The sequence below is a fragment of the Carassius carassius genome, chromosome 18, assembly GCF_963082965.1.
Source record: "Carassius carassius chromosome 18, fCarCar2.1, whole genome shotgun sequence".
Classification (NCBI taxonomy): domain Eukaryota; kingdom Metazoa; phylum Chordata; class Actinopteri; order Cypriniformes; family Cyprinidae; genus Carassius; species Carassius carassius.
This window is the reverse complement of record NC_081772.1, coordinates 16,106,217-16,178,305: the sequence shown is the minus strand read 5'-3', so window position 1 is coordinate 16,178,305 and position 72,089 is coordinate 16,106,217. Positions and strand designations below refer to the sequence as shown.

The 72,089-nt window shown below is 36.8% G+C and overlaps 2 protein-coding genes across 5 annotated transcripts in view; one reads left to right on the top strand and one right to left on the bottom strand.

The window, feature by feature from the left end:
• Nucleotides 1–7,972, top strand: part of LOC132092542 (vascular endothelial growth factor receptor 2-like) — a 29,907-nt gene extending 21,935 nt beyond the window's left edge. The window contains exons 20-30 of the mRNA XM_059498822.1: nt 1–38; nt 299–467; nt 1,446–1,537; nt 1,653–1,775; nt 1,862–1,973; nt 3,133–3,232; nt 3,499–3,604; nt 6,658–6,800; nt 7,031–7,115; nt 7,277–7,362; nt 7,448–7,972. The exon at nt 1–38 is cut by the window's left edge and continues 51 nt beyond it. Of these exons, the coding sequence (XP_059354805.1) occupies nt 1–38; nt 299–467; nt 1,446–1,537; nt 1,653–1,775; nt 1,862–1,973; nt 3,133–3,232; nt 3,499–3,604; nt 6,658–6,800; nt 7,031–7,115; nt 7,277–7,362; nt 7,448–7,664 (1,271 nt within the window). The 3' untranslated portion in view covers nt 7,665–7,972. The remainder of the gene's footprint in view (nt 39–298; nt 468–1,445; nt 1,538–1,652; nt 1,776–1,861; nt 1,974–3,132; nt 3,233–3,498; nt 3,605–6,657; nt 6,801–7,030; nt 7,116–7,276; nt 7,363–7,447) is intronic.
• A 20,458-nt stretch (nt 7,973–28,430) lies between these two features.
• On the bottom strand, nt 28,431–57,213 carry LOC132092541 (mast/stem cell growth factor receptor kita-like). 4 transcript variants are annotated; one of them, XM_059498818.1, is made up of 21 exons: nt 57,077–57,213; nt 52,934–53,191; nt 51,973–52,272; nt 50,361–50,500; nt 48,915–49,083; nt 48,599–48,785; nt 48,050–48,165; nt 47,392–47,506; nt 45,843–46,027; nt 38,928–39,034; nt 38,263–38,389; nt 37,715–37,819; nt 37,262–37,372; nt 37,037–37,175; nt 36,875–36,957; nt 36,033–36,163; nt 33,899–34,021; nt 32,211–32,322; nt 32,028–32,127; nt 31,782–31,887; nt 28,431–31,393 (listed from the first exon to the last, which is right to left on the bottom strand). In XM_059498818.1, exons 1-21 carry the CDS (start codon nt 57,129–57,131, stop codon nt 31,220–31,222), a joined length of 2,943 nt encoding a protein of 980 aa, XP_059354801.1. In that variant the 5' UTR covers nt 57,132–57,213; the 3' UTR covers nt 28,431–31,219. The 4 variants fall into 4 exon arrangements, with proteins under 4 accessions (XP_059354801.1, XP_059354802.1, XP_059354803.1 ...); XM_059498819.1 differs by having other exon boundaries at nt 51,973–52,260; XM_059498820.1 differs by having other exon boundaries at nt 51,973–52,257.
• Nucleotides 57,214–72,089: the final 14,876 nt, after the last annotated feature.

Below are 72,089 nucleotides of genomic sequence, written 5' to 3'. Positions count from 1 at the left end.
ATTTAAAAAGCAAGCGAGGAGAGTACAGTCCCTACAAGGTAAATTCCATCATAACCTAGTGCTACTAGTAAAGTCAGGCTGTGATGTGGTTTTAAAGATCTCAGATCCTCTTTTAACAATGTCCTCTGATGTGGTCAGATTGATTCAAGTGCCTTATTTAAGACATTGGGCAACAGCCAACTGTAAGGTCTTTTAAATGTTGTTCAAGGTTGAAGGTGTTATGAAGTGTACCTGACATTTTGAAACTTTTTGACCCTAACAACAACATAAACTGATCCACATGTGTTTTTTTTCACAGAAGCGAATGCCACGGATGCCGTGCAGGAGGGAGGTAGAGCAGGAAGAGGATTTGCATGAGGGGGATCTGGGTCTGGGAACAAGCACTCCGCTGGACATCTGCACCGGCACCACTGTGTGCACCAGGACGGGAGAACCGACCTCCACGGCCCAGCTGCAGGATGAACAAGGCACAGTATATTAGTCTGACTCTCTTGGATACTGTGTACTTTCTCTGGACGAGGATAATAATGGCACATTTAAAAAAAAAAAAGGAAACTGAATCAAATGTTTAAATTAGTATTGTCATTTAGTTCATTCTGTTGTCTCCACATGAAGCATATATTTTAGGTCATGAAATACACTTGGGAAGTTGACATGTCTTGGGCTGTGTCAACTCCATCTAAATGCTATACTTCATCTAAAACTTATATAGCTGAATGAATAAACAAACAAACCAATAAACAGCACAACTATTTTATTATTGATAGCAATTATTTGAATTATTAAGCAGCTTTAATGAGCTCATTATTTAAGAACCTACAGTATTTAAGATGTTTTCACATTGTAAATTAATAAATTAAACATTTGTATTTTTATAATAATAACTGCAAAACATAAAATAAATCAATAGAGAAATGAATGAACAAACAATATAATTATTTTATCAATAATAAAAATTACCGGTATTCACATTATTAGGCAGCTTTAATGAGCTCATATTATTTAAGACATTAGATGGAATATTTGTAAAAAAGAAAAAAAAATTCATCACACTTAAAATTAATAAAAAGTTCTAATAAATTTAACTGCAGAATATAAACACAAACAGCATTATTATTTTATTAATAAGAATAATTATTATATATTATTATTAATAATTACTATTAGTCAGCTTTAATAAGCTCATATTATTAAAAAATATATAATATTTGTTCTTTTAAATACCAATTCATCACACTGTAAATTAATAAAAAATATATATAGATATAAAATATTTCAAAAATAAAATCAATCAATAGAACTATCATTAAATATTAACCTTACCCTTCATATTATATATATATATATATATATATATATATATATATATATATATATATATATATATATATATATATATATATATATATATAAACCTATATATTGTGTCATCTGCTGATGTATAGAGAGTTCAGATTGGGATCACTTGACGATGAAGGATCTCATCAGCTATAGCTTTCAAGTGGCCAAAGGCATGGAGTTCCTCGCCTCTCGAAAGGTAAAACTGAAACACACCACCATGGTCTGCTTGTGTGTGTGTATTCTTTACTCATTAATATTTACAATTCATTCCAAATGTTTGCTTCAGTCATAATTCTAGTTTGTGTTTGTAGTGTATCCATCGGGACTTGGCTGCCAGAAACATCCTACTTTCTGAAAACAGCGTGGTGAAGATATGTGACTTTGGGCTGGCCAGAGATGTTTATAAAGATCCTGATTACGTCCGCAAAGGAGATGTGAGGACTCTTACTACAAACTTCATTTCAGTAGCTCAGTGAAAAAGACTAAGTTATGCTTGAGCATTTCCTCTCTATCATCACAGGCTCGTCTTCCTCTGAAGTGGATGGCTCCTGAGACCATCTTTGACCGCGTGTACACCACACAGAGTGATGTTTGGTCATTTGGTGTGCTGCTCTGGGAGATCTTCTCTCTTGGTAACACAATATTGATATTACAGTTTTTCTCAGTTGCTTTGTTACATTTCTCGAATCATTCTTGAGATTTGCAAAACAGTAAGTGCATTTCTCAAAACAACTCGTACAAATAGCAAAAAACAACATGGATTACCTGCAAAAGCCAATCTCTTGCTCAAAATCTTTTGTTCATCTCTCAAAAATAAATATCTGTGTCAATGAACATGTCAGTGCCATCAGAATGACAAGTCCTTGTGTCATATGTTTATGTTTATGGATAAGACAGTCAAAATGCTTAGTCATGTTCTGATGTAAACTATGGCAACATTTTAGATGACAGTTACTGTATTGAACAGTATGCCATATGCTTATGTATGCCATATATCTATTTCAAAAGTAAAAATTTACACATTACTGTATGTGGGGTATTGATTGAAAGAGACTGGATATAATTCCCAGTTACACTTTTACTAGTGGTCTAACCAAAAAAAAAAAACCTTTACAATGTCATTGTGATATAGAAAAGGAAAAAGAAATATGGACACAAAGATGAAAATAAGTCCATTGTCAGAATTTGTAACTCTTGTGTTGTCCTTTGTCTATACAGTATTTGATTTCTAACTGAAGATTCATGAGATGAACATTAGAGCTATTTCAGAGAAATGGTTTATCACTGGTTTGTCATCTACATTCTTTTCATTAGTAAAGATTTACTTGCACAATTCATGCCAAATTGAAAAAAAGTATAATAATAATGTGTTAAAAAATAAATAAAATGTGTGCTTGGCAGTTAATGACAACTAGATTAACCATTTTGCATTTAATGGCTTATACGATGAACTAAAGACTAGATGTTTTGAGGGGTAAGACTATTGCACAGAAAACTATATTATAAATTTTGAGCGACATGACATTAGCAACTGATAATGTAGGAGACCGCAGATAAATGTGCGTAATCAATTGAATGAATGTACAAAAGCAATCGCAACTGGTTTTGTGATGTGTATAAATGACTAGATGATGTGGAGGTTGTACAAGTAGTTTTGAGAATTTCATTTCTGATTTGAGAAATGCACCAAAGTGACTGAGAAAAACTGTAACATTATCAACGAGCTTATTAGACAAGCCTAAAACTACTTTATTAGGGTGACGTGTTGATGGCCCATCTTCTTTGGTGCAGGTGCGTCTCCATACCCAGGTGTGTGCATTGATGAGTCTTTCTGCAGGCGACTAAAGGAGGGAACCAGAATGAGAGCTCCAGACTACGCCACACCTGAGATGTAAATATACTTCACATTTTTAATACTGATGTTAAATTAAACGTCTGTGTAAACAAGTTGATCTAGGTTTTTGTAGTTCTGGCGATGCCAATCATAGTGTTTCCAATGGAAAATGGGCAAAAGCAGTAGTACCTATAATTTTGTCTATTTTTAGTACTTTCATACTATTTCATAGTTTACATAGCAAATGAGAGATGTAGCAACTGACTTAAACCTGAAAAAGTAATCAACCCTACCTCTTCCTTGTTAATGTGAAATTCTTCCAGATACCAGACCATGCTGGATTGCTGGCTTGATCGACCTAAAGACAGGCCAACCTTTATTCAGTTAGTTGAACATATGGGCAATCTGCTACAAGCTAGTGCTCAACAGGTTAGAATTGACTCCCAAGTATATATTTTGTCTCATTCATGTGTTTTTAATAATTGAGACATAGCTAAATAAATAAATATTTTGTCTTGTTTCCCATTAAAATTATCTAAACGTCTTTTAAAAAGGTCCACTTATTTGAGATGTAAATTAATACATTTTCTCTTGTTGCCAAGCTATAATGATCAGAATTAGCTTTGTTTATTTTCTTTTTTTTGTCAAATCAGTTTCTTTGTATTTCTTCTCGCCTTTTTTATTTTATTTCCTCTTCAGGAACTCGAGCTGCGCTGAAAACGCTTTGGGGAACGTGTTTAGCGTGAGCGACTCTGAATATCATATCCAATCTGTCTTATAGAAGATCGTGACGTCACGGGCGGGGTGACGTAAGCGACCAGGAAGCTATAAAGGCACGAGCCGCGCAGCTGGCTTCAGCTTCGCGTATTTCAGCAAGCGCTCTGTGTGTGCATGTCATTCTGTCCTGTCAGTCTTATTTATTTTTGTTTGTATTTGAGTATTGAGAATGCAGATTGGGCATCTGCATTCTCAACTATATCGAATGATTGGTTGATCTTAGCTCAGTCAGAGCAGGTTGCGGCTCGGCATCGAGATGTCGTTCTCGCACATATAGGGGAGCTGGGTTTGAGACTGAACGCCAAGAAGAGTGTACTTTCTCCAGGTTCAGAGAACCACCTATCTAGGCGTAGTATGGGATTCGACCGCGATGCAGGGACGATTGTCCCCTGCTCGTATCGAGTCGATCCTCATCTCAGTCGAGAGAGTCAGAGAAGGCCAGCCACTGTCAAAGGATTTCAATGATTGTTGGGTCTGATGGCAGCTGCGTCCAACGTGATACCTCTTGGCCTGCTGTACATGAGACCCCTACAGTGGTGGCTCAAGACAGTGGTGGCATCTCAATGTCCCCTTTGGTTCTCTCTAGTTCATCCAGCTCCTCTGTGACTGGACGCTATGGTACATACCTGGCCGAGGCTTCGTCTGTACGCTTTTCCCCATATTGCTCTGCTCCCGGGAGTTCTGGCGAGAGTACGCCGGGACGGGGTCCGTCTGTTATTAGTAGCCCCGTTCTGGCCAGGCCGAGTATGGTTCGCAAACCTGGTCTCGCTCCTCGACGGCTCTCCATGGGAGATACCGATCAGGACAGACCTACTCTCACAGGTGCAGGGCACGATAATTCACCCTTGCCTGGAGTTGTGGAAGCTGTGGGTGTGGCCCCTGAGGGGGCACAACTATTAGTAGCCGGTCTCTCAACCGAGGTTGTGGAGACTCTCCTCCAATCCAGAGCTCCCTCAACGAGAAACCTGTACGCCCTGAGGTGGAAACTCTTCACCTCATGGTGCAGAGACCGCCAGCTAGACCCAGCAAACTGCCCAGTTGGTACAGTTCTGGAGTTTCTACAGGCCAGGCTCTCTGCAGGGTTGACCCACTCCACGCTGAAGGTTTACGTGGCGACCATTGCAGCCTACCACGCCCTTCTCGATGGCCAGTCTTTGGGAAGACACCCCTTAGTTACATGCTTCCTCTGCAGTGCGCTGAGGCTGAGACCTCCAGTACAGTCCCGTGTTCCCCCCTGGGACTTGGGTGTGGTGTTAGAGGCTCTTTGCAAATCTCCATTCAAACCAATTCAAGATATCTCAGACAGACATCTGACTCTTAAAACCGCCTTTCTGCTGGCCATTACCTCTCTGAGGAGAGTAGGAGATTTACAGGCCCTCTCAGTGGCCCCTACCTATCTTGATTTTGCACCTGGCATGACCAAAGTGTTCATATACCCTTGAGCGGGATATGTACCTGAGGTGCCCTCTTCACACCACAACCTGTAGTGCTGCAGGCCTTCTGTCCTCCTCCCTTTCGGGAGCCCGACCAAGAGAAGCTAAATTGTGTGTGTCCAGCTCGAGCGCTGGATGCATACGTCCACAGAGCTGCCCTGTGGAGAAAAACGGACCAATTGCTTGTATGCTGCGGTCCCCCCAAGAGGGGTTTTCCTGCTTCTAAGCAGACTATTAGTCGTTGGATAGTTGAGACTATCAATGCCACTTTGGGTCCTCTGGTCGTCCCCCGCTGTCGGGAGCCAAGGCTCACTCTACACGAGGTAATGGGGCCTCCAAGGCCTTTCTAGCAGGTGTATCCATGCTGGACATCTGCAATGCTGCGGGGTGGTCCACGCCTTCTACTTTTGCAAGATTCTATGGCTGAGACATGCCAGTCACTCCAGGCTGGCATGTCTCAGCCATAGAATCTTGCAAAAGTAGAAGGCGTGGACCACCCCGTGCTGTGCTCTTCGGATACACACTAGGCAGGGGTTTGGTAGTCTGGCAGCGTTGGTACTCGTTCCCCAAAGCGTTTTCAACGCAGCTCGAGTTTCTGAAGAGGAACGTCTCTAGGTTACGTATGTAACCCTAGTTCCTCGAGGGAACGAGACACTGCGTCTTGAGGCCATACCCCCCCGGCACCCCTGCTGGCGCTTGCTGGTACTCGAAGCTGAAGCCAGCTGCACGGCTCGTGCCTTTATAGCTTCCTGGTCGCTCAAGTCACCCCTCCCGTGGCGTCACGCTCTTCTATAAGACAGATTGGATATGATATTCAGAGTTGCTCACGCTAAACGCGTTCCCCAAAAGCGTTTTCGACGCAGCGTCTCGTTCCCTCGAGGAACTAGGGTTACATACACAACCTAGAGACGTTTTACAACATTTATAATTTTCATTTATAAAGCTTCTTTTAAGTTTTCTAGTATTTTTCAGCTTTATTTCAGTTAACAATTTTTTTTTTTTTAGGTTTTAAACGTTTTTACTTAAAAAAAACGTTTTATCAAATGAAGTTAGATATAAGATTCAATATATATTCTCTTTTAAAAAATCTTATACAATTTCACATCTCATGTACATTTTTTATTTTTTTTAAGGATGGTTAGATATTTTCTTATTGGAAAACCAGACAAAAATAGAAAATAAAGTGACATTTTGCAGAATGTAGTAAAACATTTGTCTTGTGATAAATTTTAAATCTTTTAACTAAACTTTCATTTGTTACCTGTGTTTCAGGATGGAAAGGACTACATCCCATTGACAAACGGAGAGATGGAAGAGGAATCAGGGGCTCCTCACCTCAGTGTGACATCTAAAAGAGCATTCTATGCAGGCAACAAAGAGGCCCAGCTCCACTATGACAATTCTCCACCTCTGGGGTTAGTTCAGTAACTTATCTGTCTGGTGTTGTTGTTTTTTGTGCAGTTGTTGGCATAACTGACTCAAAATAAATCATATTTCAAGCACTCATACTTATCTCCACCCCAGTCATCTGACCTTTGTTATGTATATATAACACTGAAGATCTGACATTTGTGGATATAGCGTGCTTAACCTCTCCTTTGACAAACTAATGCAACAATGCTCCCACCCATGCTTCTCCTGACAGGTTCCCACAGCAGATAGACAGTCGTGGTGTGCCAATAAGTAGGACGACTTTTGTGGACATTCCCCTGGAACACACTCCTGTGATGGTAAATTGTATTGTATTGTAAAACTCTACAATACTACAACAAGGATCTTATAAATTTTTACTTAAAAAACAAGAAAACAAACAGCTGACTTGGTTTCTTGCATCCCAGAAGTATTTATGATGATAAAATCTGCCCATTTTAAATGCTCTTTCTTTGTACAGAACAGTCACATGGGCTGTGGAGTGGGCTTATCACATGAGCAAATGAAAGCTTTGGATCGGCAAGTGCACAGACCACTTAATTTCAGGTGATGCATTCATGCTGATCTCGGTAGAACTACACTCCAAGACAATTCCAGCATAATATTAACACGTTCATGCTTTTATCCACAGCCCACTACTGCGATGCAAGAGTAAGGAGTCTTTAGCTTCTGAATCGTCCAATCAGACCAGCGGCTATCAGTCCGGCTACCACTCTGATGATGCAGAAGCCCCAATATACGCCAACGAGGAGATGATCCTGAAGACAGACATTCGGATGAAACCTCCACTGCCCAAGAGAAATGACAAGTTCAGTGCAGAGGTCCGTTATAGTGCAGCCCCAGTTTAACATCTACAGCGCTTCAAACAGTCTTCCTCTTTATGTTATTCAGAACTTTAATGCAATAGCTCAGCCAAAACTGAGCATTTCAGTTTCATAATTTACTTATCCCCAAGTTGTTCCAAACCTGTATGATTTTCTTTCTTTTTCTGAACATAAAAGAAGATACTTTGAAGAATGTTAACCAAACAGTAGCCATTGACTTTGAACAAAGTACTACTATGGAAGTGGCTCCCAGCAACTATTTGGTTACCAGCATTCTTTAAAATATTCTCATTGGTGTACAGCCGAAGATTAATACAGGTTTGGATTAAATGACCACATTTTCATTTTTGAAAATAAAAAAATGAAATGAAAATTTTCATTTTTGAAAATAAAAATAATAATATATATATATATATATATATATATATATATATATATATATATATATATATATACATACATACATACACATCATTTCCTTACTTCTTTTTAAATCCTGTTTGGTTTTATTTCTTCTCAACATAAAATGAGTTATTTATAACAGAATGTCCAAGCTGCTCTTTTCCGTACAATAAAAGTGAATGGTGACTACAATAAGATTTTCATTATTTGCACAATACCTTAAATTTCGCCTTGTTTTTCACATAAAGCTAACAAATGGCTTGAGAATATTTATAATACGTGAAATATGAGCTACTTTATTGATGTTTTACAATGTTTTTGTACATTTTGGAGCTTGTCAGCCCTAGGTCACCATCCATTTTCATTGTCTGGTAGAATGCAGCCTTTTTTTGTTCCTTAGAAAGACATACAGGTTTAGAACAACATGAGTGTGCATAAATTTTCATCTTTTAAAAACGTTCCTTTCATGCTCATGCGCCAGAACAGCCAGAGGGCAATTTCCAATGAGCAGCAACCTTTTAACTTTTCATCCAATATTAGATTTTTCCTGCCATTACTCATAATGACTCCTGTATCCCAACCACATGCCTCCATCATCCAAAAACAACAAACTCTTAAATTGGCTCTCGAGCTTCGATTGAGGTTCACCATTATCGCTTCTTTCATAATTGTATGCGTAAAGGAACCGCTAACTCATTTGAACTGTCAACTATTTCTTTTATCACACTCACTTTTTGAAATAAATGTAATATATTGTTTTGGAACAGACTGTTTTGGAGCAGATAAGATGTATGTTTTAGTTTTATTCATCTAAATGTCAGGGTGGTTTGGGGATTGAGAAAGTCTTAGCAATACAATCATGTTTACACAGACTGCGGAGCAAGAGTGGTCTCTCAGCATGTCCACGCCACTTCCTGAGCAAACGCATGCCCTCTTCCTACCGCACAGGAAATAGCAACTGGAATGCCAGACAATTGAGTGTGTGAATGTTTTCCTTTTTTTTATATATCTTTTGCATTGTCTTTAATTAATCGTGACCAGACTTGTTCTCCCCCAAGCACCTAACAGTCTGTTTGAATTTCGTTTTCTAAGCCTTGTTTCTCAGTTGGCCTTTTGATTGTACAGTTTGTAATGAGGGCTGCCTTTGTCTTTGTAAAACAAAAAAATGTCAGTATTTGCCATTATGATTATATTATTTAGTTATAAATCCATTAATGTAATTATGTTTTTTTAAATAAACACTCGTGCCAGTTAAAAACAACATTTACATGTGCGTGTTTGCATGCACAAGACTGCAGCGATCTCTTGTGGCCCCTCTCTTCCTGTATCTGTTTCTTAGACCCAGATGAGCCAATGTACTCATATCTCCAATTCTTTGTGTGCATCTGAGAAAGCAGGACAATGCATTTCAGCCCCTGTGAACAAGATTTGCTTTTATTTCCTACTAGTGTGTGCATTTTGGGATTCATGCCTTTTTTTTTTGTGTATGTGTGGTTGTGAACACTTGGGCTTGAGGATACAATGCTCACACAGCCTTGGTTGTATTCCTAGGAGTGCTGCTCTCAAAATGGCAGCCCAGAATAGCATGCACAAGGCCATCAAAGCGCAGTGAGATCTATGCTCTGGGCCTGACTTTACATCCAGCTATTGTTTACATTTATTTTTGTATTAATAATAATGAAAAACTAGGTTAGTTGATTCAAATCACGTGTCCCTCGCATGGTGGAAACAACCTTATGAAGTGAAAATGCACAAGTGAAAAAAAAAGTATTTATATTTTTGATCAAATAATCAAATTGACATGAATTTATTAATGTCTTAGTATTCAGTTTGTCTCTATTTTGCCTTAATAACAGCAGCTCTCAAGCTACTGATCATGTTCTCCAGCATGGTTTAACTAGAAAGAGTGCAGAATATGTTTACTTTAATATATATTCCATTAAATTAATCTTTTCTGAATTTTTGAATATATTGTATATGACAATTTTATTTCCTGGTTTAAATGAAACATTTTTGAATTTTAGACCACAGTGTGAATTTTGTATTGAGAATTATATATTTCCTTAAAACATCTTTTGCCTGGTAACCTCTGTGTGCACTTGATATCCGGTGTTTGTGTAAGTGAACTGAAGGTTTTACCCTGCTCTGTTACCCACTGTGTGAGGAAGCTGTGCTTACACAAACGTACTCTTTACTGGTGCCTGCAACTCCTGAAAGCATCAACATCAAACGACTAACTACTGTCTCGCTGCCAAACACAGGCGCAAATAAAGACATGTGATTTTACAGTGTTTGCCCCAGGCCATGCACATACTGTACAAGTTTTGTTCCAGAATAAAATTTAAAAGAAAATGGAAATGCCATATTTTGGGAACTCTTTATGTTAAAAAGACAATGATTCTTTCCCATTAGTGTATTTAGGTTGCAACATGCAAGATGAGAGCACTCAGTTTTACATTTAGGATATTTTAGTTCTGATATTCTTATTAGCATCATCTAGAGATTAGAAATGGCTCCACATGTTGCTACAAATGAAATCTGTGAGTACCTATCAAAGCCTAACATGGCATTTAAACCCATATTTGAGATTACTGAAAATAGTTGGGGATGATCTAAAACTGACGTTATCTGTTTGTTTTTCATGATAAAAGCGTATCATTAGCTGCAGGAACTCTCATTTCCTTTGGAATGGGGAAATGTCCTGCAATGATCTGCAATGGCAGGAAATATATTTAAACACAAATGCTGGCACACTGGCACACATGGGTAATGTGGAAAGCAGTGGATATGCACACACACACACACACACACACAAAAACACACACACATTTTGAACCCTGATATGTGGCATACATAACACTGGAAAATTATTGAGAGCTCTGACTATGACCCCAAAGTATGCATCCTCTAATGAAAATTAAAGCGCCCGTTTAAAGGAGATTAATTCATAGAAATGGCAGTCCCTAAACACAGTATCCTCAATTACTCTCATTCCTTTGAAAATATACTACAGCATCATCCAAACATAACCAATCGACCTCCTTAATATTTGTGATCCGATTATCTAATTTTTTCATTTATAATGTATATTCACCAGCACTTGCTTGGAGCAATAAATCCATGCATCCAAGTTCTGAAAAAGGAGGAAATCAAATTAAGTTTTGCCCCCACCTAGTGGTGCATTTGGTGAGTAACATTTGATGATGTTGGCTGACGACAGGGACAGTTTTAAAAATCTAAAATAATTATCTACTTAAATATCTGCTTAAAACTTGAATATGAAATATGGTCTACAAATAAATCATGTTCCTTTATTTTTAGGGAATTTTGTAAATTGCTTTGATCTGCCTAGCAACATCTCAGCGAGGGTCTAGACAAGCCCTAGACTACTAGAGTTCGTTCATGAGCTGCAGATATAGTCTATAATTTTGAGTACTAAAAAGTTTATGAATATACGTCTGAAGATGAAGCGGACGACAACAAGTGACTGAAATACTGAGTAGTGAACGCGAGGAAAAGAAACACATTACATGAGCAAACCACCCACACAGAGGTATAGACGGAAATTCATTTTATGTGACAAAACAACAACCCTAGCACGTTTTTATATAATTTAAAAAGATTATAATCTTTATATGGGCCACAGCACAGAGCCAGTCATAATAACATCCCTGCTGAAAAACAAACAAACAGCTGGTCGTCGGCATTGTCATAACTGCTCAGCAGGCTGGTTTTAGTGGGGTTTTGACCACTTCTTTAGCTGGTCAGGCTGGGGGAATGGCTTAAACCAGCTAAGACTTAGGCTGGTTTTATTATTATTATTATTATTTTTCCAGCAGGGAATTCTCCCTAATGTTGTGAATCTAGGTGACAGGCCTGTGAGGGTCTGTTCTGTTGTGACACATGGTATGCAGGCGCACGAGTTTGCATCTAGATCATCATGACAGTCTGTAGCACAACTGATTGTGCTTAAGATGAACTGAGCAGTGGGTTGAAAGGCACAATATGTAAAGCTTTTTTCAAAACAATAACAAAGGCGAAGCTAGATGACTTTATGAAGAAGAATGGAACGATGGGAGATGTCATTTTCACCATCCAGAGACGTCCGAATCGTGAAGTGAAGTGAAGTGAAGTGACATTCAGCCAAGTATGGTGACCCATACTCAGAATTTGTGCTCTGCATTTAACCCATCCGAAATGCACACACACAGAGCAGTGAACACACACACACTGTGAGCACACACCCGGAGCAGTGGGCAGCCATTTATGCTGCGGCGCCCGGGGAGCAGTTGGGGGTTCGATGCCTTGCTCAAGGACACCTAAGTCGTGGTATTGAAGGTGGAGAGAGAACTGTACATGCACTCCCCCCACCCCCAATTCCTGCCGGCCCGGGGCTCGAACTCACAACCTTTCGATTGGGAGTCCGACTCTCTAACCATTAGGCCACGACTTCCCCAACACTACTTCGTGTTCACTGATGTAATGAATAAAAAAATATATATTACCTGTACCTTACGAAGTTGTTCAAACAGCGAATAAATTACATAGAGAAAGTGAGCAAAGAACATTTAACGTTACATTGTCAAAGAACAGTATACCTGACTTCAGCACTCTTGAGTTTAAGCACTTTAAAAAAAACTCCCCTTATAATCAGTAAATCTATCTATACACTGTTTGATGAATAAATCTCTTACTTACATCATACCTACATCTGCACTTTATTGTTTATGATGAGAGAAAACACTCACAAAACAAAACTCCAGTGTTTCAGCGATGACTATGATCTAATGATCTAAACACCTCTGATTGGACGCTGTGTTCATAAACTCAACAGACTTGTGTGTGATTGGTTACAACGTGCAACACTGTAAAAATGCGGAAAAAGAATCATAGTGAAACATTGAGCAGATGTTTAATTTAATGCTGCAGTCAACACTTTCATTTTATTCGCTTCTGCAGTAATAGATTTAGTTTAACTGCAGCAGCATTTTTGTCCACATGTGTTGCCATAGGCAACAATGAACTGAAACAAGCCATTATTTAAAATGGGAATTTCTCTTGATTTACAAATCCTTGGATCTTTTGGGATAACGTAAGTGCACAACTACATGTGTGCACATGGTTTTTGGATATTTTACGAACATCTTACACAATGTGCCTTTAAAGTGGAAATCAAGCAGTCAGTCAAGTTTACATTATTTAGGAAAATAACTTACATTGTAATGTCGAGATCTGGTCTCTTTTTCCAATTTGAAAGCAGCTAGTGCTATTAAAGTTTCTATCATAAGCACTTCAACCATTTTTTTATATACACAAGAATATGAATTTTGTATGCAAAATTGAAATCAAATGTTTTTTTTTTTCTTTTTACATGGACAAGCCCTTAGTTCATCCTCATCTAGTAATGCTTTAACCCTCTCAAGGCAGGCGTTGCTGATTTGCAACAGTTAAAAACTAAAAACCTTATTACTACAGATACATATTTTATGTATCTGGAGTACTAAAAACTTTACTAAAGGTTACTAAAGTTACTAAGTTACTAAAACTTAATTTGAGCCTGAGAGGGTTTTAAAGGGATATTTCTTCCAAAAATGCAATTCTGTCATCATTTACTCTAACTTATGTTGCTTCAAACCTGTATCATGTTTTTGCTTCTGCTGAAACACAAACAAAAATAATTTGAACAATGTTGGTAACCAAACAGTTTTGGTGACCATTGACTTTCATTGTAGAACAAGACACATTTCTCAAAATATCTTCTTTTATGTTCAACAGAACAAAGACAGTCTTACAGATTTGAAATGTCATTAGGGTGAGTAAATGATAACATAATTATTATTTTCAAACTATCCCTCAGGGCATAAATGAAATATAAATGCTAAGATGGAGGTATAGCTGCCAAAATTTCTGTAGCCTTTAGGGGGAGTATGTATCTCACTTTCCAGCTTTCCAGCTGACTTCTTTGACATGATAGCCTATTAGGACTTTTAATAAATTGCTATGCTATAGAGCTAGTCTTGCTGCTAAATTCCTAAAATATGAGAGCTACATTAGCACAGAAGACACTCCAAAACCTTCAGGCAAATTTTGTAAGACGCTATCGAACATGCGAGAGAGTATGAGAATTATCCTTTAATGGTTTATAATTAGATTTGCTCTAGGATTGTTTTTCATGTCAATAACAGAAAATTTTCTTATGCATTCCAAATCATGATGTTTCCCCCATAGCAATATTCTTTTTATCCTCTTTCGGTGACTGACAGCTGCCCTGAGGATCCTCTGTAAAATGATCTGGGAAATATGTAGACATTAACAGAACAGTCAAACACAATTTAAAGCTTTAACCTTTTCAGTATGCCATATCCAACATTTGAAACTCTGAAAGGCTTGCAGATGATTATCTTAGTGAATTATTAGAGGCCTCCCTCCTTTGGCGATATTAACATAAAAGCATGTAAATTAAGTTCAATTCTAAAGTAACTTTTGTACAACAAGGACTCAGGACTCAGATCTCTTTAAAATAGTCCTGAATGCTTCACTTGAAGCTTGAGGCAGCATTCACAGCTGAGTTGTGTTATGGTTTTACATTGTGATGGTCTGTGTGAGTGCAATCCAGTGTAATAAGGTGATATTTTGAAGAGTTTGTGATGGTATCTCATTGAGTGTTTTTTAAATAATTATCTTATGCTCACCAAGCATGCATTTATTTGATCCAACATACAGCAAAAGCAGTAATATTGTGAAATATTTTTACTATTTAAAATCTCTGTTTTCTATTTGAATATATTTTAAAATGTAATTTATTCCTGCGATTTCATAGCTGAACTTTTGGCATCATTAGTCCATTCACATGATCCTTCAGAAATCATTCAAATATTTTTATTTGCTGCTCAAAAAAAAAAGTGTACATATAGTAATATTACATTATAAACATTTACATTTTTCAATATCAATATCTGGCAACACTGCATCAGATTGTTAAGCAATCAAAAAAGCCCATGGGCAGGTTATTGCCATAGAATGCTTACAGGAACATTCGGTAAGGGAAACACAAAAATAATCACGATATTATCTGTCATTAATGTTATCAACGTTGTCAAAAACAGGAGCATTTAACACTAGTACACACGTCGGTAGAACTAGTAGGTTACAGAATAAAAATGAAATATGCAAAAACTAGCCAAAGTCTATGCTATCATTGAGTATAGTTACATTTTTCACAAATCATGCTATACACTTTCATAACAGCACTATACAAAGTAATTGTAGGAATGTATTGTTGCAATAAACAACTGATAAAATTATCCAAACTTAAATGTGCACTGTGTCATTTATAGCGGCATCTAGCGACTAGGTTGCGAATTGCAACCAACAGCTCAGTCCCACGCTCACCCCTCCTTTTGAGAGAAGCTAGAGAAGGGTATTGGGTATTCCCCATAGACAGTAAAAGAAAAATTTATATTTCATTTATATTTTGTGTAAATTCATGTTTAAATTTAAAATTGTGACTCAAAGCACACTTAGTAATTAACCTCTGCTGCATTTTGAATCAAAAATCACATTTAAAAACAAATACTACTGAGATTAATATATTGACGTTATATACAAAGTAACGTGACTGCAAACTACACCAACAGGGTATTAGAACTGCGGTCCTGAAACTGCAGCAATTGCTATTTCGTCCAGTACGATAGGTGGCGCTGTCACGAAAAACTAGGGTCCTAGAACTGCGGTTCTGAATCTGCAGCCTCCGGTTGTGCAGGAACATACTATTGAGAAGCTACGGTGGCTGAAAAAGGTAAAGATGTGTCCTCTCTCTCTGCATTGGGAGTGTGTTGCCACAGCAGTTTCGGGGTGGTCTGTAGTGAGTGAAAAGACTTGTCAGTGATAACTCACTTACAATCTCAAGTATCTTAAGTATGATGTCATAGATCTGAATAAGGGTTTAGAGAGCTGGAGAGAGTTGCTGGTTTTCAGGATGTTTGTCTTTTGTTTATTGATATAAAGTCAGTCTGTCCCTGAGGACAAACTGACATAGTTAATGGATTCTATACCTGTTTGTGTTTGTGTGTGTGTGTGTGTGTGTGTGTGCACAGTCCAGTGTCTCTCCACCTGTGCAGGAAGTGGTAGCTCTCAGGTTGTCAATTCCACGAGTGTGTTTCCCATGTCACATTCCCCTTATCCACACAGCGGTGTTTGAGAAAAACAATCTTGTACGGAAAAGACAAGCAGACTAATGAAGAGACAATAGTCCGCCCTCCACAGTACCGCTTATACACACTCCCTATTGGTCTGTTCACAGGGGGGCCCCTCAAGCACGGGGCCCAGTGCGACCGCACCACTTGCACCCCCCAAAAGGACGGCCCTGTGCACACTCTTGACATTGGGTGTGGAAAGTTCATTAAAACCCCTTGTATTAAGGCCCACGATTTTAGTAGGCATTAGGTAGTAAACAGACATAAGAACTTATTTCTGATTTGTGTATTTCAGCTGTTTTTGTAGTAGTCAGGGCCTGGCATTGTAAGAACATTGTTAGTGTGTGAAAGGTGTTGGCAAGATAATCACTGCCGACTACAGTTTGTTTGTCATTAAGACTAATTACATATGTGGGTTAACTGTTAGCAAACAAAAAAGAGTTTATTGTTTGAGAAAGTCATTTTTTGATGTGTGCAAGTTTGAATACAGAAACCAGCTCTATTTGAGCATAAATGGGCTGGATAACAGTACGATTTGTTTTGTTCTGCATTCACAATGCAGGATGTGACAGCTAGGAATTTGAACATGAATGTGAGACTATTATACTAATTTCTTTGGATTAGCTTTGTTATGGATGAGCGAGTCGATTGTTTATGACAAGAACAAGAGCTAACAGAGATTTCCAGAAAAATTAGACATCCATTGACTGTAACCCTACAATTTATGTGAAAAGAAATGTCTTTTTACTGGCTGAAGCATTGGTAATGTGTGCGTGCACCAAAGCGAGCATGTTTTTCATCCGATGTTTATTTGTGTGCTCGTGTGTTAGCGTCTGTGATGGTTTCGGGTTGTTAGCTTGTGAATAGATTGTGGAGGAAGGAAAGTTGATTTCCTTGTCCTGTGTGGATCCAGAGAAACAGGATGTTTGTATGATGTCCTCAAGAATGCTCAGTGATATGATAAAAGGTGACACTCTTCTTCTGAGTGTGTCTGATGAGTCTACAATCTACTGTATGTAGCCAGGAAGCCCCCCAGGATGTTTTTTGTTCTGTGTGTATGTTCTTTATCTCGCTTGAAGAATATTTATGGTATAAACATACGTCATGAAGGCTTACCGACTTGTGTGCATTTGCATGAAAGGACTACTGTTGGCCCACCAGAATAAATACATTTTAAAATAGTACAAATGACCATGCATAACTGAAGGAAATTTAAAATAACTGAAGGAAATTTAATGTTTAACCACAAAACAAATACTGTCTTCTGTGCTATTATCCAACTATATTTTCTCTTTCCTTAATTTATGCAAATATTCCTTAAACTTTATAATGTTTAACCGCACATTACTGAAATGAATAACCATTGCATTTTCTGTTTGCAACATTAATTGAACGTCCATCAGTCAGTCAGTCAACAGACAGAAATATTAAACAAACATGATGCATTACTGGCAACAATGAGACCTTTAAAACTTGATTACATTTTATTTTTCAGGTTTAACAGGAGCAACTAGCAGCAACCTTGGTATATTTATCTGATCAATTGCAGACGAGGTCATGTTCTGGAAAGCTGTTCAAGTACTTTATTGTCATTGTGAGCACAACAAAATTCCTCTTGTGAATCCTCTCATTTAAACAAAGATGTAATGCAAATAAGAGATTAATTGCGCAGTGTAGAGAGATTCATTGATTATAACAGAATTTTCTGAGATCCTGATGAACTGAAAAGAGTGAATGTCCTCTCGAAATCGCAATTATTGACATAGTGATAATCATAACATTGGACTGGACAAAATATGATATGTCAAAATCTATCTATCTATGTATGTTGACTTGTTGCATGTAAATGGCTGTACAGTGCCGTGTCAATTTAAAGAGAAAAAATAGTGTTGCTCTTAAAAAAGTATGAAAAACTCTGCTATAGGTCATTATTTTTTAAATTGGCTTGCTTATAATACTAAAAAATACATGCTCATCCCTTTAAGCAGAAAAACTATATTGTTTTAATTAAAAAGGCCAAATTTAGGCTGAATATTTGAGGCAAAGATCTAAAATCTGAAAATTGAAATCAACTATAATGTAAAAAAATATATACAAACCATGAAATCAGTTCCTGTTGACACAGCTTACACATATACAGATATTTTCCTCAGTTTTAAATTAGTGAATGCAAATGCCAAAAAGATGCCCATGCTAATCTTTTGCAGCACAGGTTAAGTTTCCAGATAAAGTGGCAAATCACGCTCTTTAGATCTTCTTAACTTACCTTGTTCATTATTTAATGGTGCAGTAACACCTGTTTCCCATCAAGCGCTTTATTTAGTAGAACCTACGTGCGCCATTACTGGATCTGTCAGGTCAAGAAGTACAGAGAAAAAAGGCAAAATTTAGCCATCATCTTCTGTAGTCTGTAGAAAATATCTCCCCCTACCCCTAGAACCACCCCTGACTAAAGCTTGTCTATAGAGAAACATATTTTCTTGTTGAGGTCACTACTCAACATTGTGTACTCAAAAGATGAGCCAAATTCATGGCTCATTTAACCTGTTCTAAATAGGATCTTAACATGGAAACTTGTGAATAAATTACCTTGAATGAGAGGGCTGGATGTGAAAAAGGATGGCAGCACTTGTGCACGCTTTTGGTGTCTGAAAGCTTCCCAAGTGGCCTCTGGAGTTTTAGAGAGCATTCCTGACTGAATCCTGTTTTAATAAATTTACCTCTCCTTTATACCCACAACTTATTATTGGAAATACCGTGAAGGTGGATGCCCTCAACAGAAAACGAATAAAGAGAGAGATCCCATGGACTCAACTAAAAGAAAAGAAAATATTTTTAAAGTTCATCTGTGGGGTAAATCTTAAAAGACACAGAAACAATTTCTGATGTGTATAATTAGCTACAACACAGATTCATGGACTCACTTTGCAAAAAAAATTGTAAATTGTATTTAAGTAAAAAAAAAGTAAGTTTATGGGGTTACTTTATAATGAGAGTGGGGGAAAACTGCAAGTGAAGCAGACTGAACACACTGTGGCAAACAATAGCCATTTCATTTTGGGGCCTAGAAAAATACACAAAGACAGGAAATATAAACAGTTTGAATTCAAAAACGTTTTCATTTGAAAAAGTACGGCAGAGTATAAAATTATTCTGTAGCTCAGCATGTTTTTCTTCTTTTGTTTGCAGACATACTATTTGTCTGGAGTAATTATTTATTTCAAAGGGGTCATGTTATAAAGAATCATATTTCCTTCCTTTTGATATACATACTGAATTGTTTGAAATTTTGAATTTGATCCCCAGTCCAAAAGGATGATTTATTGGAGCTAAGGTGTAAAACGACTCATTCAGAACTTCTGCAACTATCTGTCTCATAGATATTAGATATATTTCAGCCTGAATTGTTTCATGAATCACTCACAGTGTGACACACTTGTCATTGATGTATGGGGCAGTGAAAAGTAGGCTGTGCATTTTAGCCTATGTAAAATGAGCACTTATTTTGAAGATTTTAATTCTAACCTATTAAAAAGAGAGAAATGGTCAGAGTTTTAGCTTAAAACTTGTAGGTATCACAGTTTAATGACATTTTAAATGTTTGTATGTCAATTAAATAATAAACATATTGAAACATATTTTATAAAAGTATACAATTTATTTAAACTTATATTTTTATGTTATAGTTTGATAAGACTGTTGAGATAGATTCAAACTTGTGCCTCTGTCAACGTAATCTGATTTTTATAACAACATTTTTGAAAAACTTAACTCTGAATACGTCTGAAATCTGAAGTGTAAATATGTTACAGACAAACAAAGAATGACAAACTCAATGGCAGTGATAACCAGGAAGTAAGGTCAAGTGGAATGAGTCTCTGGTCTCTAGGAATTTACTTGCTTACTTGATTAAATATACAGAAACTCTGTGCATCTTATATCAATTCTGTAATCGCTAGAATGTGCTTTAGCATTTTAATGCTTGACAGATCTGGTGAAACTTCTCCAGTAAATATTATACTGTCAAGTTAAGAACAAGATCAGCTCAGTTAACAGAGGATACATTGTCCAGTAATATAACAACTTCTTTTTACAACAACTTCACAAACACAAAACGAAGCATAAACACCGGGTTTTTTTGTTTGTTTTTTTATTTGTGGAAAAACAGTTTTTACTGAGCTTATGCTATCCATGCCCCATTGAAAAACACAGTTATGCAGTTATGCAGAACCACAGGTACACTAACACGTACCCTGTCAGTTCCTCCCTTTGCATTTGCAGATATCTTATAATAGCCTGTCCTTGAGCTATGTGACATCTTGTGTAAACCTGCCTTAATTTTGTGTTAAACAGCAAGAATGTGGCACCTGTGTGGATTTAACAAGGTGTTTAAGACTGCGTTGATTTTGAGGACATTGCTCCAGCATGGTAATATTTTTTCACTGACATGGAACAGAAGCTGTACGTCTTCATGCATGAATACTGTCTTACATGCTTTGCTTTGTTGTCAAGCTTGATTAAGATGCGTAGTGACATAATGCTTTTAGTGCTCTGTACGGTTTTTGACCTATATGATGGAGGACTTTGGACATGCCTTTATCCTGACACCATCTGTGGACAGTATGGGCTCCCAGATGGGGGAAAATGTTTGTGTTCATCACCCTGTAAAAACACATGCTGATTGCACATCCAGATCATCGTTAGACATTTTTTTTAACCTTAGTTTTACCTTATATTCATGGATGACTTGCATAATCAGATTGACCATTTGAGCATTTGTTTACGAATGATGTGCGGATAGATTGATTCCCTGAGAGGAATTTTTGACGTGATAATTATATGCCAAAGACCTGGAATGAGCCTAGAAGATGTTGTGAGGTGAGCATGATTATCCTTTTATATGTAGTGTTGAAAGCCTCCTCCCTCCTTTTACTAAATGTAGTTTTCAGTGTTGTTGACTGAGGCACAGAATATTTAACTAGTCGAGTCTTGTACAAGTGACGCAAGTGTCAGTGGCTGGTCAAACACAAGACAGCAGAACAAAGGAAATGGAGGAGGACAACAAAAATGTAACTTAATACAGTGTCCTCTATGACCCCTCACACCTCCCGCTGCATATTTAATGAGCAGATAGCTGATAGTCCCACACCCGGAATGTTCCGGGACCGATTGCTTGTCTGTTACACTAAGATTCCAGTGCGCTGAGTTTCCAGCCTTTTGTTTTGAATGGTGAAATATTCATGCAGGAGAATAAAGGAGTAATTAGACGCTGTATGAGCTCATAAAGTTGGGTCTTGTGGCTAAGCCTTTTTTATGTATGTCTTTTTAGTGTATCTGGCTTATCCCTACAGTATGTTGTTTGATTGATGCCATTTGATGGTGTTGTGTGTTGTACGCACGCAGTACTCTGAAACAGCATCATTTTGTAACCAGTGAGTCCAGTGCATCATTACAACACTAACGTTCAGAATCTGCCTGAGCTCTTGTGTAAAGCTTTCCGTACTTTAATAATAATATAATAGTACATATAAAAAAATAAACAAAAGAAATCCCAAGTACATGATAAATGTTATCATTCAGCCACTTAGTTGCTGGTAGCCACTGACTTCCATAACATGGAAAAAATACTATGGAACTCAGTGGCTACCAACAACTGTTTGGTTATCAACATTCTTCAAAATTCTACTTTTGTGTTCAACAGAAAAAAGAAATTTCATACATGTTTGGAACAAAATGAGGGTGAGTAAATCTTGACAAAATAACCATTTTCGAACTATCCCTAAGCGTTAGATGACAATAAAGGTAGTCAAAATTAGGGCTGTCAAATTATTAATCACATTCAAAATAAAAGTTTGTGTTTACATAATATATGTGTGTGTACTGTTTATTATGCATGTTTATATAAATATATAAATATATTTTATATGTAAATATATATATATTTTTAAATTTATAGATGCATGTGTATTTATTTATATTTATGTACATAAAAAAGATACACAGTACACACAGACATATATCATGTAAACACAAACATTTATTTTGTTTTATTTTAATGCAACTAATCATGGTTAATCATTTGAGAGCCCTAGTCTAAATGTAAAATAATAATAATGAAAATAAATAAATAAATAAACGGTGCAGCTCCACATCAATCATAATACAACCAGAAGTGTTGATGACTCATCCTGCACTACACAGATTTTTGTCCAATCAAAAGATGTCTAGAATGGGAATGACATGGTGAAGGTTTGAGGTTATTGACTTCACACCTTCACTTCCTCTCTATCGTTTTGTCTACCCTTTGTTGGTATGAATGTCATAACTGAGTAGCCATGTGTTCTTAGTTTAGTTTAGTCAGTTTGGTGAGGTTAATTTGCCCTGAATTATTATTGCCCTGTTACGGTTTCTGAGCAAATAGATTCTTAGAAGAGGAATAAGAGAACGTGTGTGTATGTCTGTCCTTACCTCTGTTATTACCACACCACTGTGGCGATGTTAGAGGAAGTTAACTGTATCAGAGATAAACCCAGCACACATTTCCCCACTCCATTTCATCTATCCCTCCATCCTTCTTCACCTCTCTGCGGTGGTTTCTCTGCGAAGTTTATATATGTGTGTGTGTGTGTTATTGCTTAAGGCTGTTTGTGTGTGTGTGGTTGTCACTGGCTTTGTGTGGGTTGTGGTGTTGTCCTGGACTGGCTTGATGGTGGCTCATGTGGTAAATAAGCCCTTCAGTATATATACACACACTTCCTCAGCAGCTGGGACAAAACAGGAAGTGGTGTTTACCCTGCCATGGCCTCCCTTGCTTGTAACACACACAACATAAATTAGATAAACTTATGCATTAGATAAAAGTATGCATTCTCTGTCAACTAGCTGACTATAAAAAACATTAATTGAATGTGTGTGTGTGTGTTTTATGATATATAATAATATTTATTAATTTAAGTAATGTTTATGAATAAAACTAAATAAAATTAGTTTCATACTTTCATACTCATTTAAACTGATACATATTTATGTCATATCTATACTAATTAGTAAGGGTGTCAAAACATGCTGGTGTTGACAATAATCGTGATTAAAAAAGAAATATATATATATATATATATATATATATATATATATATATATATATATATATATATATATATATATATATATATATCATTTTAATAATACCTATATGATAATATCAAAAATTATTCAACGCCAATAACAAGTCAACATTCCAAAATAATTGTTGGCAGTTTTGCATCTTAAAGGAACACTCCGACTTTTTGGGACTTTAGCTTATTCACAGTATCCCCCAGAGTTAGATAAGTCCATACATACCTTTTTTATTTCGGTGCGTTCTGTAAGTGTTATTTGACGCACCCACCGCTAGCCTAGCTTAGCACAAAGACTGGATGTAAATGGATACTGGTAGCATAGTAATCCCAATAAGTGACAAAATAATGCAAACATTTTCCTATTTACATGTTGTGATCTGTATAGTCACAGCGTGTACAAATAACAAGGCTATATGAGACAGAGACCATTTTTAATCGTATAAATACTAGGAACTATATTCTCACTAGGCGTAGGAGCACAGCTAACGTTACTTGGGCGGAGTGGCTACTTGGGCGGAGTGATTAGCGCAGCACCCGAGACGTGCCGTGGTGAGGAGAAGAGAGTTCGCTCAGAGTTGGAGTAATAGAGTCAGCAATTACTAGATACTAGATTTATAGTGTACAATCAAGGGTGTTCGCTGTATTGTAAAGAACTGCGACAATAAACAGGGGAGACCAGGTAATACTATGATGTTTCATAGAATTCCAACCAAAAACGCTCATAAACGACATAGATCCAAACACACCTGTAAACACCATCACAAAGTATTTTGTTTGCTCTGAACATTTTACTGTAGACGACTATTTTGAAAAAATGTAAGTTGCCACACGGACCATGAAACGTGTGCTACAGGATACAGCCATCCCATCGATAATAAAGACAGGACAAATTGGATCACCTGTTACTGCGGTAAGTGTTCCGTTATGTTTTGAGATGACTAACATTAGCCATACTGTAACAGTGCCATGCTAATGTAATATAACCTTAGTAGTGACACTAATACGTGAATAGGGGCTCCGTGTATCCCCTTTATTGTTATTATTGAGAACCACTGTATGCAATGGCTATACTACAATTTCATTGAACTATGAATGATCATTATAACAAAATCACTTACTTGGTGGATAGCTGACCATTAGTTTCACTCGGCATGGGGCGTTTCTTCCAGTTGATCTTGTCACAATGGGAAAAAAAAGACAACTGCCGGGTGTATTAGGGCAGAGAAATCCTCCGTGGTAGTGACGCAAATATTTTGATTGTCATCAAGCCTTGACATTGATGGCAATACCCGGTCCCATTCATTACAACAAAGACACTCGGTTTCTGTCGGCATAGGTTGTCATGTTCCACATTTACACCACCAGTCCGTGTTCGTTCTGATTCTCCCTTCGTCTTACAGCTTCCAAAGTTTGTAACTCCTCGTCTGTGTATTCTGGCTCAAAACTATATGGTTCTGGATCTTGGTTTAATACACAGTAAAATTCCTCTGAGTCTGACAATTCCTCAAAGTCAACCATGATCACGAGTCACGTCTAGCTAGTTAGTCACGTTTGTTTTGTTTACGGTCTCGAGTGCTGCGCTAATCACTCCACCCAAGTAACGTTAGCTGTGCTCCTACGCCTAGTGAGAATATAGTTCCCAGTATTTATACGATTAAAAATGGTCTCTGTCTCATATAGCCTTGTTATTTGTACACGCTGTGACTATACAGATCACAACATGTAAATAGGAAAATGTTTGCATTATTTTGTCACTTATTGGGATTACTATGCTACCAGTATCCATTTACATCCAGTCTTTGTGCTAAGCTAGGCTAGCGGTGGGTGCGTCAAATAACACTTACAGAACGCAAAGAAATGAAAAAGGTATGTATGGACCTAACTCTGGGGGATACTGTGAATAAGCTAAAGTCCCAAAAAGTCGGAGTGTTCCTTTAAGGAGCTGTTCTTTCAAAGACGTTTTTGCTTTTTACTGTGCTGCTTTTCCATTGTTTTTCTTTGTAAACATGCATTACACGATGTGTTTGACCATTTCATTTACATCTTTTAGCATCTTGCTTTTTATTGCCAGTGTGAATTATTTTGGTCATTATAATCATGTTGTGCTTGGGTTCTCAACTCTGGCCCTCGAGGTCTACTTTCCTGCAGAGTTTAGCTCCAGCCCTAATCAGACACATCTGAACAAGCTAATCATTGTACTCAGGATCACTAGAAAGTTACAGACAGGTGAGTTTGATCGAGGTTGGAGCTATATTTGAGAACCCCTGATATAGTGACAATCTGACATGTGACAACCGAACCGATGAACAAACTTATTTTGTTGGTTGTGATAGAGTGTGCAGACAGAGAGATCTGTTCTGACTGGCTGTGTTTTTTGATTATGTCACATCACACCCCATATTTACATGAGTGTAGACAGATTAATTGCTCAATTTAGTACTGGACTATAAAGTTACATGAAATACCCATCCCTTATACACATGACCTCTCACTTACTTTCACATTTAGGATTGCTAACAACAACCAATCTTCCTTGAGCTTCCTGTATATGTTCACAGCACAATAATTTGCCTGGGGCAGTCCTTCATCATTTAACTGCTCAAACACTGCCTGAGGCATCTCCTCCCTGTTTATTCACCCTTAGACGTTCATGTGGGCTTTCCAGTGCAGTTAAACTGCTGGCAACCCACTGCCCAAGGAAATAACAGTCTGTAAATCTTATTAAAGCATGAAGAAATATTTTTGGATTACCTGAGTACATTGGAAACCAATGTCTCGAAAACCACATAACCTTCAGTATGTGGAAAACCAAGCTGATTGTTTGAATGCCAGAAACAAACAACTTGATTACATCAATTGTCAAGGTTCTAGATTTACCCAAGATTTTGTTGTTCCCACAACCCATGTTTCACGTCAAAGATTTTGGACTGAAAGTAGCAGCAATGATGTCAATATCTCACCATATCTCATACCTGTATGACAGCATGTGCCTTCAACCCAAACAACAGAGAGAAGACTCTTTATCTACATAAAGACACGGTCCTATCTGGAATCATAGAGGTCTGTCTGTCGCTGTCTTGTATGTTTCATTGTTGATTTACTCTAAACATTTCATAAGCACAGACCCAAGGAATGTGATAGTTGACTATTCTCTACCTTTAGAGTTAAAATGACTAGTTGAGGATTAAAACTTGCTGTAAATACACAAATGAAAATACAAAACAATATTTATAATTAAAATAAGCCCTGTCTTGCAGTCTGAGCAATCAATGTTTAATTAGTTAATTTCCAATACTCAAACAACAAAATCAGAATATGTGGATATAGTATGTCCAAGTTATGTCCAAGTCCAAGACCTCTAAACAAACAAAAGTCCCCCAGGCAAAATTATATTTGGTTATATTTTTGACATGTGACCTCAAAATGCCTACCCCTTAAGTAAAACAAAACCACTGTTTAGACCATTGTGATGACTGGAATCTTGATGTCTATAGACTACATCATTTTCATAATTTCATACTTTTCTGCAACTCCAGAGACAGGTCCTAACAAGATTACCTTTTTTCCATAAAGAACGATAGTCATATTTAATGCAGAAAAAAAAGATTCTGAGATATATTATCATTGAAGTATTTGGCAACCAGTATCTTTTTTTGTGGATGCTGTGTGCATTTTATGTAGTATAAACTTCTCTTCATCTTCAGGACACAATTGGCAACATAAGACTCTCTTTCTTTCCTTCTCCACACTGTATTTCTTCATCACGCAGTATTTTATCTTTTTTCATCGCTTCTTTCATAAACCCATCTAACCCTTTCACCCTCCTTGTCCTGTTCTGAGCACATTGAACAGGTCAAACTGTCAGCAACGCCACAAAAACCACAGGAAGAGGACGTTCATTAGAAAAAACACTGACTGAAAGGTCTGACTGAAAGTACTATTACGGTAACATAGAAAAACACAAAAGGATTATTTTGTTTATTTCAATATATATTTCTAGCTAGAATCAAAAAATTTTATTATTCAGATTTTAAGAATTACAGTGTGTATGTCATAGCAATAAAGGGACAGTAGGAAGCATTTAGAGGGTGTAAATAAGGATGATCTGCTTCTCTCGGAAACCAGTTTGAAACCAATCATTATTTTTGTGTTTCACTTTCAAAGTGCCAGTGGAAATTTAAAAATTCAGCTTTAAGTAAATATCAGAGTTCACTGCAGGTGTTTCTTGTCTTGCAACAAAACTATAGTGTGTTGTAAAACTTTATTCTTTTATTACCTCGCTGTCTTTTGATTAGTCAGTGAGTGAAGTTCTCAGGTGCTGCTGACTCACTGCATGTATTTTGGTCATCTTCAATAGTGGGAAATCCTTTGCTTCTTATCAGATATGTGAACAATAAACTCTGACTGTGCTGGGAGATTCACATGCTCAGAGAGCTGTAAGATGTCTACAGGACACCTCGGAGCACAAGTACCACCTGAGAGCTTCCAAAATATATACAAAACACTTCAACCTACTGTTAAGGACTCCAAATAAACAATTTAAATGAAGTACTCAAAGAAAAAAAACAAAACCTTGGAATGAGGGTTCATGCCTGTGGCCCATTGGAAACAGATGTCCAGAGTTGCATCAAAGCCAAAATCACAGTCCCTGTCTCAGCTGTCTCAAAAAATATGGTTTTTGACTTTATATACAGCCCATTGGGCATAATCGTAAATGAGACAAAGCAGTTCTTCATAGACAGTTGCATTTGCTGCACTCTGCAAAAAAGTGTACTGCATGCTCCCACAGATGGTTGACAATATGGCTCAAAGTCATTTGGTTCATGAATTAGATACAGACTGATAGTATTTATTTCAAGAATATACTTAAATGGGACACACTGTTAACAGCATGAATTTACTTAATTTTACTGAAAAATTGCTTTTCTTTTCTGAACATTCATTGTTTTCAAAGTGATGCCTCAAAGCACTCTTTAACTTTTCTTACTTTACTTTTTATTATTTTTTATTTATTTATTTGAAGATCATCAGTTATTTTGCTCATTTTGAAGATAATAATCTTAATCATTCCAAGATTCATGGTTTCAGTTATTTATTTATTTACATACTGAAGTAACAAGAGCTACACACAGAATCTGCACGTCTTTAAAATAAAAACTGTAAAATAAATATACAATAAAATACATTAAACAAACAATCTTTCCAGGGGCCAAAAAACATTTTAATCATTTAAAAATGTGTAAGAGACCTGTGTAGTGACTATGCAGTCACAAATGGAATTCCTGGACTGTCTGTGTTTAGTTTTCACATATGTTCCTCCAGTTATCGGTCATACAATCACTGAAAATAGTGAAACGACAAACGGCGTTTAATATAACATTAAATATATATCTGTCTGTACTGGTGTGTGTCTGAAAACTGCACTTAAGAATAAATGAATCGAGGCAAAATAACCACAGAAGATGATCACGTCATGTTACATAAACTGGAAATGAAAAACTGTAACATACAAAAATCTTTTCAGCACATGAGAGAACGTACCGTGATAACAAAACAAGAAGCAACATTATGATTTACACACATACACACACACACATATATATATAATTCACATATAAGAAAAGAGCAAACAGTGATGGTAAGTAATTAGCGGCTTAACATCATTTGCTTCAGCACTATAATTCAAACAATATGAAGTTCGTTAACTAAAGTCATTCTACTAGAGGAACCTAGCAGTGCTCTGGTATTTTAACAGCAAATGACCTGCATTTACATATTCATACACGCTCTCGCAAACACTTTAGCGCAAATGGAAGCGAAAGCCAGTGCCATCAGGAACAATGTTCCAGTGTGGCGAGAAGGATGGGGTGAGCAGTAGAGATGGGAGATGGGCTGAGTTAGATCTCCCCGACTGAGACTTTGTGGAAGTGAGACATCCGCTGGAGGAAGCAGCTGGACACAAAGAACAGAGGGAGACCTGCGGAATGAGCTACTGACTGAGTGCCCGGACTACTGATGTTTGGACGGCTCTGACTTCTGCTGTTGGTGTCGACTGAATCATTCAGTATGTAGCTCATATTCAGACCAATACTCTGCCCGTTTCCCTTTGGCAGTGGAATGAGAATCCGATTGGCTCATCTAAGTAACAGAAAGCCGCTCTTTTTGTCCTCCATCTGAAAGCCACCCTTCTACTGGCAGATCCTTAATTGGCTACTCCTACAGAGAACAAGAAGCCATTGGCACCCATATCTACACAGCAGCGGCAGCTTTCAATTGGCTCAACCTTCAATAGCACGATTCTCATTGGCTAAAGAGCAGGGAGAACATTTCAGGCACAACAGTTGGTGTGGTAAGTAGAAGTCAGACAAACTGAGTCAAGTCTGCAGGAAACGATAACCCGCAATTTCCACAAACATGAGAAAGCAGAGCGACGACATAATCTCAGAGCAGTCTCTACTTGAAACTACCAAACCCCACCTTGATTTTTATGCACAAAATTGTGCATAACAGAAGCAGAACATTTACAAATGTACAAAAGAACACTACTCGACATGTCTTCCAGTTTCATGGAGCAAAAACAAAGTAGAATCACTCTGGAATAAAGACCAGAACCAATGCTACAGAAGCTACTGATCTTGTACAGTTCATCATCACGGAACCACATCATGAGTTAAACTGCTCAAAGGAGCATTTCAAATGTGATGAAGAAAGCTATGTCTGTGCCATACAAATAAATATTCTTTACCAAATATTTTCCTTAAAGCACATGGGAGAAGTGGAAGAAACTGTGGTCCCTAAAAGAAACACTGTCTAAAAGTTTGATGCCTCAAGCTTGAATTACTGCTTGCCTGGATCATTTTGCACTCCCAAATTACACTTCCTGGATGAAAGGGAAAACACATATAACACAATAATATAATACTGCTATGTAACCAATATTTCACTGAGTGTTTAAAGTAAACCAAGAATTGTGATTGATGAATTGCCTCTACGTGTCTCAACACCTTTTCTGACAGTGAACTGAAATGCACCTTAATTTGGTCTATTTAAACAAAAACAGTTTCAGCTGCCAACTGACAAAATACTATCCTGAACACAACATGCAATAAGTAGCTTGTTTTTGGCTTGTGCAGCAACATGATCATGCAGTCAATGTTACAATGCTAAGTTATTGCTGTTTATACATACAGTTTCCAAATAGTGTAGCCTTTTATGTGGTTGATATTTGAATTTATGAGTGGAATGACCTGCGAAATAGTTGATAATAAAATAAAATAACTGGTTAACACTCACGCCAGACACTTTTGCTACTCTCATGTCAAACAGAGATGTTTTGGGAAAGTCTCATTTCCATTGTTATCACAGTGATGATGTCATCTAGTCCCGGACTTGAATCAGCCTGATTGACTTCTGTCACTTGTAAACACTAGACAGTTAGCAAAAGAAGCACTACTGTGTTTATATATATCCCATATAATAAAGCAAAAGAATTTTATAGAAAATAAGTTCAGTCCTCTTGCAGACATATGTTGGAGATATAGTACCATGGAATGATACCAGCATTGATTATTAGCTTTCTCAAATTCAAAAATTCTAAATATCCCACCATTACAAAGAATACATGAAATGTTAATAGGAATGCACTCCATCATTGTCCTTTCTGCCAGCGGGGCTTATATACACAATATGTGAGAAAGGTGAATGGAAAGAATATGACTGCTCTTGGATCCAAAAAGAGATTTATGATCAGTGATTCCCACCAAAGTCCTCATTTATGTCAGACAGCTACAATGACGCTTAGCCAGGGCAAAGAGAAGTGAAAGGCATCTGCTAGAATGCCTGTTTTTTGCTGAGAATTGGATCTTCACACCAGAGGGTGACGTGGACTTGTCCCTTCCAAATAGACATCATTGCTGGAGAGCAGGGGTTGAGTGGTGGTGCTGTGACTGCCGACTGAGTTTAGCCGCTGGACATGAGAACTGGACTCCTCACGGGACCCTGGTGCCACAGGCAACCTGGAGCTGAAGTTTAAGTAAATCTGAAAAGGAGAAAGGTAAAAATTATGTTTAAAACATGAATTCTTAGAAAAATACTTTGTATTCAAGTTGGTAATATTGTTTTGAAAATATACATATTATACCAAATTATACCTTTCTTGTTTTGAAATTCAAATTCTTTTTTAGAACAAAAAAAAAAAAAAAACTGAAATTACTTAGAAACATAATTAAATATATTTTTTAAGGTAATTCATTATTAACTCATAATATCTATGGTTTTAGAGAATCACATCACATGACATTTTACAACCTCCTCTACGATATAATTTTTTGTTTATAATGTTTTTATGTATAAATTACTAAGGAATGGCAGTGACCCTTCCATGTTTATATTGATTTGAGAGCTAAAGAACATAAAGGAAGACATACATGTTTGGTGCTGTCTGAGATTTGCTGTTCAATCCTCTCCACTATCTTGTTAAATGAAGGTCTTTTAAAGGGGTCGGCATCCCAGCATGACTGCATGATCTCGTACCTGAAACACAAAAACACAGCAGCGCTTATGATATTAGGAACAGTGTTGTAGGGTGTGTACATGGTAAATTATGCCATTATCTTGACACATTTTTTTTTTCCTGCAGAAAGAAGTTTTTACTAATTACATCTCAGACTTACATTTCACTCGGGGCAAACTCTGGTGACTCCATTCGATATCCTTCCTTGATCATCTTATAGAATTTACAGTCCACAGGCATACCCGGGTAAGGACTACTCCCTACAGAAGCAGAGTGTCAGTATTTATATTAAAACAGTATATCATACCAAGTCAATATAATAGGTAAGATAGGTTTAACTCACCGAGAGAGAAGATCTCCCATAGAAGGATACCATATGACCAGACATCACTCTCAAAGGTGTACACACACTCAAAGATGCTCTCGGGGGACATCCACTTTACTGGGAGACGAGCCTGCACAGAGAAGAGCCTCATTACTTTACTACACAGGCACAGGATGAAAGCACATAGTACAAACAGCACATTTCTTGAACATTCAGTCTTTGGCTAGCATAAAAATTATTTTCATTCAAAACATGCATTTGGAAACCTCCGTCATACAGTTTTGTAGCAATTTTGACATTACCTTACTTGTCAAGTAAATTAAAAAAAATAATATTAACACATTTATTGATTAATGGCAAGAATTGTTTGATCGTGCGTTAACACAGTTTTTCATTATTATCATTATCATTATTATTTTCATTATATTTTCATATATTATAAAGTCTGTTGCTCACTGGCTCTGAATACACAAAGGCCTACAAACAAATCATGGGTAACAGGAGGGGATGCTCCCAATCAAATTATTTAGGCTAAGCATCAACATTCACAAACCACTGTCCACTGTTATTTTTAACAGAAAATAATGCAATGAGCTTGTAATCATGACTTTATAAGTTGGAAGCGCTCTCGCTCAACACGGTGGAGTGAATCATTTCGGTAACTTTGTGGTTTATTATTTTGAGTCGTATGGGACACGGTAACACACGTCCCTCTCACAATATATTGCTTTACAGATCTTTCATTTTTGCTGCTCAGAAATATTCACGCAATAATGCAGCATGTATCAGAAGATCTGCACTCTGGTGTGGTTAGCGCTCACACTCATTGGTCTATACATAACTGTATACATAACTAATCAAGTGTTGTCCTGCGCCACACTCTTCTGCAATGGGTCCCACGAGGCTACAGTAAATATTTTAACTGCTACTATATGTAAAATGAAAACTGCTGTAAAAAGCACTTTGTTTGTTTAAAGTGTTTACAAACCAAATGTTATTACACTTTTGTTCATATAGCAGTAGGTCTAGTTTAAAAAAAAACATGCACAATACACTAATTTTGAATGCATTATTAGGTTTGTGCAAAACAATTAGAATAATTGCGATTAATCGCAGACAATAATGCAATTAATCACGATAAAAAATGTTATCGTTATAAAATCTTTGCCCAGCACTAATAGATATACAAAAAGAATGCTGGCTCAAATACTATCAACACTATAGACCAAGTTTGTCATGACTGTTTGTTGCTTTGGGCTTCTTTTAGATCATTAAGATGGAAATTAAGTATTTGGTTTTTTTGCCATTTTGACCTTTATTGAGATAGGATAGTATAAAACTGATAGGAAGTGAAGTGGGAGAAAGAAAGGGAGGCAGGATCAGGAACTCAGGGTGCAACCACAGTGTCAGAGTGCTGCCCACTCAGCTCTGACTGCTTTATGCAAATTCTTGAAAATAACCTCTTGCCAATGTGTGACATTTGGGTAGTTAATATCTGGTACATGTCTCAACATGGATAAAAGCTCTTGTTTTATAAAGTGATCATTGTCATTTTGTTTTGAATAAACCACATCCAACACACATAGTATGCATTAAAGAAGCATGTCCGCTTGTCTATTTACTTGTAAAACCAAGCGGAAAAAAATCTACAAATAAAATAAATATTGAAGTTGTTTATGTCACATTTAATGACAGTTAATACTTACATTGCCCTTAACAACATAGTTTGAGTCAGTAGTGATGTCCCGGGCTAGTCCAAAATCACAGATCTTGGCCACTCGGCCTTGGGTAAGGAGAATGTTTCTGGCTGCCAGGTCTCTGTGAATACACTGCATAAACACACATGCAGAACTACAGGTCAGCATACATAATACGTAATATGTAATGTATTAAAGCAAACTGGCTATAGGAATGGACTACTTGTTTTTAGCATGGTGTGAGCTAAAGAAGCTCAGACTGTACTGCTGATTTTTTTTTTAAATGTACAGGTGCAATAAATTAGAATGTCATGGAAAAGTTCATTTATTTTAGTAATTCAACTCAAATTGTGAAACTCATGTATTAAATAAATTTAATGCACACAGGCTGAAGTAGTTTAAGTCATTGGTTCTTTTAATTGTGATGATTTTGGCTCACATTTAACAAAAACCCACCAATTCACTATCTCAACAAATTATAATATGGTAACATGCCAAACAGCCAATCAAGTCAAAACACCTGCAAAGGTTTCCTGAGCCTTGAAAATGGTCTTTCAGTTTGGTTCACTAGGCTACACAATCATGGGGAAGACTGCTGATCTGACGGTTGTCCAGAAGATTATTGACATCCTTCACAAGGAGGGTAAGACACAAACATGAATTGCCAAAGAGTTTGGCTGTTCAAAGAGTGCTGTATCTAAGCATGTAAAAAGAATGTTGAGTGGAAGGAAAAAGTGTGGAATAAAAAGATGCACAACCAAACGAGAGAACCGCAGCCTTATGAGGATTTTCAAGCAAAACCGATTCAAGAATTTGAGTGAACTTCACAAGGAATGGACTGAGGCTGGGATCAGGGCATACAGTACAGACGTGTCTAGGAATTTGGCTACAGTTGTCGTTTTCCTCTTGTAATGCCACTTCTGAACCACAGACAACGTTAGAGGCATCCTACCTGGGCTAAGAAAAATAAGAAGAACTTGACTGTTGGCCAGTGGTCCAAAGTCCTTTTTTCAAATGAGAGCAAGTATTGTATTACATTTGGAAATCAAGGTCCTAGCATTTGGAAGAAGGGTGGAGAAGCTGATAGCCCAAGATACTTGAAGTCCAGTGTTAAGTTTCCACAGTCTGTGATGATTTAGGGTGCAATGTCCATTGTGTTTTTAGAAAACCAAAGTCACTGCACCCATTTACCAAGAAATTTTGTAGCACTTCATTCTTCCTTCTGCTGAGCAGCTTTTTCCATTTTCCAGCAGGATTTGGTACCTACCCTCAATGCCAAAAACACCAAAAGTTGGTTAAATGACCATGTTGTTGGTATGCTTGACTGGCTAGCAAACTCACCAGACCTGAACCCCATAGAGAATCTTTGGGGTATTGTCAAGAGGAAAATGAGACACAAGAGACCAAAAAAATGCAGATGAGCTGAAGGCCACTGTTAAAGTCACCTGGGTTTCCATAACACCTGAGCAGTGCCACAAACTGATCACTGAATTTCACAATTTGAGTTGAATTACTGAAATAAACTTTTCCATGACATTCTAATTTATTGAGATGCATCGGTAATTAAATGTAATGATGACAGCTTTTGAGATTTTAGCCTTTCGCAATTCAAGCAGATAGAAGCTGTACTTGTATGCATGTAACCTGCATAGGAATGAGTGGCCTAGAGACATCACCACAATGACCACTGAGTGAACTGACTTGTCTTAAAAGTTTTGCTTAAAATTGCTCTTATGTGTCAGGACCGTCAAAACTCTCAGATATTTACAATAACCGTGCCAATATTCCAAACCTCATTAGCAAAGAAGTGTCATAAATTAGCATAGAGGTGTTAAAATGAATTCACTGACAGAAAACTAATCTAGTGTCCTTTCCCTAAACTGAATACTGGACCTGCTGACCGTGTGGGGAAATGTGATATTTCTCAGCATGATCCTCAATGAATGAGTGTACATGTGCTTGACAACATGTATGCGTTTGTGTGTGACCTTGTGTAACTCGATCTTTGACTAGACAGAGGTAATGAAATGTGAGCCTGTGGCATCGTAGAGGAAGAGTGAGTAGGTCTGCAGTATGGGATTACTGCAAACACTCGGAATATAAAACTCAGTATCCGTCAGAGAGACAGAACGCAAACACTTACGTTCTTGGAGGCCAAGAAATCCATCCCTTTGGCTACTTGGTAGGAGAAGCTAAGAAGATCCTCAGTGTCCAGAGTCATGCCATCTTCATGCAGAATCTCACTAACGGCATCCGAATCACTGTATGAATCACCTAAAGGGTTGACAAATTCATTTAGACAAGACAAAATGAGACAAAAAGCCAGCAGACAAGGAGAGACAACAAAAGAAAAGGGAAGGAGAATAGACGATACAACAGACAAGAAGGGACAAGGCAAGATGAGAAAGGAGAAGACAAAAAGAGATGAGGTGAGACAGAAGAGACAAGGTGAGAAGATAAGATAAGGAAAGAGAAGGCATGACAAGAGATGTGACAAGGTGAGAAGAGATGAGAACAGGAAAGACAATGGCAGACAAGACTAGAAGAGAAGACAAAACCAGAAGAGATGAAATGAGAAGAGATGAGCCGAGACAAGTTGATATGAGAAGACAACAGACAAGAAAAGAGAAAGGAAGGAGACAAGAAGAGACAAGACAATATGAGACAAAAAGAGGTATACAAAGATGGAATAGAACAGATGAGAAGATAAAGAGAAGACAAAAAGAAATGAAAAAGAAAGACAAAATGAGACAAAAAGAAACAAGATGAGACAGAAGAAGCCAGTTGAGAAGGTAAAAGATAAGGCATGAGAAGAAATGAGACAAGGTGAGATAAGAAGAGAAGACAAGAACAGGAAGAAATAAGGGCAGCCAAGACTAGAAGAGAAGACACAAAACAAAACAAAAAGACTTTGGGTAACACAAGATGACATGATAAGTAGTGACAAGAGAACAGACAGAAAAAGAGACAAGACACTGATCCAACCTTTATTAAGAGATCTTCGGTTTTCTGAGGACAGAATTCCCATTACAGAGGGCTTCATGGTCATGTATCCATTCCTGGTCTCACTGTAAGCAAATATAAACTTGTTTTAGTGAACCAGCAAGCACACTATCAAACTTCACCAGCTACATTGATTATACTTACTTTGGTTCTTGCTGCAGCATGACATTTCTATAGTAAGAGTCTTCTCCCAGTGTAGTGTAGTAGAAGGATTCTCTCCTTCTGCGCAGGAAGTTCAACAGGTCACCAAAACAGCAGTACTCCGTTATAACTAGAGTTGGACCTGTGCAACAGACCAGTCCAGCAATGAAGAAAACACAATACACACAGAAAAACCTAGAAAAACTATATTTAGCTTTAGCCTCTTACCTCCAATAGTGCAGGCCCCTAGCAGGTTGACAATGTTAATATGGTTGCCAAGATAACTAAGCACCTTCAGCTCTGACATCAGAGCCTCTTTCTCAGTGGCATGGGCACTTGCTGTGGGGCAAAACACCACAACAAATAAAAGCATAAATAAAAGTCTTGTTCTCCTAATGTTTAGTGTAGGTCCCCCTTTGGTTATTGCTTTGGAATTTTTTTTAAACATTATACAGATGTTTTGGTTTGATTCTCATAATGTTTTGGGAACCAAAAATTGTGGGTTACTGGAAATGTTTAACCTCCTTTCTTCTCATCACACAGGTTTGTGTACCTTCTGGTGTGTCTTTACGCAATGCCTTATTTGCTTAAATAAACATGCTAGTTAAACATGCAGTGGTGTTACTATGATACTCATATTTCACGAGATTATGAACATGTTTTCTGTTGCTTTTCACTCACGTTTGAGCATCTTCACAGCTACGGTCATCACAGTGTCTGCTTTGGACATCCCATATGCAGTGGCCTCCACCACCTTCCCAAACGCTCCAGATCCAAGAGTTTTTCCTTGGAATGCAGGGAAGCAAAAGGGATTTAGAAAATTGACACAGCATCGATTTCACTTTTCCCTCATACAGTTGTTAACAGTCAAAGAGCCTGGAAACTATTCCAAAACCAGCTTTTAGCTTGAACATTGACTTGTTTTTGAATCAAGGAGGTGTGGCTTGTGGGAAAGCGGGATATGCAAGATCCTGTTAGATCCTGTTTGTTGACGGATATGGCTGCTCCTTTATGGGGAAGATATGATTTTATGTCACAAGGCACCAGCTATCAAGTGTCACAAAATGTGTAACTACCAATGAAAAGAAGCAAGCTTTGTAAAATTCAAAAGGCATTTATGCTTTCTGGCACATTAAACCTTGTAAACCTTTCCAAACCTATTGCGCAAACATAAGAAATGTGAAAAAAAATGGCAAGTCAAAGCAGACAGGTTCAGGAACTTAACTCACCAAAACGCAGCTTATCTCTGGGAAACTCCCACTGGTGGTCGTATGGAAGTTGGGTGGGGTCAATATACACATAGCTATTTCCATGGATACCTTCTATGACTTTCCACTGTATTTGGTATTTAGGTTTCTGTAGGAGACAGAAATAAGCAATGAGCGAAGTTTCCAGACAAACAAAACAATCTTTTACATTAGATCCAGTTACTGCAAGTGTAAGTGCTCTCATAGACAAAAGTAAACAGAGTCCACTAATCAAATATCATGTAAACATTGTTGTTATTCAATCAACAATGTGAACAGTAATTTTATGTGTGTGCGTGTATATATCACTGATCGCTCCCGTGTCCAACAGTGCAAAATTGGATGGTGAAACATCAGGTCTTATGGCATGTTAAGTAAATAATTTCCTTGAGTGTGTTTTGTTCCAAAGTTCCCCTGAAGTGTGGGAGGGATTCCAGGTGTGACAGGTAAATTGCATTGAGTATCACGTTTAATATCAAATAACCAAAAACAGGATGTACAAGAATTACTATACGTTACAATATTTTATTGCTGTAATAGGGTGAGGAGTTAAACAGTTCAATTTTGTATATTTACTGAATTCGTTCAACGAGTCAGCATGCACTTTCTGTGCAGGAAGACAAGCTATGAAATGAATGACACTTTACCTGCATGTACTTGTAGGACAGCACAATCAGGATGAGAACAAGGATAACAGCCGCAGCAACAAAACCGATGAGCAACGGAGTGAAAAGTTCATGAGGAACAGTGTTCTCTGTAAAGATTAAATTAGCATACAGCTGTCATCAGAAACATGCAGAACATGACATATGTACTCTATCAACAGCAAACAAGATATGTGTTCCTTCTGATCTAGGCATACTTCGATATTAAGGGGTCATATGATGCGATTTCAATTTTTCCTTTCTCTTTGGAGTGTGACAAGCTCTTGGTTCATAAAGAAGATCTGTAATAAAGATAAAAGTTAAGACTTGTCCACGCCCCCTAAAACGGCTCATTTTAACATGCCCCCACGTCTACGTCATTGTGTGGGAAGATTTGCATAACACCACCCAAATATTCATGCAAAGAAAGAAGGCGTATCTTTTAAATCTTGCCGTGGCCGCCCAGAGGCAGATTTTTTTCTATGATCGTCAGGTCAGATAAGGGTCTACCGTTAGTCTAGCTCTTTGTGTGGGTTTAAACTACTGCTATCACAAAATTGCCATGCATCCACTTTCCCAGCATCTATGACTATCCAATTTAGAAAAATTGTCAACATGCCAAATTAAACTGAGATATCTAAGCGGTGTCAAAAGCTGGTGATGCACAAGCACTGCACGTTTGACTCACATGGACTGCAGTGTAGAGAACAAAACACATTCAATGAAAACCGTAGCATTTTAAATTACGAGTAATGTCCATGGCCCCCCTCCTGAAACCTCATGCCACCCCAGGATAAATCTCTAGATCCACCACTGTTGCTGCCGCCGCCATGTTGTTGCGATGCTGTGTGTTTCGTTGTCAAAGCGAAACTACTTCATTTGGCCTCCCAATAGAGGACGATATCCACTTCGTCATGCCTAGAGCTGATCTGTGCTAGTCACTGAGGAAAACCATCAACTTTGTACTGTGGCTTTCACCATGGATAAAGCAGAGTACAGCCCGGGGTCATCAGATATGGTTGCTGCAATTTTACGCAATTGCATTTTATGGAGGACTGTTTCCTGAACCTGCAGACTAGCCTACAAGTAGCCTGTAAGTAAATTTTTTTAAACAATTTGCCACTGATCATTCAAACACAAGTTTTGAGCAGTGTAGAGTAGGGCTTGTTGTTTGTCGTTTCTCCGATCACAAATGCAGACATGGTATACGCAGCACGATACACGACGTAATGTGTAAAAACACAGTATAAGTCATTATAATCAGTAATTATGTCCCCCACTGGATGCAACAAATGCCTCGTTTGTAGGTGTGTAATGATTCACTTGTTTTCTCGATGCATCGATTACAAACCCTGACGATTCATATGCATCGATCTTGAAACATGATTTTTGAATCGTGAATCACCGATGTTGGACAGTAATCGATTCAAAATGCTAAGAATCGAATGAATCGCGATTTCTATAGCGATTCAATGCTTTCAAAATGTATACTCATTAAATTACTACATGCACGAATTAATGGAGACCTTGAAGAGTGTTCGTGAATCGTGCCTCTTATCTGTCCTTCACGCGCTCCACTGTTTACCGACTGAGACTGTCATAGGATTGCGCTCGCGCTCCGTTCGTCTCTGACGCAGCTGACGTGTGATCTATAGAACTCATGGACCGTAATACTAAAGTGAAGTAGTTTTACTTTTCTGTAGTTTGTCAATGGCTCTCTGCATCTTACCGATGGAGTTACCGGAGCCGTCGACAGCTGTATTTATTGCATGGACGGAGCAGAAATGTAAGTGTCTAAATCATACGCACAGATCCATTGAATGATAAATGTTTTTAAACAATGCGGATGAACCGAATATACGAAGGAAACTTTTAAAATGAACCACAGCATTAACAAAAACCTTGAAATAAGAGCGCAAGATTTATCTGATAATCAGATGCATGAAAGTAGCGTTTGTTTCATTAGCAAACAGACATCTGGCACGTTTTCTCTCAGAATCATTCGCTGATGGAGAGGAAAAGTTAAATAGAGATGAAGACGTTTTCACACTGAAAGAGAAGCGATCTCGCTCTCATAGACGTGCCAGGCTATATCTGCAGCTAAACTGAATAAAAGCAGAATGAACTGATGAAACAAAAAAAAAAATCCCACAAACAATTTATGAATGATGCAGTGCTAATTGACATTTATTACAGTACAGAAACTATAAAGTATATTTTCTACCTTATTCTGTGCAGAAATTTTAAATAATTGCTAATTAAATGTAGCCTAGTATATAAAACAATCATAAAATTGCCATTAGGAAAAAAATATCGATTACAAATGATTGATTATTGTCCAGCAGTGTATTTGATTTATTACAGCTAATTAAAAGTAATTAAAAAGAAGACAATTCCTTGTAAAAAAATAAAATAATAATAACAATAATAATAATAATTATTATTATTATATAGGCTACATACATAAAATGATTGTATTTGACATTTCTGTCACTTCTGAAATTATGGCTATGCCCCTGGTGTGACAAAATGTTAGCTTATACATAATACTCTTTAAGCTCTTTTTTAAAAACTTGGCTTACATACATTTTTACGTATGCCATGTCGCATCATTAAACTAGCATTTAACAATGGACAAAAGGTTTTTTTTTTTTAACCTATGGTTCTCTAACCATAAATGCTACTGTAATTTGCCCCCTGACTAAGCATTTAAAGAATTTAGTAGAAGCATTTAAATAATCCCGTGAATGCACTTAAAGAATGCAGAATCGAATTGTTATAATCGAATCGAATCGAATTTAATTGTGAATCGAATCGAATTGAATCGTTCTAAATTTGCAAAAATCGTTCTTGAATCGAATCGAAAACCAATGAATCGTAATCGAATCGAATCGAATCGCTGCCTTGCCAAAGATTCACAGCCCTACTCGTTTGTAATGGGTTTTTTTCTGTTTGTGCCGGGAGAAGTCATCACAGTATGGTGAGAGGCGTAACATTTCCGTCACATGCTTGAGGTATTCAGCCAATCTCAATGCACTGGATAGCTGGCCAATCAGAGCACACCTTGCTTTTTAGACTGATGAGCTTTGTAAAAATCATCACGTTTCAGAAAGGCTAGAGGAGAAGCAATAATGTACAGTATATAGAATTTTTATTTTTTAGCTTAAACCACATAAACACATTGCATTACACCAAATACACAAAATAATGTTCTATTTAGCAACATCATATGACCCCTTTCAAATTCTGTCCGATATGATTATTTTTCATGTCATGACCATTAAATAATAAATTCCAGACAATATAAATTAATAATGTTTTGCTACGAGCAATGCAAAACAAAACAAAAAAATAAATTCTATCACACAAAAAAAAAATGAAAAAAAAAATGCTGAAAACTACAATTGTCAATATATTGTGAATCTCTGTTTTTAAATCATAATGGATATAATTTAGCATTATCATTAATTGTATTATTATTATAAATATTATAACAATTATAATAATATTATTAATAGTATGGCTAAAAGATATCCATTATGAGTTTAAAAAAGGGAATGCACAATATATTAATTACTGATATTATGACATTTATAATTTACTTTACCAATATGTTCCCAATATATTGTGCATTCTTTTAATTCACAGTGTATATCATTTAATGTTACCATTAATATTTTTATTACAATTAACACAACTACATTAATAAATATTACATTTCATTATATATATATAATTATGCATTATTAATGTTTATTTTATTATTATGAATGATTATTGATTTTGATTACAGTAAAACCCCGAGATTGATTTAATTTAAACATTTATTGATTCTGGTTGAAAATCACTGCTATTTACAGTGTGCTTGTGTGAACAAGGTAATCAGCTACAGGCATCGATGGATAATCGATAGACATGGCTCATCCCTCAGGATCAATTCTGTTAACATAGAAAACCACAGCAGATCTGATAATAGTCTTGGGACTTAAGCCAGAGTGCCAACTGAAATAAAAATGATTACTGCACTCCATATAGATGTCGAAGCGAAACCAGTGTTTACACTGGTAGAATGTAATAATAAATAAGTGCCTCACAGTGGGGTTATGTCACAATTGCTTGTATTTCATGATCTTTGTAACTCGCTCTATTCACATTTTCAAATTTTAGTGTTGTTTTAGTAAGGTGTGTGTATGTGTTCATGCATGGTGTGTTATTGTTTTTCTGCGTTGTTCTGAGCGGTGTAGTAAGCTCTTAAGCTATAAGAAGCTTTCTCTCCATTTCAAATCAAAGAATGCAGACTCTGCAGGAAGTAATCCCTTATAAATCTGCCACTGGCTTTCACAGTCCTCTTCTGTTCCCTCCCTCTGTCTCCCTCTCTCTCTTGCCCTCCATCCTTCCTCGTCCATCCATCTATCATCGCACTGCATCCAAGCATACCATCAAGTCGCTCACAAATCAACATCAACATCTTAACAACTGACATTTTTTTGCATCTCGCTCAGCTGAGGAAAAACAGCTTTAACAATCTAGCCTAAGGCTCATGGTCCCACTGGTTTTCCTGGACCTACTGGAGTCAACCTTGAGAGTCTAAACAAGTTCCCACCTAACAGGCTTTCCTGAGGCAGCAGATTCAATCCACACTCTCAAAAACTACAGTCTAACTCCTGATGGACTCTACAAAAAGGTCAACGTGCAGCTAGAGTTTCTTTTACTTAAGGCTAATTTAGTTGAGAAAATGCAGGAAAACAGGCAATGTAGCCAACAACTTGCACCAAAACCCAATGAAGATAAAAATGAATGTACCAGAAACAAACTAAACTGGATGTGGATGACCTTTTGTTAACCATTCTGTCCTTAAAAATAATACCAGTACTAACTGGGATATGTTTGCAGCAAACCAAATGGAACCCCCCCCTAAACCAAGGAGATAATCCTCAACAGTTGGTAATGTTAGGTTTACAAAAGAAACAAGATTAGGGCTTAAACTCAGCACCTCTGTTTATATAATAGTCTGCTGCTATCTCGTCTTATCCAAAAAGTCTGAGCTGAAGCAGGACTGGGGACCTGCGAGTTGGCAGCTGGTTTAGATTTCCTCAAAAAGATGCAGCCAGTAGAAAAAACACAGTTGGATTGAATGTGAGGAGATGTGATTCCTCTTGTTTGGTTGTTTAACTATTCCTGGGAAACTAGAAGCACCTGGGTCGAGGTCTCTTCTGGGTTTTCTAGGATGTGCATAAGATGAACCGACAGATTTTGACTCAAGGTCAAAATTCTTCATCTTCGTTGTAGCTGTACAGTGCCAAGTATCTTTTTTTATTTTTTTGGTCTTACCAAGGCAGCACTAATTGTACAAAATATAGTAAAAGCAACAAAACTGTACAATTTCATTATAATTTGAAAATAACTTTGTTTGTTTTAATATATTTTATATGAAGTTTATTCCTGTGATGCAAAGCTAAATCATTACTCCAGTCTTCAGTGTCACATGATCCTTCAGAAATCCTACTGACCCTATACTTTTAAATGGTATTCTACATATATAATGGAAGATATTATTGCATTTGTTCTAATACATTAAATTAAATGCCTATGCCTAATGTAAATATTAGCATGTCACTGCAAAACTCAGTGCTAAACTGTTGCTCCGCTTTGATTAGAAATAAAAAACATATTTTAAAAACAGAAAAATAGGACTGTGAAGCAGTTTGTAGTTATGGGAAGAAGGAGGTGGGAATCGGCGAACATTCGTACATAAAACTTTAATTATCAAATAAATGAACAAAACGGAAAGTAAAGGTGGCAGCCCCTCATGGACGACTGCCACACAAACATACAAAAAGTCCAGGCCCTGTCCTCTCTCTTCCTTCACTGTCGTCAATCCTTCTATTATCCTTCCTGAGCTCCTCTGTGGGACTGGAGACCAATGTGGTGCACAGGTGATGCTCATTATTACGCGCTCCACCGGTCCACTCCATTCCCACGGCTCTCGGCCCTGCCTCACTCTACACAATAACTTTTTATTTATTACTTTGAGCATTGAAGAACATTTCCAGTAAGTGCATATATTAAGCAGCTGAAGTTATTTGATTTTATAATGTTTTCTGTGAGTGTTTCAGTGCACAGCTACAATTTTGACATCCCTAGAAATGGCTGATTCTCTGGCCAATGCACTGACTACTTGAACTAGGGAGCGGATTGAGACACACCTTCAAGAGTCAACAATGGAAGAAAAAAAACAAAGACATACAGGCCAACAAAATTAACATAATATTTTACTATTAGCCAGGACAAATGAACTAAGATACACAACCAGACCTGTGACAAATGAGCACAGCCTGGACACTGGGTCAGTATTGATTTGATGGCCATATGTATGCAAATGGACAACGAAGAAACAGTGTCCGAATTCATAAACCTGTCAACTAAACCAAATCTCATACATATTCAAGTAAAAAACACCTGCTTGACCTTACTTTCAGAAGTTGCATAAAGTCAGCCAATCAAACACTTTTAAAAAATCCAGACCTCTCCAACTCAAATGTTTCTATTGACTGATCACATCTAAATTTTTCTATTGGCCTAACTGAATTTGTGTGAATTAGTGATCACATCTAAATGTTTCAATTGGCCAAATTAAATTAGTGTGAATTTAATTTTATAAATTCAATCAGACCAATTGAAAAAATGTTAATGTAACCAGTCAGTAGGTTTTTAGGTTTTACCCAGTGTATTATAGCCTCCAGAGTGCTTTCCAGTTTTGTGAGAAATATAGATCACAGGGTCAGCAAACAGACTGTTGGCAGTTTGTGGGCAGAGTTTTCTGAGGCTGAGACTTAATAATTACTAACTTAAGTCTTCAGTCATTGTCTGAAGGGGTGTGTATGTGTGTGTGTGTGATTTGGGAGGTTATTTGCTCACCGCTGATAGAGAAGAGAGTGTACACGATTTCTCCATTGGCAGATGCCACGCATTCAAGGGTGGAGTAACTGTTCTTGGTGATGTTTATACGACTTTCTACTGTGCCTTTCCCAAAGGGAGGATTTGTCATGGTTACAGTGACAACATCCTCCTCCTCCTGAGTAGCATTCAGCAAATTGGAGCACCTGAGGAGGCATGCAACAAACTCATAATTTCTGAGTCTCGCACTTCTCATGAACATATACGTTGAACCATTCTAACACTTCATAAAAGGAATTATGTAAAAACTTTATAAATAAATAAAAAAAAAAAATAGAACAATGTGCAAGACAAAGGCAAAGTATATATATAATTCATAGCCATAAAAGCAGTGTTATTTTCATATTATTTATATAGTATTAACATTTTTATTATATTATACATTACCTTTTATCTCCTATAATCCATTTTACATTACAGGAACTGCTGGTTACTACATTTTGATGAAAGATTATGAAGCCTAACATTTTTTCTTTGGAATAAAATGCACCAATTAGCTGATAAGGCTGGAATGTGTGAGGATATTTTTGATTTTCATTTAGATCAAATGTAAAGGGACAGTGCAAATCAAGACATATAATACGATAAGGAGGTGATAAGCATCTCTCACTGCATTGAGTGGCTATGGCAGGTTTTTACTGTGTGAAAATAGCTTATTGCTTAAGAAAGCAAAATAACAGGCAGCAAAGTGACAGACCACAAGGGCTCTTTTATTTAAAACATCAGAGTGGAATGTACTGCCATCAAGTGCTTTGATTTATTTGTTTCTCCAATATTTTTTTCTCTCTCTCTTCGCTTAAAATTAAGTATGAGTGCAACTGAGTTAAAAGTTAGTTTTGGATATAAAGCCAGAACAAATAATCTCAACTGGTTTACATTCCTTGTTCCGTCTCATTGTTACTGAGCTTTATTGTTAATGACATTATTTAGCATGGTTAAAACTTCTCAACAGTTTCTCAACAAAGGAATGTCTGTTCGGTGAGAAAACCATCAAACTGATGACAGACACCAAGGCACAAACAAGATAAAAAAAACACATTGCACTACATGTTTATGCGCTCTAATTGAAGCAGGGCATGCTATCCTGATCGGATTTGATCATCATGAAGAATTGATTGGATAAGCTTGTGACTAAGACCATGCTAAGGTGTCCTGTCAACACTGCTATTCAAGAATAAACAGCCCCATGGAAGCCACTTATTCCCTTTTATTGGGTGCTGTCACATGACTGATAGCAGCCAATCGCTTATGTGATGTCACAGTCATGACAGAGTCAAATTGCTTATCCCTATCAATAATAGGCTAAAGCCTTGTTGTCCAATCATCAAACATCAAGTTAGCGGTTAGTGGCTAATCCACGCTATGTCACAACTTATCCTCAGAGAGGCTAATTCATTAACACTGCTGAAGAGAGGTGCCGCTCATTTTTGAAAGCAACTTTTAGAGCCCATTGTATGTACCAGCGGGTGTATTTAAAAATTACAAAACTGCAGAAAGACAGTACACGTACCTTGAATGGGGTTGGTCACAGTAATACCACTTGATCTGAGGAGTGGGGTAACCTTCAGCCACACAGCGCACCTGTCCATCAATCGGCCCTTCATGGGACACAATCTGTGGTTTACCTAACAGGCAAAGATCGGTTCAGGGTCAGTTTTACAATCTTGGTTAGCGGGATGGATGCTTGTACAGATGTCTTATTTGGGATTACTTTGCATAGTTATTATGCAAATGTATGTTACTTATTCAATAAGAGTATACTTATTATGTCATTATTTTAAAATATGGCTTAAGTGGCATTGAATAGCCATAAAGCAATACAATTTTGGCCGTTTAAAAAGTGGGCAGAAAATAAAACTTGTTTGAGGGATACATCTGTTTATAATTGTTGATCAATAAATCTCACAGACAAGAAAATGGCTTGACAAATGTCTTATTTTCAGTCTTTTCTTATGTTTTAACACAGCCTCTACTATTGTTAGTGGACTTTAAGCCAGGGTCTTACATAGACAATCAAGTTCTTTCATCCAGCACAATGCTCAAGAAATATGACTGATCACTTCTGAACCAGAATACACACAAAACTCATAGATCACATAGATTATATACTCTTTTCTGGAGAGTGGAAAATCCAAATATTTTCCATTTGCATTAAATATTTCACTCACTTATGACATGGACTTCGAATGTTTGATGAACTGTTGCATCTCGGTTTGAGCATGAAAAGGTGTAAACGCCGCTTTCTAACACCTTGAGACGCACTAGCCTCAGCTCGCTGGTGTACCTGTTGAAAGAAGAGAAAGGAACATTTCAGCTCAGTAAATAAATGGAGATGGCACTGATATTAAATTTCTAAAAAAAACGAAAACCCTATAGTAGTTTCTCTAAAAAAATAAATAAAAAAATGCTACAATTTAAATGCCACAAATTAAATTTACGCTTCAAAACATTATTTTTTTAATAATGTATAGTATTAAAAAAACATATTGAGAGATTTGCTAAAGATTCCATTTAACAATGCTTTTAAATTATTAGTGTTTTTAAATATTAACTTTAAGTGAGCATTACATGACAGTAAAGGTAGTCTTAAAAGGTAAAGGTAGTGCAATAAATATAAGCAATAACCAATATTATACCAAAATATTGTGCATTCCTAGCAATTAATATGCAGAAAAAAATCAAGAAATGTTTGTAATCAGAATGTAACAAAATCATACCTATTCCCATGTGAGTGCCTGGTAATGACATGATCAGTAGTGTTTGTAAGTTTTACACCACTGTAGCTCCAGGAAAATGCATGAGGTTTCGGGTAAGCATCCATTGCCACATGCAGGGACAGACTTTCTCCAGCAGGCACTCTCTTAGTGCTGTTATTCACACTTGTAAGGTTAATGAAGCCTTTCTCTACACACACAAACACATAAAATTTTTTTTTCGTTTTTTGAAACGGCATAGCCATTGAAACTTATTAATAAACAGTCATATAATTATTTTTTCAATTATAAATGTTTTTTTGAAACAATAGAGACCTACCATAGATTTCAACCCAGACGGTCTTTGCACTGGTCCCCCTTTCGTTCCTGGCCTCACAGTTGTAACTCCCTGCATCCTGCATGGTCACAGACCCCAGGTTCAGGGTGGTGTTCCTCAGGTAAGAACTGGGCTTGGTCAGGATGCTTGAGAACTGCTGCACTGACGGTTGCTTGGCACATGCAAAAGGAAAACAGACAAGAAGCTGATTGGGCAACTATGAAGAGATGAAGCGTAGACACAGTCTTGGGTAAGGTGCTTGTGGTTGTGTGTATGTGTAAGTGAGGCTGTTTTTATCTTTATATAAAACGAAGTGTGTCGATCATCTCTCAAATAACAGTAAAATAACTTTGAAGCCAGTGGAGTCTTGATACAATCCTGAAGATCTGTTTACGTATGTTGTGTTCTCACAGCACACATTTGACATTAATACAGTTGTGAGTGCTGAAAATTTAAGGGAGTAAGTTTAGTTCTAAGATTTGGTTCACGTTAAAATGAACCGTGTTTGAACACAACCATATATAGCGCTCTAAAACAGAGATGACAATCAATATTGATATAAATACAGGATAGAAGAATTGCGAGTAAAACAAAAAAATAAACTGAAACTGAATTGTAATAACAGGAAGTTCAAAAAATATAACAAATGTAATGCATTTACGGGAATTTATTATCTACCTACAGTAGTTATCTAGTGTAGCTAGCTAGCTGTCTAGCCATCTATCTAGCAATCCATCTGTCTATATGACTATCTATTTGACTCTCTATCTGTCTTTCTATATATCTGTCTTTTTCCATCTCTTTCCATCTGTCTGTCCGTATCTACCCATCCATCCATATCCCTTTCCATCTGTATGTCTGATTCTCTAGCTTTCTGTTTCTTTCTTTCTTAAATTACTGTTGAATTGTAATTTATTTTTATTATATTTTAAATGAAATATACAACTATACTTACTTTGCATTTCTGCATCGTATTTGCTTCCAAAACTTTAAGCTTAATTCAAAATTCAAAACTTGAACTGGAATTTAAAAGGCATTCTCAATTCAAATCCGAATGACAAACAACCCTGCTGACAACCGTATTATTCTGCTGTGTAAATATATGATCATATAGAATTTGAGCACCTTAAACCACACAAGATCCAATTTGCCTCTGGGCCTAATATCAAGTTCAAACAACATTTAAATTCTCAGTCTCAGTCTACAAACACTAAATTGATCATGGTACACATTATCACATAAAGTAGGCTAACTGAGATGTGCACTAACTCTATAGTCTGCTTTTGTAAACATTGGTTTTACTCGATTGAAACTGTTGTAGTGTTTAATAAAGTCTGCAGTTTGAACATTATATATGTTTGTGTTGTGGTCAGGAAGAGTGTCATGCAGTACCACAGATGTGCTCAGGTAAACAGGTGAGATCTGGTTAGGTTGTGAGAGTGTTCTTACCACTCCTTGTGGAGCCTTCCACCTGATTGTGATGTCACTGTTGACATTAGAGGTGTTGCAGGATAGAGAGAGTTTTTCCCCCACGATGAGCAGCACTTTCGGAGGCTGACCCAGTGTGATCACAGGAGGCACATCTGGAACTAAAAGCAAAGAAGCATGATGCATTATATCAACACAGCTGGAAAGTTTAGGGAAAGAAAGAGCAAACTACAGTGGAGTAACATGCACATGCCTGTGCCTAGAGTCTGTCTGTGTCCTTTAGCTTTATTTAGGGGTGGCAACTGATGATATTTTTTAATCAAATTAAATGACATGATATGGTGATTATTTAATCGGTTTTATCTCAATGAATTGCATAGTACTAAAACTGTTACTATTACTAAAAGTGGCTTTAGAAGTCTACACACTACCATACAAAAATTTGGGAATGGTAAAATTGCTCACAAAGATTGCATTTATTTGATCAAAAATACAGTAAAAAGAATAATATTATAAAATATTATTGCAATTTAAAATAACTGTTTTCTATTTACCCTCAAGCCATCCTAAGTGTACATGACTTTCCTCTTTCAGGCGAATCCAATCGGAGTTTTAAAAAAATGTCCTGGCTCTTCCAAGCTTTATAATGGCAGTGAATAGATGTTATTTTTCAATGGTCCAAAAGACGTCAAATAAAGTGCATCCATCCATCATAAAAAGTAATCTCTAGCTTCCTCTAACTGTTGTACATCTGTACAATGCTGTTCTTGAGGATGACATAGGATGCAGTGTAAGGTCCGGTGAGAAGTGATGAATGTGGAAGCGCAGCAGAGAGAGCAAAACAAAACACTGTTTACAAATTAAAAGTACAAAATGAAGATTTGTAAAGAAAAATCAGTTTGATGTAACCCAAGAGGAGACTGTTTTTTTTTTGCTAAAGTAAGGAAACATTGGTTCCTTTGCACCTGTAAACAAACGCTGGTTCTCACGAGACTAGCATATTCTCACCTGAACTTTCATTACGCCTACATCATCCACCAGAACAGTATTCTATTGTGAATGCACGTTCAACAGTTATAGAAGCTATATATAACTGTTTATAAAGTTTAAAATATGGATATTTTATGTAACAAAAATGCATTGATTTGCTTCAGGAGGCATTTATTCAGCCCCCGGAGCCGTGTGGGACACTTTTTTTTTTATAATGGATGGGTGCGCTTTATTGGACTTCTTTTGGACTACTGAAAAATAACACCCACTCACTGCCATTACAAAGCTTTGAAGAGTCAGGTCATTTTTTAAATATAACTTTGATTGGATTTGTCTGAAAGAAGAAAGTCACATACACCTAGGATGGCTTGAGGGTAAGTAAATCATGGGGTAATTTTCATTTTTGGGAGAACTTTCTCTTTAATATATTTTAAAATGTAATTTAATTATTTGATGGCAAAGCTGAATTTTTTAGCAATCCTTACTCCAGTCTTCAGTGTCACATGATCCTTCAGAAATCATTCTAATATGCAGATTTGCTGCTCAAGAAACACTTTGTATTATTATCAATATTGAAAACAGTTGTATTGCTTTTTTTTAAGTTGACAGCCCTAATATTCATGTCTCTCCTTTGCTTTCTCACCGAGGCGAACATTGAGTTGATATTGTCCAGATTTAACTGTGTTTCCTTCCAGAGTTCCGACGCAGACGTAACATCCCTCAAAGTCCTTCCTGACATCTTCCAGTGTAATGCCTGTCTCAATACTGGATGAATATCGTAGGCTCTTGGGCAGGGACTGTCCGTCACATTTCTGCAGGTGCAAGTCTGTCATATGTGGGTCTGTGGCCAAGCATGGGATCGTGGTTGTTTCTCCTTCTCCCGCAACAAAGTCAAACATTATGTTCCTCCTGAAGGGATTTTCAGGATCTGCTGAGAGGAATGCTAAATCAAAAACCAATGAAACACAACCAAGGGGGCTTAGATCATGACATTAAAGCTCAGAGAAAGAGAGTGAGTGTCATAAAAAGGTTGAAAGTGAAAAACTACCCTCCATCATACCTAATAAACAAATACAAATAACCCCCACTTACAGTGTTCAAATTAGTAAAATTAGTGTCAACTGCCAAAAATGCCAAGGATCAATTTAATTAATTTATTATTTGGGATTACAATCAAGTATAAATAAAGGTCATGCAGGTGACTAGTGAATATAGAGAGATTTAGGGCATCTGTTGGCAAAAAAAGGAAACCACACAGGAAGATGAGAGATGCTGGAGATTGTGTTCAAAGAGAGAGGGAGCGCGTGAGAGAAAGACATAAACAAAGCATGAAAAGTGTTAGAAAGTGCACATGTAATGGTGCAAACATACTTTCTATCTGGTAATTCTACTACTATTATACTGTTGGTTGCTACTGAGCTTGTACAAAACTAGCACATATATAATATACTTAAGCTGCACTCACATGCATACAAGATAAACACTAAGACACAAAGGAGGGTTAAAGATTTTTTAAATACTGCCCTACAGACATATAATTCAACCCAGACAATTTATTACATGCATTTAAAATCCTGACTCACGAATGCAAAAGGCTCACTTACCTTTTACATACACATAGATGGAGCTCTTTTCACCAGATGCCTCTTCACGGCATGAATATTTGCCCATGTGTTGTGGGCCTGCTTTGTTCACTTTAAGAACTGTCACTTGACCCTGTCTTTGTTCCTTAAGGATCCGTGTGGGACGGTCTTCTCGCAACCAGCGCACTGAACTGTCACTCTGGCAATGCAAGCTGAAGTCGCTGTTCAGTGGTACTGTGAGCTGGGGTCCTTCTGGGGTGATAGCGGGCCTGGACCTGGCTGAGAGGAAACAAGTAAGTGAACATGGTGCACAAGTGGAAGATAAAAATTTTTAACATTTGATAAGCATACAAGAGAAAAGATTATTAAGGGTAAATGTGACCTATTTTATATAAAATGTAAATGTGAGAGTCAATGTAAAGATGGTACTGTACATCTGCAGTCTGCACTGCATTTTGTCAAATGCATTTGACTTGATATACAGAATATATCAAGCATATGCATATTTTTAAACACACACACAAACATATCAAAGCCCTCTCAGGTTGCACAAATGACAGTTAAGACTGTGAAATAGTTTCACAACTCAACAAATCCCCAAAAAATAAGTCTTCCAAGTTCCTCTAATATCAGTTTTTCTAGAAATGGCAAAAGCGCAGACAAAGCTCTTAAGATTTATTGACCCTTCTCAGTTGTGTAAGATTCTAGATTTAATTATATCATCATTCTCCATGCAAAGTTCTGCATTGCCTTATACAGCTACAACCCTTAAAGGCAACAGATGGGAGTTTTAATCTAACAAAAGAACATTCATTGTCCCCCTCCCCACATGACTGGAAGAATGGTGAAAATAAGAAATAAAAAGTGAAAAATTATCCAACTGACAAAATGTATGTAGCATGATGCTAAAACTTCAGCTAATGATATAAATTATTTTATCTACAATTTATAGACAATTATACAATTTATTTATGTGTGTGTTAATTCTAGATATTATATTTTAAAATATTAAAAATAAAAGGAGGGAGAGCAAACAGTGAGCAAAGGGCAAAAGGACAAGTAAACACCTGATTGGCAGGTAAAGAATTGCATGGATATTTAAAGATTATGTAGTAGCAATCATGTCCACTCCTGGTTTCTAGTGACTGGTAAATACAGTTTTTAGATGTCATTGCTTTCTGCAGCTGGTTTTGATGGATTGAGGCAATCATGGCCCTTAAAGTGCCCCTATTATGGGTTATGGAAAGTTCATATTTTGGCTTTGGTAATCCCCAACAACAGGCTGACATGCATGCAAGTTTAAAAAACACTTTCATCGTCTTATAATATACATTTATTTTTTTACCTTATTTGCTTAACGACTCCCAAGCAATTCGTTTAATGATTAATTTTTCCAAACCCCTCCTTTGCATTACGCTAATCTGCCGTAATTGGTCCGATTAGTATCATTTTAATTTCAACATGCTTGTAATGCCTGATAAAAAGCAGTGTTAGTGAGCGCAGTGCTGCTTTGTGTACAGCGGTTACTGGGGAAACAGCTGTTTTTACCACTTCAAAAGCGGCACCTAGTGGCAAAGAATGAATTTGCATTTTCATTCAGACCATCGCGAAAAAAATACACGTAAAAATGACTCTTTCAATGATTCAGGACTCTTTTTTTGAGAGACAATAGCTTTATACACAGTGCACTCTCAAATGTAAAACTTTTCAATATGTTTTCATTCACTTACAGCTGTGTTACACACTGCATGAAAGGTAATTTTCAAAAATCCATAATAGGGGCATTTTAAGTTAACACTGAGAGTTGGGAACAACTTAAATGTAAAGGAAAATCTTTTAAAAAGGGATAATTTGTGAATGGTAATGTCTTCAAAATGTGTTCAATAAAACAAATATGACATTTTCTTCTATTACTACTGAGATTAGAAGATTAGAAGGTTTATTTTTATTTTTATTTATTTTTTTTAGTTTCTGAGAATGTGATAGACAGCGGTTGGGGGCACTGGCTTCTATTCCACCTCATGGTTTCTCTTGTAAATATTTAAACCACATAGAGGGAGCTTTTATCTAAATTGCACCATTACGACAACATTATGAGTTGTTGAACAGAGGTGATGTAAGTGCTCACTATAAGCAAATGATAAGATGATAGGACGCAGCCTGTTTTCCCCAAATTACTTTTTCTCCAGTTTAGATAGATAGATAGATAGATAGATAGATAGATAGATAGATAGATAGATAGATAGATAGATAGATAGATACTCTCATACACCAACAGAAAACTGACTTCTGGGCATAATTACGATAATTCTGACTGTGCATATCAAAGCTCTTGAATATTAACTATGTAAACGAATTTCTCACGGCTGTTATTTGAAAGCCCGAAGCATTATGTGTTAGAAGGAACCCGATGCAAAATAGTCACTCGAGCACTGAAGCCCTCTGGCGTTGCAAAGTCAGATTCACGCCGAAAACACCAAAGCTGCATGTGTTCAGGATTGCCCACGCTAAGCCTTAACCTGATCTTTGAAAAGTTTCTACAAAAGTCCTGGGTTATCAAGTTTCTTCAGGCTAACCCCATATTCCCCAAACACAATGACATGCGTGGAATTTAAATGATGGAAGACAACAGATTTTTCCCCCAAAAAGGGAAAGCTATGATCCTTTTGGGAAACTTACATTTACCATATAATAAACATCTTTATTTTGGCAAATGAAACTATAAGACAAGTGATATCTTTGTTTCCAAGGACGAGTTACAAAAGGATAAATATCTGAGCACATGGTAATGGTTAGTTAACAGATGCAGTCCAGCTAATGACTCGCCCCGCATCTTTCAGAACATCCATAATCTGAGCACTGCAAAAGACCATTTGATAGGCTACGTCCATGAGGTGCCAACAAGCGCAGAAAAAAAAAAATCCCCACCAAGGTCAGGTTACAGCATGCAAACCAACTTCCCTGGCTTTTAGGAAATTACATGGAATTGCCGATCGTTTACATAAACCCTAACTGTCTATGCTGATAGGATAATTATAATAATAAAAAAACTGCCTGTTCCAACAAAGTTTAACCTTACAGATAATCTCAATACACTTATATCTCTGAGAAATTTTATAGGATGTTCCATGGAGCTCAATTTGTTTAGCGCGCAAAACCCACAGACTTCCAAAACATTTTCGTAGCTAATATAGGCTATGCGTGACGTGCTTAATCTAGCCCAGCACTCAAGCTCCTCAATGAACGCGCTGCGGCTGAAAATGTGATAGCTACTTTTCTGGATACTTAAACAAGTTGCTTTAGCAGTAATATGCGCAGCTAAACATGTTGAGTATCCTATATTCCGTATGACACGAAAAAAATTTTTCGAAACATTTTGGGGGGAGGTTCAAACGGAGGGGTCGACCCCCAACTCCCCATTATATCCGAACAGTAGCCTATAAAGTTAATCAGCGTGTTTATTAACCATCCACCTTCACGTCTCTTACTAAAAATAGCTATAGCTAAAAAAAAGCAGGCTTCCTCCTATTCCTACACTTGTTGCCGAGACAGGTACGCGCGTTCCCGAGTGATAAATAATTGAGTGCAGCGCGCGAGGATCGGCTTTACTTCACATTCTCACCTGCAGCTCTCCGAATCGATATCTTGTTTCAATGATCGGTTCCTGTAACCCCTTAAATTGCCGGTGTGGGTCTCCACAGTGTAAGTGAAGAGGATATGATTCACTGGGACTATCAGTGGAAATGTTGGTGCATTAGGATGCTTAATTTTCAGAAACTCGTGGAGTTCTGAACTGACAGAACGCGCCCCGAGGTGCTAAAGCTCCTTATGGAGGGCTTCATTATGTGGAAGAATAAGAGAACACGCATGGAGCAGTCCAGTGTTACCAGGCAAAATCATGCTTCTATAAAGAGCCTACATGAATCTAGATTAGTTAAAAGTAAGAAGCAACAGGTAGCCTACATTATTCTCTGAAGGCAATCCGTCTTGTTTTTAGTAGCCTAATAAATAATAATTAAACAGCCACACTACTTATCTATCTATAGCCTACTTATTTATCTATAGAGCAAGTGCAGTACCTACATCCCTACTCCTTAATGAACAACTTTCTTTCTTCTAAGCAAAGTGAGACCATAAAATGACCCATGATAATAATCGCCCTACCTGGTTGGACGATTAACTGCAACAGAACAGTAAACAGAACGCAATGATATTCCATTGTTATAATTCCATCTAGCTCATGTGTGTTGGTAGTCTTGGAGGTCTAATACCGCGGAACGTTCGCCAGCGGAGCGATCACTCCTGTCTTAAAGGGCCAGTGTTGTTTTCTACCTTGTACTCTGCGCGCGGGTCATGCGGAAAGATGGGCGGGGACAGGGAGGCAACATCAACAGTGATAGCGCTAGTCATACCTGAGACGCACAAAGGAGGTTAAGGGTGCCACAGGGTGACACGTGGCTTGTCAGAAGAAACTATATTATGATAAATATGGCTATATGGAAAGCGGTTATCTAACCGATTTATCAGTGGCCTTCAAATTCAATAAAAGCTGCTTCTTACAAGGCTGATCTGGCAATGGTAAATCCCTAACAAAAACATTTCAGTTTTCACAGCCTTGCATGTAATGTTATTAGAGCCAAAAAATCCCAGTTGTGTTTTCCAGCTGGATAGAAAAAGAGATTCTAACAAGCAATTTACAAAAAAAAAAAAAAAAAAAAAAATTAAGCATTATCTTATCTGAGAAAAGCAGTAATGTTTATAGCATGAGGTGATGACTCAGTTAGAGAGGCTTGCATGTCTTTTAATTTCTTTTCCTAAAACACATTGATTTATTTAACTGTTATCATACACGTGACAAACATATTGTGGTGTTTATTAGTTTTGGAAGCAGCAAGATGAGTCTCATCTGTGCGGTCTTACTACTTTGCCTGAGAACGAAAGAAAGGAGACACAACTGAACAAGTGGATATGATCATTCTTTTATGCATTTGTTTGTCATTAATATCCGTGAGATGCTTTATATCTCTACTAATCTGTTCTCCTGATAGGAGATCCTTCATTGTGAACAATATTTGTATTGGCTTTCTAAAAAAACAGAATTGTTCTTGTATGCTTTCATTATTGCTCATCTTGTCTTAGATGCTTTAATAAAGCCAACATGAGCTTTCTTGTCTTTCTAACATATGACCCAAGACTTAATGATCGCTGTGACATATCTGACCCCCTTTTCACCCATCATTTCATCCTATTTCTCAATGATCTAGTTATCTTTTCTGTATTCCCATTTGTTCTTATCATCTTGTGATTTGTCATCATTCCAGGCTCGGAGATGAACACATTCATTGTTTTCTTTGAAATTCAATACTGAATTGTCAAATTTGAAATAAAACTGCTGAACAAGTTCAATAAGGCCAGTAAAAGTGTTAGGTAAGTAAAATATATTGACTTTGAATTATTCTCAAAAGAGGATTGCACCAATAACAGAAGAAAAAAATATAAAAACAGGTCATATGACAAAATCTTTTAAACTAAGGATTGACAGGAAATATGCTAAACATTGAAATCAATAAATTATATGACACAAACAAACAGATTAAATGGCAAAATGGACAGAATAAAGTTAAAAGAAGTTTGTTTCAGCTGTAATGCAAGAACAAATGTGCAATCAAAAATATTGCACTTTGATAGCGATATATTATATAATACTTTATAAAGTTCAGAGGTCTTGTGTAGGACATACTGGAAAAAGGCCAGACTTTGTGAGAAAAAAAAAATACACTAACTATTTACTAGCAATAAGGAAATAACCTAGTAACCAGAATCCTTACACATTCTGTGACTACAAAGACCCAATAAAACTTGCTAATAACACAACTTAAATCCCATTATAATTTAAAATATTTCCATAGTTGGTCGACTAAATCCCTTTACATTTAAATTTGGTTGACCGTTGGAATAGATACCACAACACTATGTTCTCTAACATTTTCATTATGAACAACCCAAGTTAAGGTAACAACCCCAGGCTGTTTGCACATGGGTATAGTTACTCCATACTAAACTACAGCCACCCAGCTTTATTGAAACCATAATATTTACCTTTCTTCCTCTTATAGAAAAACCACATGAATCTAAGGCCATGTGCAAAGCTAAATAAATGTTTCCTTGAACTCCCTTTGCCTTTCCCTACATTTGTTTATTTATCTTTTATTAAACTGCTAATCACTTTACTCTTTTATTAGTCATTTAAAATCAACTTTAACACGTGGTAGAGTAGAAAAGTTAAAGCTCTGGACTGTAAAATGAACCAACAATATCTCGCTAAAGTTTCTTCATGTTCATCCTTCATGAACATGAAGGATGAATAATGGCAGTTCAAATTAAGGTGTATTGTGCTGTGTCAAACAAAGCAAGCATTAAGCAAAGCAATTATTTTGGAGAATTCACATGGTCATTCCCAGGTTGCAGTTACTTGTTTTAAAGTTTTGACTGAATACACAATGAAGAAAGTGGGTTAGATGCTGCAGGCATTCTTAATACAACATATCTTTCAGGATCTTCTGGCATCCAAGAGGCCCTTGGCTTGTGCCTGGTCATGGTTGTCAAACCTCATGAGATGACTTTAAGCTCCTGGGCTCCCTGATTAATATACTTCCCATGAACACAGTGACTGTATTTGCTTGTTGAACGACTGCTGTGTTGAACTTTAAGACAAATGACAGGAAAACCATCCTGGGGCTTGAGGGGTAAAGGTAAACATGATGGGAGAATGAATTTGCCTGTGTCCATAATGTTATCATATTTTGTGAAATGCTTTGCATTTGAACAGATGTCTGCTATAGTAGCTATAAGAAATACAAAATGAGATATTTAATTAAATAAAAAAAGCTCTTTTCTATATGAAAGAAAACAGCAAGACAAAAAAGCATCATAAAGATTTCAAAAGTGAACCATACAACTTGTATACTACATTTCAAGTCATACAAGTATTTTGTGTGAAGAACAGACTAAAAGTTAAGTTATTATTTTCTGAAAATTGACAGCAGTGGTCACCAAACACTTACGGAATAGAGTGGCATTCATTATTAAGTCTTGCACATTTTGAAGCACGAGGGGGAATATGTGATAACAGAGTGTCTGGATTAAATATCCCCTTGAAATTTTTCAGTAACACTTTTTTTTTTGTTTTTTTTTGTTCTAATTGTTTGCCAATACCACTTTTATCAAAGCAGTAAACTTTTTTTTTTCTAATAAAAGAAATAGTTCTAGGAAGTTCTTCAAATCATTGCCTCAAAGGCAATTGATCAGCTTCATCTCAGATGTGAAAAAAATAATCTGAACCTCAGTCGATGATCTGCAGCTTTGCTTTCTCTGGCTGTTTTTGGAAAACTCCAAAAATTTTAGTCAAGAGAACACTTCTGTTTGAAGGGAACTAACATAGCCTACAGCAAGGTTAAAGAGCACCTTTTTCAAAAGTCAGATCAGTATCTGTATTTGTTGCAAAAACAGTTCTTTTTGACCTGCAAGATGTATTATGTGAAAAGTCTGCAGAGAGGTGCACTTAAAAAGTGAATACAGTATTTATCTTCCTCTCCATCTCTCTCAGCAATTTCAAGGGTCTTAATAGCTCTACAAGTATGCTTTCAATGTCAAAGCAACCTTAATTGATTATCAACATTATTAGACAAATATTATGCACATCAAAATACAAATTGATAGTTGAATAAAATTCTATGGTGCCCATAAAGAGATATCTGCAGAAAAATAACACCTATGATTTGCGGGTTGGCACAGATAGGCAGGCACAAGCAATTGAATAAGAATATTTTAGTATTAATAAAATAAATAAAGCTTTGCATACTTGCAAGAAAATTCCTATGTGAGCACAAGAAACAAAAAAACGAGCTGGATGTATGACAAGTATTTCTGTGTGGGATGGACAACCGCAGCGCGCTTCCTATCCACCTTTTTCTTGCCATAAAAATTAGGCCATTTGTAAATTCTATGGGTCTAGCTTCTGGTCTCAACCATGTCCAGCTATTTTTAGATGTACAAAACAGTTAATTTTCCTGCTTCATATTGAAAACTGGAGTGTCTTACCATATTATTTTAATGTATTATCTTAATTATGAACACACCGCTGCCATTTTGAAGTGCGTTCCATTTCGCAAAGTGGACGAGAGAAGTTTATATGGACAGAACCTCGACTTCTCGATTTTGACAGAGGCAACGAGTCAGCTTCATATGCACACTTCAGGCAGCTGCATAGACCACAATGCAACATGATTATGACGTCATTGCAGATCTCTTTCATTTATCCCCACTCTAAACAGGTTTATATATATATATTATTATTATTATTTGTATGTTCAATCATGCATTTTGTGCATGTCTTTCCTGTAATTGTCCTGCTATGCAAAATTCCAAGTGGACGAGCCGTGTCCAAAACCAGTGTAAAACCAGTAGGCTACTTGAGATCTTAGTCAGGGTAGAGCCATATTTAATTTTTGACCGGAATGATAACAAGGCTGTGAAGTGCAATGGATTGTACTGTTTGTTCAGCTGATGAAATGTCTTTACAAATAATTTCATAGGCAAAAACTCAATAAAACAGTTTTGTCAAAATTAGCGTGCCATTTAAAATACACAGTCTTTAAGATAATTTAAATATGGCAACTAACCTGACTATAAGGTCTGTACTTTACTTGGCAGAAGCATATTTACTAATAAATTAACTTCATAATATGAACATTGGTTCGTTTAATTATGGTGTTGTTGCCACAGTTGTATAAAAGAAGCCACTCTTGTCTGTTATTTTTCCTTTTAATCAATGTATTATTGCTGCATTAACACACTAACTGATCAGAATGTTACATTCTCTATAGCTTTCTAAAGATTTTTTTGTTTTCATAATATTTATTCCAGTTGTATGTAGGCATATTATTAACCATATTTAATTAATTAAAGGATAACCACCTCTAATAGTTCCAACAGCGCAGGTCTCACTTCATGTCTCTCTCTCACACGCATAGCCAATAAATGGGGTCAGTTGGTTAGCCTCAAATGGAACATGATCTCCATCTAAATTAAATCAGATCACTTCAAACTATTAACCTCCCCAGAAAGTCCCATAAACATTCACTCATATCACCATCTTTCATTGATCCACCACCCAAACTCTCCTCAAATTACTTACAATAATCACACTCAGTACAACATGTACAACCCAGGGGAAGTATTTCTTCTGTATAGGTAACAGTGATCTATCATATCAATATTAGGCCTTCAGGTGCACTTGCATACATTGCAGATAATGTTTCATGATATACGGCGCCATCCTTTAAGATCCATTTAACACAACATTTAAGTGGCATAACAAGTGAGTGCAATAAAACATTTAATATACAGCTTCTTTGTCCAATGTGACCAAATTTAAAATTGAGGTTGTTCAGCTCCCTGTAAGCGACAATTCGCCTCATACATTCACACACCAGCAGTCTCAGACAGAGGCCCCTCTGTATGTGTTTACGGAGCCACCCCACACCATGCTTGTCCGCAGGCAAAGTACAGAAAGAAAACTATTTTTATATTAGCTAATAGCTCCCTATCAAATGACGCATGACTAAGAAGCAGATGTGTTTGTGAACTCAAGAAGAGTGTGTGTGTGTGTGTTGTCTCTTTGTGCTATCTTTCCAGTTGATGGAATGCTGTAAGATCTTTGGTAGACTGTCACATTCACATACAGTATCTCTCATACCGTATAGAAATAGAATCCATCACATACTCTGTGCTTTAACAAACAGTTTTTAAAGGACAGGGAAGAAAGATTAGGAAGAGATAAAGATATCATGACAACCCCATATATAAGCTCAATATTTTGTTTGAATGCTATCACCATTTCCAAGCCAGTCCAAAATGAAGGACCAGACTTCCAGAGCTTCTTTAGGGTTCAGCCCGGCACATGTGATATAGTGAAGATTTTCCTCGGGGCAAGCCTCCTGCCTGCTCCTGTCCACAAGGCAGAAGGCATGAAGACTCCTCATTGTTCACACCCTCTGCCCAAATATGGGTGTTAAGATATTTGTGCTTCCCTCTCTTTTCTCATCATACAAAATAAATGGCAAATAAGAAAAGAAAGTCAAACAGGGTAAGCCAGGGGTGGTGCTGACATGTATTTTTAGTTGCTGTTACTTACATAGAAGAATTTTGTGTGACATTTTCAAAATTTTCTTTGAGAAAAAAAAGGCTTGCTGTGGTTTACACATCTATTTAAACAAGCTTAAGATTTAGCAGACTACTGTACAGAAAAACTAACAAGATTTTAATGATTATAACCAACAAAACAAAATGTGAATTTCTACACATTTCATTTTCAACTTAACTCAATAACTCTATGCTTCTCTTTCTGTAACCATGAAATGCATTTCACTGTCATGCATGTAGGTTAAAGATTACACACCATATTACAAAATTCAAGATTCAAGATTTTTTATTCATCACATACACATTTATATAGAGCATGTACAGTATAACCAGCAATGAAATGTGAGTCGGGTCCGCTCCATGGACAGTGCTATTATTAAAGAATACAACACAGATGAAAATATACATAAATATAGCTATGAAAGAATGAAATGAAAGTAAACAATAAAAATATAAGAATAAAATATAAAAAAATATGTGTACTGTAGAATTAAATATAGAATAGAAAATAATGTGCATGAAAGTACACTCTAGTCTTAAATATTAAGATACACAGGAATGTACAAGAGGCAAACGTGCAAACAGGTTGACACTGTCAGTATGTCAATGTGAGGTAGAGAATGATGAATATCTTACTGATTAAGTGAATATTAAGTGGAGACATGTAGATGTTAAGAGGCTGGTTTTAAGTTTAGGAGCCTGATGGCCTGGCTGAAGAAACTCCTCCTAAGTCTCTCGGTTTTTGCCATCAGGCTACAGAAGCGCTTACCAGATGACAGCAAAGTAAAAAGAAGGTTACTGGGGTGGATGGAGTCCTTGATGATTTTAACAGCTCTGCTTTTGCAGCGTTTGAGGTAGATGTCCTTTGCAGTTTTGACTGGAGCTGTTCCCATACCACACTGAGATAGGCTGAGTCAATACACTTTCTATGGCCCCTGAATATAAAGTTTTCAGGATTGCTGGTAAGACCCTGAATTTCCTCAGCTGTCGCAGATGGTACAATCTTTGCCTGGCTTTATTAACATGTGTTTGAATGTGGGTAGTCCAAGTCAGTCCTCTGAGATGTTTACACCAAGGTACTTGAAGCTGGTCACCCTCTCCACAGGGGTCCTGCTAATCATAAGAGGAGAGTAAGGCTGCCGTTGTCTTTTTCTGAAGTCAACAATCAGCTCTTTAGTTTTGCTCACATTCAGAGAGAGACAATTGTCCTGACACCATGATGTTAGTTTCTCTACCTCATCCAAGTATGCGGTCTCATTTTTGTTGTGAATGAGGCCCAGAACCACAGTATCATCAGCAAATTTGATTATAGATGTGGAGCTGTGGGAAGACACGCAGTCATGTGTGTAGAGAGAGTAGAGCAGGGGACTCAGGACACAGTCCTGTGGGGCTCCTACATTCAGGGTGATGGAGTTGGAGGTGTACTGGCCTACTTTCCCCACTTGAGGTCTGCCAGTGAGGAAGTCTTGAATCCAGTTGCAGAGTGAAGAATTCAAGCTTTATGTGGACTATAGAATTGAAAGCTGAGCTATAGTCGATAAATAGCAGCCTTACATAATTCCTGTTATTGCTGTCAATGTGCGTGAGAGAAGAGTGCATGATGTGAGAGATAGCATCCTCGGTGGATCTATTGGGGCGATAAGCAAACTGAGGAGGGTCCAAAGTATCCGGGATGGAGGAGCAAATGTAGTTTTTAACCAGTCCTTCAAAGACCAAAAATGTAATTTATAAAAAAAATATTATATAATTTAGTATAATTTTGCACATGACAACCCATAAGTGTCATAACCGAACGTTTGTTGGTATTTGAAAATCAATTACTGCAAAAGTGATTTTCTTACTCAGTATTTATTTGTCGTTTTCCAGTACAAACATTTAAGCGTTCTTAAATCAAGAAACATTTACCTGAAAAGCAAAATGTCATAATATAGGTTATATAGTTTGGGGTAAGAAAAATAAACATATTACATTTCTTTTTTCTGACTTTAAGGTCAACACTTCTCTGTGCACAGCACGACAGAAACTTTACAGAGTTTTCACTTACTGTTTTTATAATCTAATATGAAATTGGCAATTGTTTACTGTAAGAATATTATACAGTACCTGTATGCAAGTGGTTTATTCAAAAGTTTATATTAGATGAGGAACCACAACAATAACAGAGACATCTGTTTCCAAGAATGCTCACTGGTAATGTGAAGCATAATTTGTTTGGAGCTTGCACTTCCTTCAATTTTATATCTTTTGCTAGCCTGTACGATACACTTTTGTGTTTATTTTGGTGATTGTAAAGCTGTCACCATGTCCCTGATGAGGGCAGTTAACATGTCAGGCCTGCCGTTAGAGAGAGGAAGTTTAGTTTCACATGCACATACCTCTGTATTGGAAAAGGTGTCAATAGCATTCACTAAAGTCCCATTATTAGGTCACTTGTGTTGAGATCAAACTTCACAACCTTTAAGTGTGAACACAGAATGCTGTTTGGTCAAATATCAATAAAGAACAAGAAATCTTACTAAGAAATCAGTCTATTATTATTTTCTTTTTCAGAGGTGTGACAAGCTGCTGCAGATATTATATAAAATTTTAACACCTTTCTTGAGTAGCGTTTGATAGGGAACCTGCCTTTAAATAAAGTCAACATAGAATAGTTTTTTCAGAGCTATTCTTTAGGTTCAGAATCTTGTTCTTCCTCTGAAACTTTTTCCACAGACCTATGAACATTATATTAGTTTATGCATTCCCTGGGTTTCAAACCCACTACCAAAGCAACATGCACTAACAATAAATCTACAGAAACACTACTGAGCTATTGTTAACCAGTAGCCAAACTTCAACTTTTATATATGTATTTTATTTTATTTTTTTAGCAAACTTACATTCAGGCTCCATTCTGGAATGTAATGCCCACTTTACCCACAGACCCTTCTCACTTTTCATGATCCAATAAAATCCCAATGGAAAAATCAATACCCTCCCTATATTCTCAAGCTTAATATTATGTTTCGCTCTAAAATATGTTTAATTATTTAAGTAAAATAGGTTGCTTATATAATCCATATGATATTTCATTTCATTTATTTTAAGTCGGTAACACTTTACATTGAAGTTTAATTTGCAGTTAATTCATTAGGTAATCTAGGTTATTCAAAATGGTTCGTTGATAGTGTATATTTGTTCAATTTAATTTAATAAAACTTGTTAAAAATACATATTACCAATCATTTATTATTATTTAATAATGCCTAATGCAATCAACTAATCAATGCTAATAAACTGAATTGTGTTGCAGCCTAAAAGAAAAGAAAATTTCCCTTTTTTGTAGTCTGCAGATGAACAGAATCTAACTTCTACAGTGTTTTGAAGGCTACAAAGACGACCAGATCTGAATTTAATGCAGTGATATGGTGGTTTTATCACAAGCCCAACTTTGATGAATAATGCCATTATACGTCTCAAACAATAAGGGAGTCTAAATGTGAAAAGAGCTGCTGGGGGTCAATCGGTTAAGAGCTTCTAGCTCATCAGTGCATCGATTTACCATCCTCTCTCACAGTCGTATTTAAATGAATATCAGCAGGGGTGTTGATGACAGTCTTTCATGATTACTTGTGCATCATATCATGATGACAGAACAGCGAGTGCTGTATCTTCTACCCCCCCACCCCCACATTAGCTTTGTATCTTTCAGTCACCAAAGAACTTTTGAAAGAGCTTTGTTTTATACACAGGAAGAAATGCAAAGAAGGATGATACTTAGGAACAATTAATCAGGTTGGAGAGATAGTTGTTCAATTATTCAACCTTTTTAATTCTGTTTACCTCACCTCATACTTTTTTCTTTTTCTTCCTCCTTCTCTCGGCCTCTCTCTCTCTCTGTCTCTCTCTCTTTCACACACACACACACACACACACACACGCACGCACGCACGCACGCACGCACACACACACACACACACACACACACACACACACACACACACACACACACACACACACACACACACACAGTAGACAAAATGCAAAAGAGGAAGTACTCTATTTCAAATCTACCACTTTATTAGGGTTAAACATTTACTCAAACCCCATACACATGCATGGCCACATAAGATATAATAGGACCTTTTGAAAGTCAAAGTCTCACCAAATGGAAAACAAAAATAATGATTGTTTTTTTAATTATTATTCCATGGCAGAAACAAAACAAAACATAACAACAAATCGAGCTATAAACTGAATTGTGAGAATGCAAGAAAGAATTCTGAATATATAACTTGAAATTCTGAGTTTATATCTCTGATATATATATATATATATAGTTTTTTTTTTATTCCATGGTGGAAATGGGCTTCCAAAACAAACAGATTTTTGTTATTTTTTTGTAGGTATTTAAACTTTTTTTAAATTTATTTATTCATTTATATATTTTTGCCTACTGTTTTAGGAATACTGTGTATTTTGATATACTACTTATTTGCCATATATTTTACACACATAAAGTTGGGAAGCAAAGATAATAGCATGCAAGGAAAGTGCCACCCCAAACTCACACCATAGATTGAGCTATAATGCTGCTGTGTCAGGCTAGTCGGGATGCTAAAAACTAAATGAATAATGTGCTGAAAAAGCCTCATTGTAAGCCTTTTCAGGCTACTTTTCAACCTACTAATGGCTTACTTATGGCAGTATTTGAATATTGAGCCATGATAGTAGAAAGTAATTTATCATAAAAAAAACTGCACAGTTTAATTTTATTGAAGTTAAAGCTTTAATTTATGCATAACAAAAATATTGAGACTTCTGTGGTACTCCACTTTCAGATTACCACGGGAACAGATGGACAGAGCTCATGTTTATTCAATAAATTAAAGAGAAGAAAATGGATTTTCTTTCAAATCCAGAGATTCAGTCTTGCTGTCACAGCAGTTCTACAGATTTAGCATGGTTTTCAGTGAGGATTATGGTTAAAACACACTGAAAACAATGGAAAAACTGTTATTCAGATAATCATGAATAAAAACCAAAGCCAATATGTGAGCTGTGCATCAATTACTTTTTCACACACATTCTGGCTGATGAGCCCAATAATTTTCAACACGCTCAGTGATTCATGAATTTAGCAAAACTAGCTCAACATGGTCCAGCACAGATTTAAACATGATTATCTGATAGCACAATTCTTGCTTCCTTTGATTGTGTTTCTTTTCCAATGTGACTAAACTCTGCTATTTTCACAATCGTCATTCCCGTCAGTTCCCATATGTGGGGGTGCAGAAAACAATTTCTCTGTTGTAAAACTGTCATGGTGATCTTTATGAGAAATGGCGTTCTCTCAACACCATGCTGAGTTTCTTTATCTGGCTTCAGTCAGACAGGGATGTCATTTCAAAACATGTCTGCAAGCTACATATGCACAAGATGTTTAAATCTCACGTTTCCTCATTACAAAACGTCTATGCCAAATGTTTTGACATTGAACTGGCCAATGCTAAAATGAATTAGCAAATCAGATTTCCTCCTTATTTAATTATGGATATGAAAAGACTATAAAAACACTCTCCTTCATAAAGCATAAGAAATATTGTTTGGCAGGGCCGAGATTCTTTCTGCAACTGCAGAAGTGACCAATTTTGAGCATATCTGGCTAGTGAAGGCAGGCATGTTTAATAAAGCCAGACTGGAAATTGGAATATGAAGCGAAGCAGTTTTCTTAAGAAAACAACATCTCAAAGAAGTTGAAATATCTCTGCATATTTTACAAAGCAGTTAAAGGGCCTCAAAAAGAGGTAAAAATTAAAGTGCTCCTATTATGGATTTTTGAAAAATTACCTTTCATGCAGTGTGTAACAAGTGAATGAAAGTGTGTGTAAGAGAATGAAAACATACTGCAAAGTTTTAAATCTGAAAGTGCACCGTGTATAAAGTTATTGTATCTAAAAAAAAAAAGAGTCAACTCTGAATCATTGAAATAAGTCATTTTTAAAATAAATCCAATGCCATTTCATGTTGACGTCAACATGAAACATTAGCATATTGCCTGTCCACTTGTGAGTCTTTTTGCGTTGATCTGAATAAAAATGCAAATTCATTCTTTGCCACTAGGTGCTCTTTTTGAAGCAGTAAAAATAGCGGTTTCCCCGGTAACCGCTGTACACAAAGCAGCACCGCTCACAAACACTGCTTTTTATCAGGCAATACAGGCATGATGAAATGAAATGAGACTAATCGGACCAATCACCGCACATTAGCGTCAGACAAAGGAGGGGTCTGGAAAAATGTATCTTTAAACAAAGTCGTTCCGAGTCCTTGAGCAAATAAGGTAAAAATTAATGCATATTATAAGACAGTGAAAGTGTTTTTTGACCTTGCATGCATGTCAATCTGTTTTTGGGGACTCCCAAAGCCAAAATATTAACCTTTAATAACCCATTATAGGGGCACTTTAAAGAGGTTCACCTGATTAGATCCCAGTTTTCTTGGAAAGACTGAACGGATGATGATCTCACAGTAAGAACTTTGTTTCTTGTCTGAGATGGATGAGAGAAAAGAGGTAGTGAAGGATCAGAGGGAACCTCAGAGCCAAACTGCAAACTCATCTCAGCATTGGCAGATGCTAAAGCACTAGCATTGCATAAAAACATAAAAAGTAACAACGTTTTAGATGCCACTCTGCCTGTCTAATGCTAAGCAGTTTAAACAACTGCAACTCTAGCATGCAGAATCATTTGTTTCTATTTGTAGTGAATATGAGCAACTTCCACCAGAGAATTTTAAGCTTGCTCTCAAAAGGACATTAACAGTTTTGATCCATTTGTTCATAAAATTTTGCTGAAATGCATATAATGTTCAAGACTGTGCATCGAATTATTAGGGTAAAAAAAAGCCTTAGATTTAGAGAACATATTCAGACATTTTAGATGCTTTTGGGATATGATAGTGAAGGAGAGACCATAAATAACAAGAAAGGAGAGATGGGATCAGAAAAGGACCTTGAGCTAGGAATCCAACACTATACGCAGCAGCAAAATAAACATATATAGCAAACCTCTACTGCTTGTTTATTTTTTGTTACATATTTTTTTTTTCAGTGTAGTATAGCTCTCAATATAAAGTGGTATATATAGGTAAATCCAACTTTATCATGCATCCAGTATACACTCACATAAAGCGATATATAGTATAACAAATTTCAACAGTATATAGCAAATATCAACTGTTTGAAAAGTATATTATTGTCCAGCTCTAATCTGCTGAATCTAACTATAATTCATAAAGAAATTAAAATGATTCTTGATCAGGTCACCCTTACTGCTACCATACCACACGATTCACTATCAAATGAGAACTGAAGATTCACTGACTTTTTAAAATGGCTAATATATTGAAGAAATGCAGATTTCAGACCACAAAAGACTTTAAAGTGGCTGATGAACAACACACACACACACACACACCACAGCATACACACGCACATGCATACAAACAGTCCTACAGAATAGTCCCCACTGCCTTCAGCTTTAGTCTGTGAGAACTCACATGATATTCATGCACACATACGCACACATAAAACCAGAATGGGAGGATCCTCAGGTCAATGTCCCAGAATGCAACAATAAGGAGCAGTGTTTGAGCAGTTACTGTACAGCAGGGCTTGTGAAGCCACAGGCCTGACTTCAGTGGTGTACTGAGAATACTTGCAAGCTCTCAGAATTAAACGCCTTCCTCCTTTCCCTGAAAACACACAAATGAGACTTGCATGTGAAAGGATTATTTGTTATTGTTTTCTATGATTACTATATTATGTTTAATGAATACAGTGTTAATCGACTCCAGAGGGTTAAAAGCCACTTGTGCTCGTACCATGGTGGAATTTGCAAGAGCGAAGACTGAACGCTTCCCCAGAGAGGAATGAGTAAATAAGGAATGTGTAATAAGCAGAGTGTACGTGCATTGTTCATCCTTCTATAGACGCGTATTACTAACGCGCCCTTTAAAAAAAAAAAATTATTATGCAGTTGGGCCCTATCAAACACCCGCAATGTGGCACCAGGTGTGACGCAAGTGTTTCTCGCTAGTTCAGCCCGACACTGTTATCATTTTCATGTCCTGCGCACTTTCATATTTTGAATGAAAACCGGGAGGCTTGTGACTGTCCTATAGACTGCCTAGTAACTTACACTGTCAAGGTCCAGAAAAGAATGAAAGACATCGTCAGAATAGTCCATCTGCCATCAGTGGTTCAACCATAATGTTATGAAGCGACAAGAATACTTTTTGTATGCAAAGAAAACAAAAATAATTATTTATTCAACGATTAGTCTTCTCTGAGTCTCTCCGCATCACCGTAGCGCCATTTTGGAGAATCTGCTGAAAGCAAAATGCGTCCCTAAAGAATCATATCAAAATGGATATCTGATGGCCCCTTTAAAATTATTTTACCCCTAAAGAAATCCAAAATAGTTTGAAGTAAATATGTTTAAACCAATTATACTCCCTTTAGGAAAAAATAGTGTAGTCATATCAGAAGTTTAATAATATTTGGTCTTTTATTAAAAAAAAAAAAAAAAAAACTTTTTTATGACACTGATAATTATGTGATAAAACTTTTTCTTTTTAACTCTTCTATTACAGTTTTTCACATTTGCTAAAACACCAAATCCAACTCTCTGAACCAAATTCTCAATAGCCTTAACCAATTTGTCAAATAAATCACTCTTTCTGCAAAACCTTAAATAAGTTCATGCAGTCTAGACATTGTTTGCAGATCTCATGCACTTTTTCTGCAAAACTGAAGTCTAAACACCTTCTGACTCACTAAAATGCAATTTATGAACTGTGATAAACTTGTGATGCAAAACCATAAACACAAGAAAGCAAAAGTTAAGTACAACTGCAACATGGTTGTCTATTCTTAATTGCTTAAACACATTTCTTGAAACTATGCCTCACATTCTCAAAACAGTAAACACAAATC

Excerpts from the sequence above, each read along its gene's own strand:
- LOC132092541 (XM_059498818.1), bottom strand. The coding sequence starts at position 57,131 with ATGGAATATCATTGCGTTCTGTTTACTGTTCTGTTGCAGTTAATCGTC. Across the intron at positions 37,373-37,714 it reads AGCTGTGAAGATGCTCAAAC|CAAGTGCCCATGCCACTGAG; the intron begins GTGAGTGAAAAG and ends TTTGCCCCACAG. Across the intron at positions 32,128-32,210 it reads ATGGGAGATCTTCTCTCTCG|GGAGTAGTCCTTACCCGGGT; the intron begins GTGAGTTAAACC and ends CTGCTTCTGTAG.